We start from the raw sequence: 71,675 nt of genomic DNA, 5'->3' as shown, positions 1-71,675 counted from the left end.
TAACAATCAAGTGCAAATCTTTGAGCTCTTCTTGAGTAAGGTAGTACGCTGGTTACTTAATAACCAAAAGCTATCCTAAAACTTATCACGAGTATCATCCTAATTTCTTAAAAATCAAGGATGAATATAGAGCTCATCTTGACATAGGGTAGCCTCTCGATTGGTTAAAAATTAAGGTCGAACCCTATGCATAACATAATCTTATAACACACTAGGGAGATGGTATTTAATAACCTTTAAGGTATTTAAGGGATTCATTCGATTACATAATTCTTAATTTTATTAGATAGGGGAATTCTAATCCTTTTCCTTATGTCATGAACCTTTCATAATAACATGCATAAGTTTGTCATAAAATTACGTGTTCCTTGACTATTCTAGAAGGATCTTAAATCTTGGTTAGGGATCATATTCCTTGACTATCATTTCTCACCGGCCTTGGCTTATACACCTAACTTTTTCTAAAATCTTCGAGATTTTGTAAAATCCTTCTTAAGGTTGTACATAAGTAATTTATAAGCTTGAAAAATCATTAGGGTCATACAAACTTCTTAAGGTCGTCTTTATAAGGGTATTTTGGTAATTTATCTATATTCCTTGGTTTTGGTTCTTAGCCCTTCCAAACTTTGTAAAATCTTTGATAAAAATAAACCTTAATGAAAACTGAAGTCAGCTTGAAAAAATATTTTAAAGATCTTTAGGGGTATTTTGGATAAGCTACCTATCCTTAACCAATAATCACCAAATTTCATATATAACCCTAATATATCTTATTATGCCTACCATTAAAATTTCATGGTTAACAAAGTTCGTTTGATATGTTATTTTAACATTATTAGATTCTCGAGCAAAATGTATGGTTTAGGTTCTTAACTCTTTGTTCTATATTGTTTTCTTCTATATTAATTTAAATTTAAATTACTTAAGGTTCATATTGCATTCATATTGCATTCATATTGCATTCATATTGATTGTTATATGTATTTCATTCGGGTCCTTGGTCCTTGAGCTTCGGGTATCTGAATTGCTCCAAATTTTTTTTGGTAGGTCCATATTTTAGTCGTAGTTTCAAGAACCCTAAAGAATTTTAAGAGAACCCATCTGGGTTGAGTTTAATTGGAAAAAAAAAAAACTAAGTTGTGTCATATTTTAAGACAGACATGGCTAGTTCAATGTCATTATCTTCTTCCCCGGAAGAAATGTGTGGCCTGTTGTGAGGTTGCTCTCAAAATCACCTTCTACATACCATTGATTTCTTCATGAAACTTGAAAATCATGTTTCAAGGAAGAACTAGAGATCAAGAATTCACCTCGTCATGAGGTTTCTTCCTTATCTTTCTCTCAATTTTGAGAATTGATTTTGGAAGGATGAATTATTGCATATGTCCCCAATTTTTCGATTCTTTCTCTCGACATGAAACCCATTTTCGTAGATTCTAAAGGTTATTGAGAAACTCGATCGAGAGCTCTTCAGCCCTTAACTTCTTTATGAAACCTTCTCCTCTCATCCTCTTGAAGCTTATGGTATCTTGTATTAAAGCTTAATAGACCTCAGTCAAAAAATTTGGTGTTTTTCTAAAATTCATAAAAAAAACGAAGCTTATAAGTTTTTTCTTCGATTCTCCTTGTTCTTGAGGTTTTTAGCTTTCGTTGTCTTCATGAAACTTCTTATAGATTGACTGGTTGTTGGCTTGGAGAGATAAATTTTCTTGTAGTCTCGAATTGAAATTTTAAATTTATTCTCTCCTAGAGCCATGAAAACTCAAATTGACGGAATGTGTTTAAGATGTTTTCAGCTCTTGAGTCGTCATGAATCTTGTTGGGGAGCTAATTTCAAAGTTGTAAGAATTTCTTTAAGGGAATTTGATAAACCATAGTCTCTTAATTTTGGAAACTTGAGAGCAATGTAACTCATAATCTAAAAGCTTCCAACTCAAGTGTAAAGAACTTTCAAGACTTGATTCTTGTTTCAAATGAAAACTCCTACTTAATACTTGAAAACTCCTACTTAATACTTTATAGATGAAGCTTAAATTTGCCGTGAAACCACCAACTCATCCTGAATTTGAAGTTCATTTCTTAGAAATTTCTTTTGAAAATATCTTCTCCGATCAGAGGCTTGCCTACTTTTTTCTTTAAATCTAGTTGTTGGATCTGAGTTACTTCGAGTTTTCTTGATCCTGTTAAAATTAGAGCTCAATCTAATAGTTGAATTTGAAGATCGAAGGGTTTTGTACAGGCTAATCTCGAACGTATGATTCTTTGAAAATTGATATTTTCATAATTTTTTTTAGTTTAAAAGTATTTTGGTAATTTAAAACTTTTGAATACTCAACATGCATCTCGATATTTTAGATGCCTCCGATAAAGTGTTGCCACCTTAGGAACATGTATTTAGTAAGCTTATCACACACCAAAACAATGCCAAGACATAAAGAATGCTAAGAACAAAGAACCAAGGTTTTAAGACTTGGAAACCAAAGAAATCTCTATTCTAAGAAAAGATCCAATTCAAGAGATTTGTAACAAAATCAATGGGCTCCATGCTCTTGAAAATTCAATTTGTATACGAGTTATCACATAATAAAAGGCGCCCATGGCCTAATGGATAAGGCATCTGACTTCTAATCAGGCGATTGTGGGTTCGAGTCCCACTGGGCGTGTAAGCTTTATCCAATGGTCAACATGGAATTGTTTATTTTTCTAAAATTCATAAAAAACGAATTTATAAGTTTTTTCTTCGATTCTCCTTGATCTTGATGTCTTTAGCTTTCGTTGTCTTCATGACAATTCTTATTGAGTGCCTAGAAACTGGTGGGTATTAGTTTGGAGAGATAAATTTTCTTGTAGTCTCGAATTGAAATTTTAAATTTATTCCCTCCCACGGCCATGAAAACTTAAATTGAGGTAATGTGTTTGAGATGTTTTCAACTCTCGGTGTCTTCATGAAACTTGTTGGGGAGCTAATTTCAAAGTTGTAAGAATTGCTTTGAGGAAATTTGATGGACCGTAGTCTCTTAATTTTGGAAAACCCGAGAGCAATGGAACCCATAATCTAAAAGCTTTCAACTCGAGCTTAAAGAATGTTCAAGACTTAATTCTTGTTTCAAATGAAAGCCCCTACTTAATACTTTACGGAATAAGTTTAAACTAAAAGTGAAACCTCCAAATCGTTGTGAATTTGAAGTTCATTTTTTAGAAATTTCTTTTCGAAATATCTCCTCGATCAAAGGCTTACCTACTTCGTTCTTTAAATCTAGCTGTTGAATCTGAGTTACCTTTAGTTTTCTTGATCATGCTAAAATTTCATGATAATACTAAAGTTTCAAGTTAATAGTTGGATTTGAAGATGGAAGGATTTTGGGTACGCGGATCTCAGTCCTACAATTCTTTGAAAATTGGTATTTCATTAATTTCTTTTTAGTTGAGTGGTATTTTGGTAATTTAAAACTTTGAATACTTTATCATTATTTTTAGAATTTTATATTAAAATTCTTTAATCTAAAATTTTCTTAAAACAATTTTGTGAAGAGTTTTGTAAACATGCATTGGGATATTTTTCCCCTTTATGATGCATACGGACGCGTATGTTATGAAAAGAAAAATGATCGTCATTTTTAACATGATGGTATGATGGTCACTATTCCTATCGGGTGTGCGAAGTGACTGGTGGGTCGTCCATATTTGTACGTATGGGTTGTGTGTAGAATAGTAAATACACATCTAATGACCACTTAGGATAGTTACCTCAGGAAATAGGTTTTAAATGATTGGTCTCATTCATCATTGCATGTGTTTGCATCTAACCCCAATAGTGGTGTCACTTATTGAGTATTTCTTAAAATACTCAAGCCACGTGCTACTTTTATATTTCAGGTAAATGCAAGGCACCCTTGCACGGTTGATGGCGACATCGCAAATTTAAAGACGATGACACATGCATAGGATAGTCGTATTTAGTTTTGAAGAGTATAGGTTAGTATAGGGTATTGTTTTTTTTTTTTTTTTTTTGTTATGTCCATTTTTAATTTATTCTTTTAATACGGTTTTAAAGATCTTTTCTTAGACATATAAGTCCATGGTATTGTCTTATGAATTATTCTTTTAATACGGTTTTAAAGATCTTTTCTTAGACATATAAGTCCATGGTATTGTCTTATGAATACGTTTTTAAAGAATATTTCCACTCAAGGTATTACATCATGCATGTGGTAGCAACTTTAGGTTAATAGAAAACTAGGATCGTTACGACATTCATGTCTAGCATTATTTGTGTAGGATGATGGCTTGAGGTGGTTGCTAGACAGCTTGAGCTTGCAGTTTCGAAGTAAGACAAGATAGATGAAACAGAAAGCACCATGACGGTGCCTTCCAAAGAACCATTCACATTAGAGGAATAGTGTCACTGGTTGCAAGCAGAGAAGCCGAGAGTCGAGAAAAGACAAGTGTCGCCCAAGTACAAAAATTGTACACAATGTAAGTCCTTATGGGGGGGACAACGTTGCTGCAAAGAGGCAGCTGAGTTCGAGAGGGGGAGAGCAACATCAATAAGTCTCTCACCCCGTAAAGGTATTCGGGCATACTAGCACACGTGTATTCCTTGAGCCACCACCTTGTGCCTAGGGTGGATGACTCCACAAACAGATGTCAAAACCAATATCCACTCGAGAAGTGAGCATCAAGCTAGAAGTTCAAGTACAACAATAGTCACGCGAAGGTGGCAAAGTACAAAGAGTTGGCCAAAAGACAGCGCCAACAACTGAAGAGACTGTCAAAGAGTTTGACTTTGCTCAATAGGAGAAGTGGTCGCTTCCAAAGAGTGTTGCGGCTGGGCTTGCGAGCCCCACCCCGAGGGATGCACTAGTTCACAGGAGAAGTGGTCGCGACCAAAGAGTGTCGCGATTGAGCTTGCGAGCCCCACCCCGAGGGGTGCACTAGTTCACAGGAGAAGTGGTCGCGACCAAAGAGTGTCGCGGCTGGGCTTGCGAGCCCCACCTCGAGGGGTGCACTAGTTTATGTGATCCACAGAGGATACACACACTGGGGCCAAGTTGGCCACAATAGGGCAAAAGTGCCCTTCTAAGTCCATAGTCGGCGGTGGAGTGCCTGCAAAGAGAGTCAGCCTCATCCACAACTATGACAAACGCTGAAGAGTTGTTGCATTATTCGGTGAGAGGAAATTTGTTGTTGGAAGAAAAATGCGTAACAAAGGAGAGAGAGAATAACTGAATTCTGACTGCCTTCAAAATCAGGTTATTATTTATTGTGAACAAATCCCCTATTTAAAATATAAATTATTATAAATATGGGTGGAGAGTGGCCAACTAAATATGTGCCATTCCCTACAAAATTTCCGTCTAAAATTTTGCTTTCGTCACCAGAGCATTCGTCGGATACCACCGGTGCTTTTCCATCTCCGACGGATTTCAAACGCTGCCCGTAGGACAACAACTTCATCGGACTTGCATCTGCACTATGGTTCCATTGGTTCGGAGTGGCACAATCGCCGAGTTAAACTTCTCCTTTATCCTCAGATTTGACACATTGCCCTGATACGGGATGTAGCATTATGTATGGTATTGGTGCTTTAGAATTTGGATCCACAAGAAACGAGCTTTAGTTTCAAATTCTAACTAAAGAAATATATAAATGTTTGATTTGTTATAATGGAGGGTTAGATTGAGAAGCAACCAGTTAACCTTGATTCACTCTCTCGATTAAGTGGAAGCATTTGTTTAAGTGTTGGGGGTACTATCTTTAGTCCATGAGTGATCCATAACACCAAAACTTTCATCTAATTATCTTAATAATCATTTCAAACTCACCATTCTTCCTTCTCAGACGGTGGCATACTCGTTGTGGCTAGTGTCTTCGTGCGGAATCCTAATGTCGCATCGCTCAAATACTCAAAAGCCACGACGGTGATTTACTACCACGGCGAGGTGATTGGAGAGGGGAAAACGCCGGCGGATTGACGAAGGCAAAGGACACGATGGCGACGAATGTGACGGTGGAGATCGAGGCGGAGGAAATGGATGAGGGTCTAAGTTTGATGGAGGATTTGAAGTCGGGAGGTTTGAATATCAGTAGGCACACGAAAATGCCAGGAAGGGTCAAAATAGTTGGTTTCATCAAGAAAAGGTTTGAGGTAAAAATGAACTGCTCATCTACTTTCAATACTAAAACCCAAATGACTAAAAGGGAAGGTTGTGATAAGCATGTAAAAATGTATGATTAATGAAGAATTATGGGAGGAATTTGAAACCAAATGGCTATTAAGTTCGTAGTGTTGAATTACGAGTAGTATTAAAATTTTAAATTATGGTACGTAGGTTGTTTATACATTTTTTGGATTATATTACTTTTTACTTTGCTTATGTAACTATATTAGTACGTTGGATCGACAGTGAATTTGTTTGACCATGAGTGAGTGTGACTCCCAAACCTTTGTAACGACTCATGTCTAGGATTTGACATGGTCACGTTGCCTACTCTTTGTTTCTAAGAGTGAAAGCTATTCCCACGAACTAACTCGAGTTCTTCCTGCATGTTTTTTTCCTTGCTCACATGCGTCCTAGAAAAATTCTCCACAGGTTACGTGCATCATAGAATTGCTCCAAGCAAAACGTACCTAACCGTGAAGTTCTTATAATTGTGCTGTCGAAAAGGAAAATGAACCTTATTGGTATATGGAGTGACTATCCATGTTTTAAAGTATTTCTTAGCTATCATATCCTCACGATCCCTCTCGTTTGGAAGTGGTTTCGATTCATTCATGTACCCCTCATTTGCTCGGGTGTCACATACCTACCAACTTTCACATTAGTTCGTTTTCAAACCACATCTTACTGGGAGAGATACTGCTCTAATACAATTTGTATCGTCTCATGTCCAAGATTCAGAGCCATCAGGTATCGAATCTGGATTACAAATCTTGATCTATCCTAGACATGACGCGTTACAATTTTGGTCGACCCTAAAAGCTTGATCAAACAGTTTAGAATGATCCACTAATCCAAAACCAGTTCGGTGTAATGGGTCGTCCCTTCAAAAGTTTCCCTGAGTTTAACGACGTGACTTTTTAAACTTCACATTAACCCGCCATCAATTCAAAAGAAGAGAATTTGTTTGAAAAAAGAAGGCCAGATGGCCAATTTATTTTTATTAGTGGGGACATAAAATTATAGACTTTAATTTTTTCTCCGTCCACACAATCAAATTCAATAGGTGACATTTTCCAAGCGAGGGCATTGAGGCTCATAATATAAGTTCTTACCAAACTACTCATCGAATAGCCAAACTACACGTCGAATTGTTTACGGTAAAAAAGACAAAGCAATCTTAATTTATTTATTATATGCTTTGGACCTTCTAAATATGCGACATCAAAATTCAACGTTTAGAATATTCTACTCTCTCCCCTAGAATATATATATGTATATATATATTAGCTTGTGTTAGTCTCGTTTAAATCTTTTTTTAACTATGCAATTGGAGACGGACAACCATAATCTAAATAAATAAATTAATAAATGCATAGTATTGTATGAAAAGTGTATAAATAAAATATTTTCAATAATTTGATAGGTTAACTATTTTATTTTTATTAATTTAGATTATTAAAATAATTTTATGCATTTGTGAATTATTAGGTGGAAAAATGTCTCCAACTCAAAAAAAATGTAGTGGGGGTATTATATAAGAACTTATCATAAACGCAGATAGCTACTATTTTAACTTTTAATTTGAGACAGGAATAAGCTTCGAGTTTTACTTAAGAAAAAGGGGCCATAATGTTAAAATATTGGTTCTGTGGGCAAGATATGTATGAACGTTGCTAGCTTTGTTAGAAAAATTTGCTTATTACTCAACAAATTATCAAAGGTGGAAACACAATTTATTAACAAAGCAACTGAATTAAGAAAAATGGAAGGAGTTTCACGGTTACATGGATCTTTGATCTTTTGAACAAATTTCAACCTATTAATGAGATATATAAGCAACCTTTGGGCTATGCTTCTCTCACCCCGATTCATAAAAGAGAAGAAAAAATGGGAAGAACTTTTCAAGTTGTTCTTTTTCTAGCATTGTTTGTGTTTTTACCTCCTTCTGTTTATTCTTTACCGTTGTCAACAAACGGAAGGTGGATCGTTGATTCGACAACAGGGTGTCGAGTGAAGCTTGTGTACGTGAATTGGCCTTTCCACACACAGAGCATGCTAATAGAAGGTCTCAACCACAGGCCATTAAAAGAGCTGGCAGATGAGGCAATCAAGTTGAGGTTTAATTGTGTACGACTCACGTATGCAACTCAAATGTTCACTCGTTATGCAAATAGGACAGTTGAAGAGAATTTTGACCTTCTCGATTTAGAGCAAGCAAAAGCCGGATTGGCTCAATATAATTCTTTTGTGTTGAACAAGACTATTGCTGAAGCCTATGAAGCTGTTGTTGATGTGCTTGGAGAGAGTGGTTTAATGGTGATTGCCGACAACCATATGAGTCAGCCAAGATGGTGTTGCTCCCTTGACGATGGCAATGGATTTTTTGGAGACCGCTATTTTGACCCTCAAGAATGGCTACAAGGTCTTAGCTTAGTTGTTCAACGCTTTTCCAAGAAACCAACGGTACGTAAAAATTAAGGAAAATTCTCACACTCTTGAAACTAAACTCAAACATTCTCACACGCTTTTCCATGACATTTAGGTTGTTGGAATGAGCCTACGAAACGAGATTTGAGGAACCAATGAAAATGCAAATGATTGGAACAATTATGTTACTCAAGGAGTAACAACAATCCACAACATTAACCCAAATGTTTTAGTGATTGTTTCGGGCCTAAATTTTGATAATGATCTTCGATGCTTAAAAGAGAAGCCCTTGAATGCAAGCGCCTTAGACAACAAGTTGGTTTTTGAGGTGCACTTGTATTCGTTCAGTGGAGATGCAGAGAGTAAATTTATAAACCAGCCACTAAATAATATTTGTGCAGATATTATCAATGGCTTTGTAGACCATGCTGAATTTGTTAGAGAAGGACCAAACCCATTTCCTTTGTTTGTCAGCGAATATGGGTACGATCAGAGAGAGGTTAACGATGCAGAAAATCGGTTCATGAGTTGCTTCACAGCTCATCTTGCACAAGAAGATTTAGATTGGGCATTATGGACTTGGCAAGGTAGCTATTATTATAGGGAAGGTCAGGCAGGCCCGACAGAAACTTTTCGAGTTCTCGACTCCAATTGGACTCAAATTAAAAATCCAAACTTTGTCCAGAAGTTTCAACTATTGCAGACTATGTTGCAAGGTAAGTATAAATATATGAACGATTTTGAATATATGGATCTATAACAAGTGTAAAAGACATTTTTTTACGGCGCACAGATCCAAATTCCAATGCATCGTTCTCGTATGTTATATATCATCCACAAAGTGGCCAATGCATCCAAGTCTCAAATGACAACAAAGATATGTTCATGGGTAATTGCTCCAACTCAGGTCGATGGACTCATGACAATGATAGCACTCCAATTAGGATGTCAAGCACTGGTTTATGCTTAAAAACAAGCGGAGAAGGCCTTATGCCATCTCTCTCAACAGATTGCTTCGGCCCTCAGAGTTCTTGGAGAGCCATTTCAAACACTAAGCTTCATTTGGCCACCATAACTCAAGATGGGAAGAGCCTTTGCTTGCAGGTTGAAAACTCTAATTCTTCAAAAATTGTGACAAACTCTTGTATTTGCACTGATGGTGCTCCAACTTGCCTCGAAGACACCCAAAGTCAATGGTTTGAACTCGTTGAAACCAACACATTGTGAGTTGCTTATGTATTGGGAAGAATAAATATATGACATGCCCGACTTTGAATTGGCCCCTATTTTATCTCTAATTCTATTCATGCTCGTGCTTAATTATAACCGATTTTATTTATCGTACAAACATATACGAAAAATAATACGAACAATAATGATCGTATAAAAGATTGGACATATAATAAACAATAGAAAAAATTATTGACCATTTAACTACGAATTTAAGCATAAAATCGACAACCCTAATATGACTCCGGCATTTTCAAAACTTGCCTGCCAACACTAAATTCAAATTCCAACAACTACTAGTATATTGGACCAAATTCTCAATTCCCATTTTAAACTAATTAATAAACCAAGCAACATTTGTTGGAACAAGTTTGAACCGTTGGGGTTGAGGATCATCCATGCAACTTCCCTCGTCTTTAAAGCAAATGCATTTCTTCACAACAACTGAAGTACCAGATTCCTTCTCCAAGCAAAAATGGTCTTCGCCAATTGGAGATTTGCTTTCGAAGCCACCGTCCAATTGCTTCCATCACCAGAGCATTCGTCGGATACCACCGGTGATTTTCCATCTCCAACGGATTTCAAACGCTGCCCATAGGACAACAACTTCATCGGACTTGCATCTGCACTATGGTTCCATTGGTTCGGAGTGGCACAATCGCCGAGTTAAACTTCTCCTTTATCCTCGGATTTGACACATTGCCCTGATACGGGATGTAGCATTATGTATGGTATTGGTGCTTTAGAATTTGGATCCGCAAGAAACGAGCTTTAGTTTCAAATTCTAACTAAAGAAATATATAAATGTTTGATTTGTTATAATGGAGGGTTAGATTGAGAAGCAACCAATTAACCTTGATTCACTCTCTCGATTAAGTGGAAGCATTTGTTTAAGTGTTGGGGGTACTATCTTTAGTCCATGAGTGATCCATAACACCAAAACTTTCATCTAATTATCTTAATAATCATTTAAAACTCCCCATTCTTCCTTCTCAGACGGTGGCATACTCGTTGTGGCTAGTGTCTTTGTGCGGAATCCTAATGTCGCATCGCTCAAATACTCAAAAGCCACGACGGTGATTTACTACCACGGCGAGGTGATTGGAGAGGGGGAGACGCTGGCGGATTGACGAAGGCAAAGGACACGATGGCGACGAATGTGACGGTGGAGATCGAGGCGGAGGAAATGGATGAGGGTCTGAGTTTGATGGAGGATTTGAAGTCGGGAGGTTTGAATATCAGTAGGCACACGAAAATGCCAAGAAGGGTCAAAATAGTTGGTTTCATCAAGAAAAGGTTTGAGGTAAAAATGAACTGCTCATCTACTTTCAATACTAAAACCCAAATGACTAAAAGGGAAGGTTGTGACAAGCATGTAAAAATTTATGATTAATGAAGAATTATGGGAGGAATTTGAAACCAAATGGCTATTAGGTTCGTAGTGTTGAATTACGAGTAGTATTAAAATTTTTAATTATGGTACGTAGGTTGTTTATACATTTTTTGGATTATATTACTTTTTACTTTGCTTATGTAACTATATTAGTACGTTGGATCGACAATGAATTTGTTTGACCATGAGTGAGTGTGACTCCCAAACCATTGTAACAACTCATGTCTAGGATTTGACATGGTCAGGTTACCTACTCTTTGTTTCTAAGAGTGAAAGCTATTCCCACGAACTAACTCGAGTTCTTCCTGCATGTTTTTTTCCTTGCTCACATGCGTCCTAGAAAAATTCTCCACAGGTTACGTGCATCTTAGAATTGCTCCAAGCAAAACATACCTAACCGTGAAGTTCTTATAATTGAGCTATCGAAAAGGAAAATGAACCTTATTGGTATATGGAGTGACTATCCATGTTCTAAAGTATTTCTTAGCTATCATATCCTCACGATCCCTCTCGTTTGGAAGTGGTTTCGATTCATTCATGTACCCCTCATTTGCCCGGGTGTCACATACCTACCAACTTTCACATTAGTTCGTTTTCAAACCACATCTTACTGGGAGAGATACTGCTCTAATACAATTTGTATCTTCTCATGTCCAAGATTCAGAGCCATCAGGTATCGAATCTGGATTACAAATCTTGATCTATCCTAGACATGACGCGTTACAATTTTGGTCGACCCTAAAAGCTTGATCAAACAGTTTAGAATGATCCACTAATCCAAAACCAGTTCGGTGTAATGGGTCGTCCCTTCAAAAGTTTCCCTGAGTTTAACGACGTGACTTTTTAAACTTCACATTAACCCGCCATCAATAAAAAAAAAGAGAATTTGTTTGAAAAAAGAAGGCCAGATGGCCAATTTATTTTTATTAGTGGGTACATAAAATTATAGACTTTCATTTTTTCTCCTTCCACACAATCAAATTCAAAAGGTGACATTTTCCAAGCGAGGGCATCGAGGCTCATAATATAAGTTCTTACCAAACTACTCATCGAATAGCCAAACTACACGTCGAATTGTTTACGGTAAAAAAGACAAAGCAATCTTAATTTATTTATTATATGCTTTGGACCTTCTAAGTATGCGACATCAAAATTCAACGTTTAGAATATTCTACTCTCTCCCCTAGAATATATATATGTATATATATATTAGCTTGTGCTAGTCTCGTTTAAATCTTTTTTTAACTATGCAATTGGAGACGGACATAGCTCTAATTTGAGTGAACAAAAAAAAGACGTTGAAATGATTATTCCCAACCTTACAGTGTGGACAAAATACTGAGAATTGTTAATAATTGAACGTAGGTTTGTTACATCAAAACATCAATTAATTAATTTGACATTAAGGGCCAAAAAGCCAGCACGGAGAAGGATTGCAACTCAGCACTTGGGTCTGTGCATGGGTAGTGGTTGTGTCTCACTTTTGGGTTGTAACTATAGTGTGCTATATTGGGTCGAGAACGTGCATGGGACGGACGCTGCGATTTTGGCTAAAGACATGCACATGGACTGGATTGATCGCGTATCTTGATTAGTTGTTCTGATGAGTTTTTGTCGAGAACACTGATGTTCAACTGTGAACTCCTGGTTCTAATCTAGATTCGTATTCGACCTAATGCATATGGACTGGATTGATCGCGTATCTTGATTAACTGTTCTGATGAGTTTTTGTCGAGAACACTGATGTTCGGCTGTGAACTCCTGGTTCTAACCTAGATTCATATCCGACCTAATTTTTTGCATTTTTAATCTCTCTACATTTTTTTATTCATTCATTTCCACTGCTTCTCCTTTCACTCTATGGTTTCTCTCTGGCAATGGTTTTGCACCACTTGTTCTGCTGTGCTTCCTCTCGTGGGGTTATGATTATGAGATTCCATGGGGTCAGGATGATGAGATCCCTACATACAACATTGACTTTGAGAACGAAATTTCAAATATGAAAAATAGAGGCTTACCGATGTGAGAACTTGACTTGGAGTCGAATGGGGAACATTAATTGTTGCAATTAGGGGACATGGCGTGGGGGTTGGATCGAGAATGTGAAATTTGTTGAAGTTGAAAAAATTTTGGCAGCTCGCCAAAATCCTGTTGAGGATTTTTGGGAGTGAGTCTCACATTGGTTAATTTAGTGGAAGATCATGGGTTTATAAGTGAGGAATACTATCTCGATTGGTAGGAGGCATTTTGGGGAAGCCCAAAGCAAAGCCATGAGAGCTTATGCTCAAAGTGAACAATATCATATCATTGTAAAGAGTTATGATTACTAAAAAATCCATGTGATTACGCATCTAAAAAGAACCTTTATGTTTTAGGTTCATGAAATTAAGTCCCTCCCTATTATAAAAAGGACATCAAGGAAAATAATTCTTTTCTTTGTTGGGATGATTATTCTCTATCGAAAAACGAGATGTGAAATACAACTATACAACTTATTGTCCGTGGGCACTTTTCATTATATGACCACTCGTATACAATTTGAATTTTCAAGAGCTTACCATAAAATTTTTCCCCCAAACATGGAGCCCATTGATTTCATTACAAATCTCTTGAATGGAGCCTTTGTTCTTAGCATAGGGGTTTCTTTGGTTTTGGAGTCTTAAAACCTTGGTTCTTTGTTCTTAGCATTCTTTATGCCTTTGCATTGTTTGGGTTTGATAAGCTTACGAAATACATGTTCTTAAGGTGGCCTCCTGATTACTTAAAAGTCAAAGTCTCATCTCGAGCTCATTCTTATTTAGGGAAGCATTTAGATTACTTAAAAATCAAAAGCTAGCCTTCTAATTAATTAAAAGTAATGCTAACTTTGAGCTCTTCTTGGATTAGGGTAGTCGCTTAAAAACAAAGGACTATCCTAAAGGTTTACATGAGATAATATCTTTATTGCTTAACAATCAAGTGCTAATCTTTGAGCTCTTCTTGAGTAAGGGTAGTCCATTGGTTACTTATAAACAAAGGGCTATCCTCAAACTTATCACGAGGCATCATCATGATTTTTTTAAAATCAAAGATAAATATAGAGCTCATATTGACTTAGGGTAGCCTCTCGATTGGTTAAAATTAAAGTTGAACCCTGAGCATAACATAATCTTTTAACACGCCGAAGTAATGGTACTTAATAACCTTTAAGGTATTGAAGGGATTCATTCGATTGCATAATTCTTAAGTTTTATAGCTAAGGTATTCTATTCTTTTTCCTTATGTCAGGAACCTTTCATAATAACATGCATAAGTTTTTCATGGTATAATAAAATCATAACGTATTCTTTGACAATTCTAGAAGGATCTTGAATCTTGGTTAGGGGTCGTTAGATGTAACGTTATCATTTCCCACAAGCTTTGGCTTATACACCTAACGTGCTCTAAAAGCTTTGAGATTTTGTAAAATCCTTTTTAAGGTCATACCTAAATACTTTATAAGCTTGAGAAATCATTAGGGTCATAAAAACTTCTTAGGGTTTTTATAGGGGCAATTTGATCATTTATCTCAATTCTTAGGATCATAAAAACTTCTTAAAATATTTAGGAGCAATAAACCTCACCAGAAAACCTAACGGTTGAGTCTTGAAATATTTTAAAGATCATTATTAGCATTTTGGTCATTTTACTCTTAAATCTTGGATTAGTACCTAAACACGCTTCAATGACTTGAAAACTTTATATTATCTTTTACTAAAGGACATTATGATTTCTTTTTCTTCGATACTTAGTTTAGCTACTTATCCTTATCCAATGATCACCAAATTTCATATATAACCCTAACTTATCATATATGCCTACCATTAAAATTTCATGGGTAACAAAGTTCGTTTGATAAATTCTTTTTAACGTTATTAGATTCTCGAGCAAAACGTTTGGTTTAGGTCCTTAACTTTTGGTTCTATACTGTTTTCTTCTATATTCATTTAAATCTAAATTACTTAAGGTTCATATTGCATTCAAATTGATTGTTGCATGTATTTCATAAGAATAGTATAAGATTGCTACTCACCTTATCATTGAAGTTCGGGTCCTTGGTTCTCGAGTTTCGAGTATCTAAATTGCTCCAAATTTTTTTTGGTAGATCCATATTTTAGTGTAGTTTTGATAACCATAAAGAATTTTATGAGAACCGGTCTGGATTGAGTTTATCATTATCTTCTTCCTCGAAATAGAGGAAGAAGTGTGGCCTGTTGCGAGGTTGCTCTGAAAATTGTCTTCTACAACCCTTCAATTTCTTCATGAAACTTGAAAACAATATTGCAAGGAAGAGCTAGAGATAAAAAATTCACCTCTTACTTATCTTTCTCTCAACCTTGAAATTGATTTTGGAAGGATGAGTTCTCGCATATGTCCCCAATTTCTCGATTCTTTCTCTCGACATGAAACCCATTTTCATAGATTCTAAAGGTTATTGAGAAATTCGATCGAGAGCTCTTCAGCCCTTAACTTCTTTATGAAACCTTCTCCTCTCATCCTCTTGAAGCTGATGGTATCTTGGTTTAAAGNCATCCACTCGAACTTGTCCCAAGTTGGCACAAGACGTCAGCAAGAAGAGTATTATGACAAAAGATCGTCAGGTGCTCAACAATAGTAAACTTTTTTGAAGCACAACCAAATCCAGGAGTCGAGTCGCCAATATACAAAGAGTTGGATCGTCATCGGGACGATGCCGAGATTGAGTGGGGGAGAATTTCACAATAGGTGGGGCGAATGCGCCCGAGAAAGTCATCGAGGACGATGAAAAAATTAAGTGGGGGAGAATGTCACAATCTGCAATATGATTGTGACTCGAGTAAGTCATCGAGGACAATGACTAAGTTAAGTGGAGGAGAATGTCACAACCATAGTATGAAGAGAGTAGGTTGTGACCCTCACGCCATGACAAGCAAAGGGGCGTCCCTCAAGAGACGCCCCATCCGGCCATATGCGGGCCAACATAGAAGAATTCCATGATGCGATCGAGGAGGACGATGCATCATCCAACACACCACCACGCAAAGTGGGTATTGAAGACATGTTGAGAGATCGAGGAGGACGATGCATCATCCAACACACCACCACGCAAAGTGGGTATTGAAGACATGTTGAGACATAAGCATAACAGAGACATCAACATAGACATGAAGGACAAGATAGGCTTGTTGAAGGGCTAGGTAGGGCCCCGGGCCTTAACCTCAAAAGTCGGGGTTTCAAAAGGAATTTGGGCATGCGGTTTGGGAGTTAAGTCTGTCCATATGAAATATGAATGCTCGCCAAGTTTGGTGTCAATCGGACATTGGACGGACAATGCACGACACCGTATGACACGTCACCAAAATCATGTCTACACCTGGTAGAATGAAAATGACTCAAAATGTACTATAGGAGGTACCATGGTGTTAGCTCTCCACCACCCCTGGGCCCTTTGGACTAAGTGAGCTACCCTGTGGCACATACGTGTGTCACAGTGTGGTCCACCACCCCTGGGCCCTTTGGACTAAGTGAGCTACCCTGTGGCACATACGTGTGTCACAGTGTGGACGAGCAGGTCGAGACGAGTGTCTCGGGCGACTTTCTTTGAAATGGGTTTTTTAAGGACAGTACCAGACGGCACGGGTGTGCCGGTATTGCTCCTTAGCCAGCGTTTGGAGGTTGTTACATACACCCGCTATCTGGGACGGTATCTGTAAATGACTCGGCATGAGCACGGGAGGGCCTATGCCTCGATAGAACCTGAATGGATGGATGTTCGGGAAGTCTCGATGAGATGAACGACACGCGGGCCCATTCTAGATGGCATGACTGAATGAGTTATGATGGTCGACGACATCCCGAGACTCGGGATAGCGCCAAGACATATGGACCCTATCGATGGGGATCGAGATGACAAGATGAGATGCAACGTTATATTGAGAGACCTTGGCCCGAGTAGAGGCAAGGTCGAGCCGAATGAGTTGGTGTAGCATAGAGGCAAGTCGGATGTGTCGCAGACGATTGAACATACACGCACAGGCGACGTATGTGGTTGAACAAGCTTGGATTCCGCACAAGCGATGTTCGATTGGCGAAGACAAACCTCGCCTAAGGTCCGACGAAGCCACAAAGCCGGGGCGAAAAATATATATGGGGCTTAATTCCCCTTAAGGCTTGTCGTGAGCGTGTATAGATCACGACGTCGCACGGTAAAGAAGTTAGGACCGTGACAGTTAACCCTGTTCACCCCCTCTAGGGTTGCCATATCGATCCAACACAGTGTGCATGATAAGCCGCTCCTTACACGTAGCTCGTGTGCACCACTATCTCAAATTGTTGGCTCTAGAAACTCTTATCTCCCTACACGTAGCTTAAACGACTCATATTTAAATGGGAGACTGTAATTATTTTTTTATAAATTTCAATACAAGTTGAATATCGATAATAATTTTTTTCCCATTGTATATTATACTTTAAATGGTTGAACTTTGGAGAGAAAAACAAGTGAAGACATTGAAAGTTAATGCAAAAGTAAACAACAAAATCGCATAGAGACAATTCATAACATTCAATCTATATCGACCCTATATTCCTATTTAACCTAAAGTTGATAGTGTATACATATCATAAACACATTAAGTGAAAAAAAATACTTGATTCAAAACTTTATCATAAAACATTGTCATGGACTTACATGTTTTCTAGAAGGTCTTTAAAATAAAATACCAAAAAATGAAATAACATAAAGTAAAATTGCCCTATACTAACCTATATGCTACTAAATTAACTGCATACTAACATATAGTCTACGAAATTAAAATTTTTGCAAACTCCTCTATGCATGTGTCATGGTCTCCTGGGTTGCGATGCCACCGTCAACCGTACAAGGGAGCCTTACCATTACCTAGAAAAATAAGAGTAGCACATGACTTACTATTTTGACAAATACTCAGTAATTGGCCCCGCTATTGAGGTTAGATGCAAGTACATACAATCATGAGTGGGACTTATCATATCAGTTTATATTTCTTAGGCACCTATACTAAGGGAGTTAATTTGATGCATACTTACTGTTCTACACACGGTCTGCACATATGAGTATGGACCCATCAGTCGTTTCGCACACCTCTTAGGCCCCTTTCTTGTCAGGCGAGCATTATTTGGGAGCCGTTGATGTCGGACACTCATTAGGAATAGCGACCTTCGAAGTATTATAATAAATATAATGATCGTGCCGTTGCCTTGTAGTGTACACATTCGTACCATCGTAAAAGATGAAGGGGGTATCTTTCAATGCATGAACACACAATGATACATGAGGTCCCAACATTTTTCCTTTCATATTCTAATAACAACCCCTCTAGCATTTTCCTATATATCATATCATTCTATCATAACATTATTGTGTATATCGGGGTTGTGCATTATGCCAATTTATCAGATTGCTTGTCAATCATATCATATCAAATATCTCATCATGTCAAACATATGTCATATCATAAACTTACCATGTATTCTAACGTATCATATAGCATTATATAGCATCATCACATCACAGAATGACATCATCATACATCGTACATCATCATCGTACAATATAGTCACTACATCATAAATATAAAGAATAAATGACATGTGCAAGGGCCACTAGACACGTATCATCATACATTAAACAAATTGTATGATCTATCCGATACTAAGACCACTTACTTTGTTGGGCTTAGCCGGTGTTCTCCCTAAATTCAAGTACGCTTTTTGTCCCTCGAAATTTCTCCTAGTATTACCGATTGTCGTTTCCTATTAGAACGTCCATCTTGTTTCATTAGTAACTACAATTTCTTAACTCAGTTTAACATAAATCGAGAAATTGAACCTTATACTAACCTCAATTTCCTTAAACAAGGTCAATTTCAGCCTCAGGATAGTCAGAACAAAAAATATTGGGCAAAATACCCTTTAGCGAGCCGGGAGCTTGATTTTGAGCCGCAAACTTGAGCCTAACTGACTGAGCCGCATAAGCCGAAGAAGTTTATGGCTGCAGGCATGATGCAGGGTGGAATGAGACGCGAACGTGTTTTTTTGGCGGCTGATTTGTTTTTTTTTTTTTTTGTAGCTGTTACCGAATTTGTTTGTGTTTCATTTTCTAAAATTGTATATAAATTTCAAATTCATTCATTTTTGTGCTTGAAATTTGTCTATAAAATCTAGAATTTGATATTCAGGTTGACGTCATTATTTTATTCTTCAATAACAACTATAATATTTTATTCTTCAATAACAACTATAATATTTTATTCAGATGTACTCATTTTTAGAGTAGTATTAGAGCATGCACACACCTTATGTAGAAAAGAAAAGATTTTATGTGATGTAAGGCGAAAATATGGATTTGTCTAAGGATTCCATGGATGAATGAGCTCGAATACCTTTGTATGACTATTATATAAAGAAAAACCCTTCTCATCTGCACGCCAAATGCATTGAAAATAGTCGCATCGGTATTGAAGCCAAATATGACTCTCTGGCCAAAAAACCTCGAACGAAAGCTTCCCATAATTGCTGCTAAAGTTGCACCAAAACAATGTTGTCTCCCAAAAATTCTCATTGAATTCCCAGCTGTATTGGTATTTGAACGGAAGAATATGCTCCCCTAAATCAGAAAGTTAGGACATGGACATAAATTCAATTGAAAAAATGAAAAAAAAACAAGAACTATAACCGTTTATACAACTACATAGTCAAATGTTCAATTAAATAAAAAATCCTAAATATCAATTTGTGCATAATTCAATTGGCTGAGACTATATATGCTTGAATGAAGAGGTCTATTCAAACTCACCCAGTTGATTAACAAACAACCCAAAAAAAAAAAAAAAAAAATTAACCCAACCTAAAAGAAAGTTGTAATTAAACCCTTCAAGATTAAAAGGAAAATTGTAAAAATTGTGAACCTAATTTTTCAATAATCAAATTCATATTTTCTACCCAAATTTGTATTTTTTTTTTCCACAAATTGGGATAAAAAATGAACATGGATCTAGAACTTTTTTAATGTTGGATATTATACCGAGTTTTGAAATTCCACAACCCTTAAATAAAAAAAAAAAAAAAAAAACTATCTATACCATAAATTTAAATATACATAAAATAATATGGTTTCGTTGTATAATTTATCATCGTGCAACACTCTTATTTACCTAAATCATCTTTTTTTGATTTGCAATGGACCAGTAAAGGTCCGTCTTGATAATTAAGAATCGTCACTTTCCAAGGAGAAAGTGGATATTGCCTTGCAAAACAAGTGAAAACATTAAAAGTTGAGGCAAAAGTAAATAATAAAATCACACCGAGATTATTCATAACCTTAGAATTCTTTTGTGTTTCATTGGGATCCTTTTGAACTCTATATATATATATTTGATCATTGCACTTAAACAAAATACCTTTTTAACAACTTTTAAAGATAGATTTTTAGGTAAAAGGCTATTAGAAAATTGAAAAAAATTGAAAGGATATTAAGCGTGTTTATTTGTTAGGTTACACTTTATTTAGCAAGGAATCACACACATCCCCAAACTTATGTTACCCTTTTTTTCTCTCCCAACTAATCATATACTTTTCCAAACTCCAATGGTATGTCTCCTTCTCAAGTTTTTCTATTTTGGTGCTAGAAATTTTTGAGTAATATCTAGAGTACATATTCATTTTGAAGTAAGTATTTTGTTTTTCGATAACAACTCAGATATTTCATTGCCATACATGCACTATTTTTTAAAAAGTCTCCGGTATCATTAAGAACTCAAATGTTCAATAGACTTGTTTTTATTAGATTAGTATTGTAGTAAGCACACAACTTCTAAAAAAATGAAAAGATTTCATGTGGGGCGAAGAAAAGGTTATGGTTTGGTTTAAGAACTCCAAACATAAATGATCGAATAACTTTGTTTTACTATAATCAAATAAAAAACCCTTTTCATCAACATCACAAATGCAGTGCCAATAGTTGCATCGTTCTTGATGCCCAACTTCATTATCCGGCCAAAATACCTTAAACCAAGCATGTCCAAGATTGCTACTAAAATAAAAAGAAAAAGAAAGAGAAAGGACAAGGCCTCCAAAAATGCTGGAGTTAATTAAACTTTTAGTTGAACGATATCATTTTATCATTTATTATGCCTTAACCCCATTTCAAGAGACTCCTTAGCTCGAATTGGGTTTCAACGAGAAGATTTAAGTTAGCATTAAAAAAGTATAGTGACTCCGTTTTAAGTCAACTAAACAAGTCATTTTACTATTGGATGTCTAAGGGCTTAATTGAATGACTTCTGTGTTGTATGAATGACACGTATCTTGTGACAGCATCGTAGTTTTATAATGCTATTATTATGCTATGTTATAAAATTATGACTCATATGTCATGCTATGACTCATGTATATTCCACGCAACTTATTTATTTCTCCACTATGCATGGAATTATTTTTCCATTACGCATGTAATTGAATATACATAAGAAAGACAACACAATAAAAAAGATATTTTACAAAATCAATCGGTTCTGGCTCCTCTTATAATATACGTTAAACTCATTTTAAACTTGCATTAATAGTAAAAACAAAATTAATTAGTTATGCACTTAATTAGACACTCATTGTTATTAATGCATGATACATTATATTATCTCAACTCATTAATAACAAGTTTTTGAGTAGGCTCAAATACTTACCGTGTCCTCTTCCCTTTCTTCTCGACTTGTCCTCTCGTTTTTATGGTGTTTTAACGTCATAGAGTTTTCTACAATGCATATCCATTATGTTTCCATTTTTCTGAAACCTATATCCCATTTGTAATGAAAATACATCCAAAACTAGGGTTATTGAGCTTACTATTATGTATCTTGTGCCCTTGTCGTGTTATTTCCTTGCTACAATCTCCCTCGTACTGTGTCCACGCATGTCTTTTAGTCTTCGTCCGCTTACGCTCGTTGGAAAAATACAACTACCTTTTTGTTTTCTCCTCGTTCTCTCTGTTACTAACTCTTTTCTCATGCAGTAGCGTTTTGTAGGGGTCGGGGGAGAGCGTGTCCGAGAGGAGAGCGAGAATTCTGGTGCCTCGCTAGAATTCTCCAGACTTTTCCGGTGACTAAGTTTTTTTTTTATGGTCGTTACAAAGTTTGTCAAAGTCAACCAAGAGGCAAAAAAAAAAAAATTATTTTGACCCTACATTGATGAACCCTAATTAGCTGTTAGACCGCAAGTGTTTTTTGGTATTAGATTATAATTTTTTATTATGTTGTTCTCTTGGAGGAGTTTCGCTGAAGATTCATGAAGAACACCAGAGTTAATTCAAATTAGAAGACGACGTTCCGATGTACATCAAGAATTGTAAGATTTATAGTTTTGGATCATCTTTAGATACAGATATTCCATGAAGAAATCGAGTCCTAAAAAGCTCAAGAATTGGCTGCCCAACAAAAAGTTCTTTGGTTTGAATTCTGGCGACAAAAAGTTTTGCGGTGAACTTTGTTGAACACAACTCTTTGTGGGAAACACTCGCACTATTTATTAAGACCAATCTAGAAGAGATTACAACACAATTTGTATGATACTACTGCATTGTTGGTTGTATTTCTTGAGATGAAAACCTAAATAGGGTGGATGGTATTTATACTCTATGATAGTCCATCTATTTCTAAAATTTCTCACCCTTTTCTCCTAAAATATCTAAATCATTTTTTCTAAATATTAGGTATATTTATTTAAAAAATCACTAATTATTTCGGTAACATAAACATACAAGGACTCATACAATGGTTGAGTTTAACCCTATTGGGATAGTGATATATTTTAACACTCACCATCAACACTAGTTCTCATTCGTCGCACCATGTTGAGCTGGCAACGTAAGCTCTCATGTGAGCCATTTTGTAAACAAATATATCAATTGGTCTTCTACATCTTGAATTCTTCCTTTAGGACTTTTGCTCTAATGAAATGGTAGTCCACCTCTAAATTTTTTGTTCTAGCATGAAACACAGTATTTTCTACTAGACAAATCGCAAATTGGTTATCGCAATTAAGTGGTATTGGATAGTAAATTTTTTTGTGCCAATCTTCCATCAAGAGTTTCAGCTATGAACTTTCCTGAGCTACTTCAGCTGCTGCTCTGTACTCTGCTTCTCTAGTTGACAATGATATTGTTCGTTGTCTTTTTCTACACCAAGAAGTTGTTCTCGAATCGAGCTTAACCACATTCCCAATGCTTAACTATCGAGTATTGTGGTATCTGGCTAGCTTACAATTTTCGCTTCTTTTGTACAAAAAAATCATAATTGATCATACCTTTGTCATATCTCAAGATTCATCGAGCCGCATCCAAATGAAGCTTCTTTGGACTTTGCCTAACTAATGAATCCAACTTCATTTTCAAATCCATTTGGTTGGTTCATGTAGATCTCCCGGTTCAACTCTCCATGCAAAAAAATATACTTCATATCCATCTGCCATAATTCTCAATCTTTATTTGCCACAGGTTTTGGAGGAACTTGTACGAGAATGTTTTTTTTATTTGCCACAGGTATTGGAGGAACTTGTACAAGAATAATCTTTTTATTTGCCACGGGTATTGGAGGAACTTGTACTAGAATGATTTTTTTATTTGCCATAGGTATTGGAAGAACTTGTACGAGAATGATCTTTTTATTTGCCATAGGTATTGGAAGAACTTTTACGAGAATGATCTTTTTATTTGCCACAAGTATTGGAGGAACTTGTACGAGAATGATCTTCGCCACTGGACTAAACGTTTGATCATAGTCTAGTCCATATTTTTTAAAGAACTCTGGGGCTACATTATTATGTAAGATGGGCTTGATATCTCTTGGTATTGGTACTAATTCCCAAGTTTTCTTTTGTGACAAGGCTATAATTTCTTATTTTGCTACAAAGCTATAATTTCTTCCTCATTGGCACGCTCCTACTTTCAAACCATAGGCATGGCTCTTTAACTTCATTTTCTGTAAGAGCAAACCATGTCGTTTAATATTTTATTTCTTTAGGATTGATCTCATATATTTAAAAATATTCGTTTCCAAAGTTTGTCTAAAAACTAATTTATATCAATTTCTAGGCAGGAACGTTTCCAAAGTTTGCCTAAAAACTAATTTATAGTCTTACATGGGATAGCTTACTCTTGGAATAGGATAGCTTACTCTTGGAATAAGTGGAATAACTTACAGGCCCAGGGGGATTTGAATCCACAATCACTTGATTAGAAGTAAGGCGCCTTATCCATTATACGACCACTCGTATTCAAATTGAATTTTCAAGAATTTACTATAAGATTTTTCCCCCAAACATGGAGCCCATTGATTTTGTTACAAATCTCTCAATTGGACCTTTGTTCTTAGCATAGGGGTTTCTTTGGTTTCGAAGTCTTAAAACCTTGGTTCTTTGTTCTTAGCCTTCTTTGTGTCTTGACATTGTTTTGGTGTGTGATAAGCTTAATAAATACATGTTATTAAGGCAACCTCCTAATTACTTAACAGTCAAAGTCTCATGCTCATTCTTATTTAGGGGAGCATCTAGATTACTTAAAAATCAAGAGCTAGCCTTCTAATTATTTAAAGTAAAGTGCTCACTTTGAGATCCTCTTGGATTAGGGTAATCATCTGGTTGCTTAAAAACCAAGGACTGTCCTTTAGGTAAATTTAGATTAGGGTAATCCCCTGGTTGCTTAAAAACCAATGACTATTCTTAAGGTTTACCTAGATAACGTCCTCACTGCTTAACAATCAAGTGCAAATCTTTGAGCTCTTCTTGAGTAAGGTAGTACGCTGGTTACTTAATAACCAAAAGCTATCCTAAAACTTATCACGAGTATCATCCTAATTTCTTAAAAATCAAGGATGAATATAGAGCTCATCTTGACATAGGGTAGCCTCTCGATTGGTTAAAAATTAAGGTCGAACCCTATGCATAACATAATCTTATAACACACTAGGGTGATGGTATTTAATAACCTTTAAGGTATTTAAGGGATTCATTCGATTACATAATTCTTAATTTTATTAGATAGGGGAATTCTAATCCTTTTCCTTATGTCATGAACCTTTCATAATAACATGCATAAGTTTGTCATAAAATTACGTGTTCCTTGACTATTCTAGAAGGATCTTAAATCTTGGTTAGGGATCATATTCCTTGACTATCATTTCTCACCGGCCTTGGCTTATACACCTAACTTTTTCTAAAATCTTCGAGATTTTGTAAAATCCTTCTTAAGGTTGTACATAAGTAATTTATAAGCTTGAAAAATCATTAGGGTCATACAAACTTCTTAAGGTCGTCTTTATAAGGGTATTTTGGTAATTTATCTATATTCCTTGGTTTTGGTTCTTAGCCCTTCCAAACTTTGTAAAATCTTTGATAAAAATAAACCTTAATGAAAACTGAAGTCAGCTTGAAAAAATATTTTAAAGATCTTTAGGGGTATTTTGGATAAGCTACCTATCCTTAACCAATAATCACCAAATTTCATATATAACCCTAATATATCTTATTATGCCTACCATTAAAATTTCATGGTTAACAAAGTTCGTTTGATATGTTATTTTAACATTATTAGATTCTCGAGCAAAATGTATGGTTTAGGTTCTTAACTCTTTGTTCTATATTGTTTTCTTCTATATTAATTTAAATTTAAATTACTTAAGGTTCATATTGCATTCATATTGCATTCATATTGATTGTTATATGTATTTCATTCGGGTCCTTGGTCCTTGAGCTTCGGGTATCTGAATTGCTCCAAATTTTTTTTGGTAGGTCCATATTTTAGTGTAGTTTCAAGAACCCTAAAGAATTTTATGAGAACCCATCTAGGTTGAGTTTAATTGGAAAAAAAAAAACTAAGTCGTGTCATATTTTAAGACAGACATGGCTAGTCAATGTCATTATCTTCTTCCCTGGAAGAAATGTGTGGCCTGTTGTGAGGTTGCTCTCAAAATCACCTTCTACATACCATTGATTTCTTCATGAAACTTGAAAATCATGTTTCAAGGAAGAACTAGAGATCAAGAATTCACCTCGTCATGAGGTTTCTTCCTTATCTTTCTCTCAATTTTGAGAATTGATTTTGGAAGGATGAATTATTGCATATGTCCCCAATTTTTCGATTCTTTCTCTCGACATGAAACCCATTTTCATAGATCCTAAAGGTTATTGAGAAACTCGATCGAGAGCTCTTCAGCCCTTCACTTCTTTATGAAACCTTCTCCTCTCATCCTCTTGAAGCTTATGGTATCTTGTATTAAAGCTTAATAGACCTCAGTCGAAAAATTTGGTGTTTTTCTAAAATTCATAAAAAAACGAAGCTTATAAGTTTTTTCTTCGATTCTCCTTGTTCTTGAGGTTTTTTAGCTTTCGTTGTCTTCATGAAACTTCTTATTGAGTGACTGGTTGTTGGCTTGGAGAGATAAATTTTCTTGTAGTCTCGAATTGAAATTTTAAATTTATTCCCTCCTACAGCCATGAAAACTCAAATTGAAGGAATGTGTTTAAGATGTTTTCAGCTCTTGAGTCATCATGAATCTTGTTGGGGAGCTAATTTCAAAGTTGTAAGAATTTCTTTAAGGGAATTTGATGAACCATAGTCTCTTAATTTTGGAAACTTGAGAGCAATGTAACTCATAATCTAAAAGCTTCCAACTCAAGTGTAAAGAACTTTCAAGACTTGATTCTTGTTTCAAATGAAAATTCCTACTTAATACTTTATAGATGAAGCTTAAATTGGCCGTGAAACCACCAACTCATCCTGAATTTGAAGTTCATTTCTTAGAAATTTCTTTTCGAAATATCTTCTCCGATTAGAGGCTTGCCTACTTTTTTCTTTAAATCTAGTTGTTGGATCTGAGTTACTTCGAGTTTTCTTGATCCTGTTAAAATTAGAGCTCAATCTAATAGTTGAATTTGAAGATCGAAGGGTTTTGTACAGGCTAATCTCGAACGTATGATTCTTTGAAAATTGATATTTTCATAATTTTTTTTAGTTTAAAAGTATTTTGGTAATTTAAAACTTTTGAATACTTTGTCATTATTTTTGTACAGACTAATCTAAAATTTTTCTTAAAACAAATTCGTGAAGAATTTTGTAAACAACATGCATCTCGATATTTTAGATGCCTCCGATAAAGTGTTGCCACCTTAGGAACATGTATTTAGTAAGCTTATCACACACCAAAACAATGTCAAGACACAAAGAATGCTAAGAACAAAGAACCAAGGTTTTAAGACTTCGAAACCAAAGAAATCCCTATTCTAAGAACAAAGATCCAATTCAAGAGATTTGTAACAAAATCAATGGGCTCCATGCTCTTGAAAATTCAATTTGCATACGAGTTGTCACATAATAAAAGGTGCCCATGGACTAATGGATAAGGCATTTGACTTCTAATCACCCGATTCTGGGTTCGAGTCCAAGCTTTATCTAATGGTCAATATGGATAGAGGCCATGGCCTTAGGGAAGGGAAAGAACTTTAGAAATGAACGGAAATGGTGGAGAATGCCCTTGAATTTAGAAGAAGAAACTCTTAAGAGTACTTGTAATCTTGTTTAGAAAGTTTAGGAACAAGTTTGAAGGGTAATGGTGGAGAATGCCCTTGAATTTAGAACTCTATAGTACTTGTAATCTTGTTTAGAAACTATAGGAACAAGTTTATACATAAAAACAAGTGGAGAAGGCCTTATGTCATCTCTCTCAACCGATTGCCTCGGCCCTCAGAGTTATTGGAGACCATTTCAAACACTAAGCTTCATTTGGCCACCATAACTCAAGATGGGAAGAGCCTTTGCTTGCAGGTTGAAAACTCTAATTCTTCAAAAATTGTGACAAACTCTTGTATTTGCACTGATGGTGCTCCAACTTGCCTCCAAGACACCCAAAGTCAATGGTTTGAACTCGTTGAAACCAACACATTGTGAGTTGCTTATGTATTGGGAAGAATAAATATATGACATGCCCGACTTTGAATTGGCCCCTATTTTATCTCTAATTCTATTCATGCTCGTGCTTAATTATAACCGATTTTATTTATCGTACAAACATATACGAAAAATAATACGAACAATAATGATCATATAAAAGATTGGACATATAATAAACAATAGAAAAAAATTATTGACCATTTAACTACGAATTTAAGCACAAAATCGACAACCCTAATATGACTCCGGCATTTTCAAAACTTATCTGCCAACACTAAATTCAAATTCCAACAACTACTAGTATATTGGACCAAATTCTGAATTCCCATTTTAAACTAATTAATAAACCAAGAAACATTTGTTGGAACAAGTTTGAACCGTTGGGGTTGAGGATCATCCATGAAACTTCCCTCGTCTTTAAAGCAAATGCATTTCTTCACAACAACTGAAGTACCAGATTCCTTCTCCAAGCAAAAATGGTCTTCGCCAATTTTGTTCGCCAATTGGAGATTTGCTTTCGAAGCCACCGTCCAATTGCTTCCATCACCAGAGCATTCGTCGGATACCACCGGTGCTTTTCCATCTCCGACAGATTTCAAACGCTGCCCGTAGGACAACAACTTCATCGGACTTGCATCTGCACTATGGTTCCATTGGTTCGGAGTGGCAGAATCGCCGAGTTAAACTTCTCCTTTATCCTCGGATTTGACACATTGCCCTGATACGGGATGTAGCATTATGTATGGTATTGGTGCTTTAGAATTTGGATCCGCAAGAAACGAGCTTTAGTTTCAAATTCTAACTAAAGAAATATATAAATGTTTGATTTGTTATAATGGAGGGTTAGATTGAGAAGCAACCAATTAACCTTGATTCACTCTCTCGATTAAGTGGAAGCATTTGTTTAAGTGTTGGGGGTACTATCTTTAGTCCATGAGTGATCCATAACACCAAAACTTTCATCTAATTATCTTAATAATCATTTAAAACTCACCATTTTTCCTTCTCAGACGGTGGCATACTCGTTGTGGCTAGTTTCTTCGTGCGGAATCCTAATGTCGCATCGCTCAAATACTCAAAAGCCACGACGGTGATTTACTACCACGGCGAGGTGATTGGAGAGGGGGAGACGCCGGCGGATTGACGAAGGCAAAGGACACGATGGCGACGAATGTGACGGTGGAGATCGAGGCGAAGGAAATGGATGAGGGTCTGAGTTTGATGGAGGATTTGAAGTCGGGAGGTTTGAATATCAGTAGGCACACGAAAATGCCAGGAAGGGTCAAAATAGTTGGTTTCATCAAGAAAAGGTTTGAGGTAAAAATGAACTGCTCATCTACTTTCAATACTAAAACCCAAATGACTAAAAGGGAAGGGTGTGATAAGCATGTAAAAATTTATGATTAATGAAGAATTATGGGAGGAATTTGAAAACAAATGGCTATTAGGTTCGTAGTGTTGAATTACGAGTAGTATTAAAATTTTTAATTATGGTACGTAGGTTGTTTATACATTTTTTTGATTATATTACTTTTTACTTTGCTTATGTAACTATATTAGTACGTTGGATCGACAGTGAATTTGTTTGACCATGAGTGAGTGTGACTCCCAAACCTTTGTAACGACTCATGTCTAGGATTTGACATGGTCACGTTGCCTACTCTTTGTTTCTAAGAGTGAAAGCTATTCCCACGAACTAACTCGAGTTCTTCCTGCATGTTTTTTTCCTTGCTCACATGCGTCCTAGAAAAATTCTCCACAGGTTACGTGCATCATAGAATTGCTCCAAGCAAAACATACCTAACCGTGAAGTTCTTATAATTGTGCTGTCGAAAAGGAAAATGAACCTTATTGGTATATGGAGTGACTATCCATGTTCTAAAGTATTTCTTAGCTATCATATCCTCACGATCCCTCTCGTTTGGAAGTGGTTTCGATTCATTCATGTACCCCTCATTTGCTCGGGTGTCACATACCTACCAACTTTCACATTAGTTCGTTTTCAAACCACATCTTACTGGGAGAGATACTGCTCTAATACAATTTGTATCGTCTCATGTCCAAGATTCAGAGCCATCAGGTATCGAATCTGGATTACAAATCTTGATCTATCCTAGACATGACGCGTTACAATTTTGGTCGACCCTAAAAGCTTGATCAAACAGTTTAGAATGATCCACTAATCCAAAACCAGTTCGGTGTAATGGGTCGTCCCTTCAAAAGTTTCCCTGAGTTTAACGACGTGACTTTTTAAACTTCACATTAACCCGCCATCAATTCAAAAGAAGAGAATTTGTTTGAAAAAAGAAGGCCAGATGGCCAATTTATTTTTATTAGTGGGGACATAAAATTATAGACTTTCATTTTTTCTCCTTCCACACAATCAAATTCAAAAGGTGACATTTTCCAAGCGAGGGCATCGAGGCTCATAATATAAGTTCTTACCAAACTACTCATCGAATAGCCAAACTACACGTCGAATTGTTTACGGTAAAAAAGACAAAGCAATCTTAATTTATTTATTATATGCTTTGGACCTTCTAAATATGCGACATCAAAATTCAACGTTTAGAATATTCTACTCTCTCCCCTAGAATATATATATGTATATATATATTAGCTTGTGCTAGTCTCGTTTAAATCTTTTTTTAACTATGCAATTGGAGACGGACAACCATAATCTAAATAAATAAATTAATAAATGCATAGTATTGTATGAAAAGTGTATAAATAAAATATTTTCAATAATTTGATAGGTTAACTATTTTATTTTTATTAATTTAGATTATTAAAATAATTTTATGCATTTGTGAATTATTAGGTGGAAAAATGTCTCCAACTCAAAAAAAATGTAGTGGGGGTATTATATAAGAACTTATCATAAACGTAGTTAGCTACTATTTTAACTTTTAATTTGAGACAGGAATAAGCTTCGAGTTTTACTTAAGAAAAAGGGGCCATAATGTTAAAATATTGGTTCTGTGGGCAAGATATGTATGAACGTTGCTAGCTTTGTTAGAAAAATTTGCTTATTACTCAACAAATTATCAAAGGTGGAAACACAATTTATTAACAAAGCAACTGAATTAAGAAAAATGGAAGGAGTTTCACGGTTACATGGATCTTTGATCTTTTGAACAAATTTCAACCTATTAATGAGATATATAAGCAACCTTTGGGCTATGCTTCTCTCACCCCGATTCATAAAAGAGAAGAAAAAATGGGAAGAACTTTTCAAGTTGTTCTTTTTCTAGCATTGTTTGTGCTTCTACCTCCTTCTGTTTATTCTTTACCGTTGTCAACAAACGGAAGGTGGATCGTTGATTCGACAACAGGGCGTCGAGTGAAGCTTGTGTGCGTGAATTGGCCTTCCCACACACAGAGCATGCTAATAGAAGGTCTCAACCACAGGCCATTAAAAGAGCTGGCAGATGAGGCAATCAAGTTGAGGTTTAATTGTGTACGACTCACGTATGCAACTCAAATGTTCACTCGTTATGCAAATAGGACAGTTGAAGAGAATTTTGACCTTCTCGATTTAGAGCAAGCAAAAGCCGGATTGGCTCAATATAATCCTTTTGTGTTGAACAAGACTATTGCTGAAGCCTATGAAGCTGTTGTTGATGTGCTTGGAGAGAGTGGTTTAATGGTGATTGCCGACAACCATATGAGTCAGCCAAGATGGTGTTGCTCCCTTGACGATGGCAATGGATTTTTTGGAGACCGCTATTTTGACCCTCAAGAATGGCTACAAGGTCTTAGCTTAGTTGCTCAACGCTTTTCCAAGAAACCAACGGTACGTAAAAATTAAGGAAAATTCTCACACTCTTGAAACTAAACTCAAACATTTAAAGACTTCTATAATTTTTCACTAACAAAAGAACATTCTTTTGTTATGACATTTAGGTGGTTGGAATGAGCCTACGAAACGAGATACGAGGAACCAATGAAAATGCAAATGATTGGAACAATTATGTTACTCAAGGAGTAACAACAATCCACAACATTAACCCAAATGTTTTAGTGATTGTTTCGGGCCTAAATTTTGATAATGTTCTTCGATGTTTAAAAGAGAAGCCCTTGAATGCAAGCGCCTTAGACAACAAGTTGGTTTTTGAGGTGCACTTGTATTCGTTCAGTGGAGATGCAGAGAGTAAATTTATAAACCAGCCACTAAATAATATTTGTGCAGATATTATTAATGGCTTTGTAGACCATGCTGAATTTGTTAGAGAAGGACCAAACCCATTTCCTTTGTTTGTCAGCGAATATGGGTACGATCAGAGAGAGGTTAACGATGCAGAAAATCGGTTCATGAGTTGCTTCACAGCTCATCTTGCACAAGAAGATTTAGATTGGGCATTATGGACTTGGCAAGGTAGCTATTATTATAGGGAAGGTCAGGCAGGCCTGGCAGAAACTTTTGGAGTTCTCGACTCCAATTGGACTCAAATTAAAAATCCAAACTTTGTCCAGAAGTTTCAACTATTGCAGACTATGTTGCAAGGTAAGTATAAATATATTAACGATTTTGAATATATGGATCTATAACAAGTGTAAAAGACATTTTTTTACGGCGCACAGATCCAAATTCCAATGCATCGTTCTCGTATGTTATATATCATCCACAAAGTGGCCAATGCATCCAAGTCTCAAATGACAACAAAGATATGTTCATGGGTAATTGCTCCAACTCAGGTCGATGGACTCATGACAATGATAGCACTCCAATTAGGATGTCAAGCACTGGTTTATGCTTAAAAACAAGCGGAGAAGGCCTTATGCCATCTCTCTCAACAGATTGCTTCGGCCCTCAGAGTTCTTGGAGAGCCATTTCAAACACTAAGCTTCATTTGGCCACCATAACTCAAGATGGGAAGAGCCTTTGCTTGCAGGTTGAAAACTCTAATTCTTCAAAAATTGTGACAAACTCTTGTATTTGCACTGATGGTGCTCCAACTTGCCTCGAAGACACCCAAAGTCAATGGTTTGAACTCGTTGAAACCAACACATTGTGAGTTGCTTATGTATTGGGAAGAATAAATATATGACATGCCCGACTTTGAATTGGCCCCTATTTTATCTCTAATTCTATTCATGCTCGTGCTTAATTATAACCGATTTTATTTATCGTACAAACATATACGGAAAATAATACGAACAATAATGATCGTATAAAAGATTGGACATATAATAAACAATAGAAAAAAATTATTGACCATTTAACTACGAATTTAAGCATAAAATCGACAACCCTAATATGACTCCGGCATTTTCAAAACTTGCCTGCCAACACTAAATTCAAATTCCAACAACTACTAGTATATTGGACCAAATTCTCAATTCCCATTTTAAACTAATTAATAAACCAAGCAACATTTGTTGGAACAAGTTTGAACCGTTGGGGTTGAGGATCATCCATGCAACTTCCCTCGTCTTTAAAGCAAATGCATTTCTTCACAACAACTGAAGTACCAGATTCCTTCTCCAAGCAAAAATGGTCTTCGCCAATTGGAGATTTGCTTTCGAAGCCACCGTCCAATTGCTTCCATCACCAGAGCATTCGTCGGATACCACCGGTGCTTTTCCATCTCCGACGGATTTCAAACGCTGCCCGTAGGACAACAACTTCATCGGACTTGCATCTGCACTATGGTTCCATTGGTTCGGAGTGGCACAATCGCCGAGTTAAACTTCTCCTTTATCCTCGGATTTGACACATTGCCCTGATACGGGATGTAGCATTATGTATGGTATTGGTGCTTTAGAATTTGGATCCGCAAGAAACGAGCTTTAGTTTCAAATTCTAACTAAAGAAATATATAAATGTTTGATTTGTTATAATGGAGGGTTAGATTGAGAAGCAACCAATTAACCTTGATTCACTCTCTCGATTAAGTGGAAGCATTTGTTTAAGTGTTGGGGGTACTATCTTTAGTCCATGAGTGATCCATAACACCAAAACTTTCATCTAATTATCTTAATAATCATTTAAAACTCACCATTCTTCCTTCTCAGACGGTGGCATACTCGTTGTGGCTAGTTTCTTCGTGCGGAATCCTAATGTCGCATCGCTCAAATACTCAAAAGCCACGACGGTGATTTACTACCACGGCGAGGTGATTGGAGAGGGGGAGACGCCGGCGGATTGACGAAGGCAAAGGACACGATGGCGACGAATGTGACGGTGGAGATCGAGGCGGAGGAAATGGATGAGGGTCTGAGTTTGATGGAGGATTTGAAGTCGGGAGGTTTGAATATCAGTAGGCACACGAAAATGCCAGGAAGGGTCAAAATAGTTGGTTTCATCAAGAAAAGGTTTGAGGTAAAAATGAACTGCTCATCTACTTTCAATACTAAAACCCAAATGACTAAAAGGGAAGGTTGTGATAAGCATGTAAAAATTTATGATTAATGAAGAATTATGGGAGGAATTTGAAACCAAATGGCTATTAGGTTCGTAGTGTTGAATTACGAGTAGTATTAAAATTTTTAATTATGGTACGTAGGTTGTTTATACATTTTTTGGATTATATTACTTTTTACTTTGCTTATGTAACTATATTAGTACGTTGGATCGACAGTGAATTTGTTTGACCATGAGTGAGTGTGACTCCCAAACCTTTGTAACGACTCATGTCTAGGATTTGACATGGTCACGTTGCCTACTCTTTGTTTCTAAGAGTGAAAGCTATTCCCACGAACTAACTCGAGTTCTTCCTGCATGTTTTTTTCCTTGCTCACATGCGTCCTAGAAAAATTCTCCACAGGTTACGTGCATCATAGAATTGCTCCAAGCAAAACATACCTAACCGTGAAGTTCTTATAATTGTGCTGTCGAAAAGGAAAATGAACCTTATTGGTATATGGAGTGACTATCCATGTTCTAAAGTATTTCTTAGCTATCATATCCTCACGATCCCTCTCGTTTGGAAGTGGTTTCGATTCATTCATGTACCCCTCATTTGCTCGGGTGTCACATACCTACCAACTTTCACATTAGTTCGTTTTCAAACCACATCTTACTGGGAGAGATACTGCTCTAATACAATTTGTATCGTCTCATGTCCAAGATTCAGAGCCATCAGGTATCGAATCTGGATTACAAATCTTGATCTATCCTAGACATGACGCGTTACAATTTTGGTCGACCCTAAAAGCTTGATCAAACAGTTTAGAATGATCCACTAATCCAAAACCAGTTCGGTGTAATGGGTCGTCCCTTCAAAAGTTTCCCTGAGTTTAACGACGTGACTTTTTAAACTTCACATTAACCCGCCATCAATTCAAAAGAAGAGAATTTGTTTGAAAAAAGAAGGCCAGATGGCCAATTTATTTTTATTAGTGGGGACATAAAATTATAGACTTTCATTTTTTCTCCTTCCACACAATCAAATTCAAAAGGTGACATTTTCCAAGCGAGGGCATCGAGGCTCATAATATAAGTTCTTACCAAACTACTCATCGAATAGCCAAACTACACGTCGAATTGTTTACGGTAAAAAAGACAAAGCAATCTTAATTTATTTATTATATGCTTTGGACCTTCTAAATATGCGACATCAAAATTCAACGTTTAGAATATTCTACTCTCTCCCCTAGAATATATATATGTATATATATATTAGCTTGTGCTAGTCTCGTTTAAATCTTTTTTTAACTATGCAATTGGAGACGGACAACCATAATCTAAATAAATAAATTAATAAATGCATAGTATTGTATGAAAAGTGTATAAATAAAATATTTTCAATAATTTGATAGGTTAACTATTTTATTTTTATTAATTTAGATTATTAAAATAATTTTATGCATTTGTGAATTATTAGGTGGAAAAATGTCTCCAACTCAAAAAAAATGTAGTGGGGGTATTATATAAGAACTTATCATAAACGTAGTTAGCTACTATTTTAACTTTTAATTTGAGACAGGAATAAGCTTCGAGTTTTACTTAAGAAAAAGGGGCCATAATGTTAAAATATTGGTTCTGTGGGCAAGATATGTATGAACGTTGCTAGCTTTGTTAGAAAAATTTGCTTATTACTCAACAAATTATCAAAGGTGGAAACACAATTTATTAACAAAGCAACTGAATTAAGAAAAATGGAAGGAGTTTCACGGTTACATGGATCTTTGATCTTTTGAACAAATTTCAACCTATTAATGAGATATATAAGCAACCTTTGGGCTATGCTTCTCTCACCCCGATTCATAAAAGAGAAGAAAAAATGGGAAGAACTTTTCAAGTTGTTCTTTTTCTAGCATTGTTTGTGCTTCTACCTCCTTCTGTTTATTCTTTACCGTTGTCAACAAACGGAAGGTGGATCGTTGATTCGACAACAGGGCGTCGAGTGAAGCTTGTGTGCGTGAATTGGCCTTCCCACACATAGAGCATGCTAATAGAAGGTCTCAACCACAGGCCATTAAAAGAGCTGGCAGATGAGGCAATCAAGTTGAGGTTTAATTGTGTACGACTCACGTATGCAACTCAAATGTTCACTCGTTATGCAAATAGGACAGTTGAAGAGAATTTTGACCTTCTCGATTTAGAGCAAGCAAAAGCCGGATTGGCTCAATATAATCCTTTTGTGTTGAACAAGACTATTGCTGAAGCCTATGAAGCTGTTGTTGATGTGCTTGGAGAGAGTGGTTTAATGGTGATTGCCGACAACCATATGAGTCAGCCAAGATGGTGTTGCTCCCTTGACGATGGCAATGGATTTTTTGGAGACCGCTATTTTGACCCTCAAGAATGGCTACAAGGTCTTAGCTTAGTTGCTCAACGCTTTTCCAAGAAACCAACGGTACGTAAAAATTAAGGAAAATTCTCACACTCTTGAAACTAAACTCAAACATTTAAAGACTTCTATAATTTTTCACTAACAAAAGAACATTCTTTTGTTATGACATTTAGGTGGTTGGAATGAGCCTACGAAACGAGATACGAGGAACCAATGAAAATGCAAATGATTGGAACAATTATGTTACTCAAGGAGTAACAACAATCCACAACATTAACCCAAATGTTTTAGTGATTGTTTCGGGCCTAAATTTTGATAATGATCTTCGATGCTTAAAAGAGAAGCCCTTGAATGCAAGCGCCTTAGAAAACAAGTTGGTTTTTGAGGTGCACTTGTATTCGTTCAGTGGAGATGCAGAGAGTAAATTTATAAACCAGCCACTAAATAATATTTGTGCAGATATTATCAATGGCTTTGTAGACCACGCTGAATTTGTTAGAGAAGGACCAAACCCATTTCCTTTGTTTGTCAGCGAATATGGGTACGATCAGAGAGAGGTTAACGATGCAGAAAATCGGTTCATGAGTTGCTTCACAGCTCATCTTGCACAAGAAGATTTAGATTGGGCATTATGGACTTGGCCAGGTAGCTATTATTATAGGGAAGGTCAGGCAGGCCCGGCAGAAACTTTTGGAGTTCTCGACTCCAATTGGACTCAAATTAAAAATCCAAACTTTGTCCGGAAGTTTCAACTATTGCAGACTATGTTGCAAGGTAAGTATAAATATATTAACGATTTTGAATATATGGATCTATAACAAGTGTAAAAGACATTTTTTTACGGCGCACAGATCCAAATTCCAATGCATCGTTCTCGTATGTTATATATCATCCACAAAGTGGCCAATGCATCCAAGTCTCAAATGACAAAAAAGATATGTTCATGGGTAATTGCTCCAACTCAGGTCGATGGACTCATGACAATGATAGCACTCCAATTAGGATGTCAAGCACTGGTTTATGCTTAAAAACAAGCGGAGAAGGCCTTATGCCATCTCTCTCAACAGATTGCTTCGGCCCTCAGAGTTCTTGGAGAGCCATTTCAAACACTAAGCTTCATTTGGCCACCATAACTCAAGATGGGAAGAGCCTTTGCTTGCAGGTTGAAAACTCTAATTCTTCAAAAATTGTGACAAACTCTTGTATTTGCACTGATGGTGCTCCAACTTGCCTCGAAGACACCCAAAGTCAATGGTTTGAACTCGTTGAAACCAACACATTGTGAGTTGCTTATGTATTGGGAAGAATAAATATATGGCATGCCCGACTTTGAATTGGCCCCTATTTTATCTCTAATTCTATTCATGCTCGTGCTTAATTATAATCGATTTTATTTATCGTACAAACATATACGGAAAATAATACGAACAATAATGATCGTATAAAAGATTGGACATATAATAAACAATAGAAAAAAATTATTGACCCTTTAACTACGAATTTAAGCATAAAATCGACAACCCTAATATGACTCCGGCATTTTCAAAACTTGCCTGCCAACACTAAATTCAAATTCCAACAACTACTAGTATATTGGACCAAATTCTCAATTCCCATTTTAAACTAATTAATAAACCAAGCAACATTTGTTGGAACAAGTTTGAACCGTTGGGGTTGAGGATCATCCATGCAACTTCCCTCGTCTTTAAAGCAAATGCATTTCTTCACAACAACTGAAGTACCAGATTCCTTCTCCAAGCAAAAATGGTCTTCGCAAATTGGAGATTTGCTTTCGAAGCCACCGTCCAATTGCTTCCATCACCAGAGAATTCGTCGGATACCACCGGTGCTTTTCCATCTCCGACGGATTTCAAGCGCTGCCCGTAGGACAACAACTTCTTCGGACTTGCATCTGCACTATGGTTCCATTGGTTCGGAGTGGCACAATCGCCGAGTTAAACTTCTCCTTTATCCTCGGATTTGACACATTGCCCTGATACGGGATGTAGCATTATGTATGGTATTGGTGCTTTAGAATTTGGATCCACAAGAAACGAGCTTTAGTTTCAAATTCTAACTAAAGAAATATATAAATGTTTGATTTGTTATAATGGAGGGTTAGATTGAGAAGCAACCGATTAACCTTGATTCACTCTCTCGATTAAGTGGAAGCATTTGTTTAAGTGTTGGGGGTACTATCTTTAGTCCATGAGTGATCCATAACACCAAAACTTTCATCTAATTATCTTAATAATCATTTAAAACTCACCATTCTTCCTTCTCAGACGGTGGCATACTCGTTGTGGCTAGTTTCTTCGTGCGGAATCCTAATGTCGCATCGCTCAAATACTCAAAAGCCACGACAGTGATTTACTACCACGGCGAGGTGATTGGAGAGGGGGAGACGCCGGCGGATTGACGAAGGCAAAGGACACGATGGCGACGAATGTGACGGTGGAGATCGAGGCGGAGGAAATGGATGAGGGTCTGAGTTTGATGGAGGATTTGAAGTCGGGAGGTTTGAATATCAGTAGGCACACGAAAATGCCAGGAAGGGTCAAAATAGTTGGTTTCATCAAGAAAAGGTTTGAGGTAAAAATGAACTGCTCATCTACTTTCAATACTAAAACCCAAATGACTAAAAGGGAAGGTTGTGATAAGCATGTAAAAATTTATGATTAATGAAGAATTATGGGAGGAATTTGAAACCAAATGGCTATTAGGTTCGTAGTGTTGAATTACGAGTAGTATTAAAATTTTTAATTATGGTACGTAGGTTGTTTATACATTTTTTGGATTATATTACTTTTTACTTTGCTTATGTAACTATATTAGTACGTTGGATCGACAGTGAATTTGTTTGACCATGAGTGAGTGTGACTCCCAAACCTTTGTAACGACTCATGTCTAGGATTTGACATGGTCACGTTGCCTACTCTTTGTTTCTAAGAGTGAAAGCTATTCCCACGAACTAACTCGAGTTCTTCCTGCATGTTTTTTTCCTTGCTCACATGCGTCCTAGAAAAATTCTCCACAGGTTACGTGCATCATAGAATTGCTCCAAGCAAAACATACCTAACCGTGAAGTTCTTATAATTGTGCTGTCGAAAAGGAAAATGAACCTTATTGGTATATGGAGTGACTATCCATGTTCTAAAGTATTTCTTAGCTATCATATCCTCACGATCCCTCTCGTTTGGAAGTGGTTTCGATTCATTCATGTACCCCTCATTTGCTCGGGTGTCACATACCTACCAACTTTCACATTAGTTCGTTTTCAAACCACATCTTACTGGGAGAGATACTGCTCTAATACAATTTGTATCGTCTCATGTCCAAGATTCAGAGCCATCAGGTATCGAATCTGGATTACAAATCTTGATCTATCCTAGACATGACGCGTTACAATTTTGGTCGACCCTAAAAGCTTGATCAAACAGTTTAGAATGATCCACTAATCCAAAACCAGTTCGGTGTAATGGGTCGTCCCTTCAAAAGTTTCCCTGAGTTTAACGACGTGACTTTTTAAACTTCACATTAACCCGCCATCAATTCAAAAGAAGAGAATTTGTTTGAAAAAAGAAGGCCAGATGGCCAATTTATTTTTATTAGTGGGGACATAAAATTATAGACTTTCATTTTTTCTCCTTCCACACAATCAAATTCAAAAGGTGACATTTTCCAAGCGAGGGCATCGAGGCTCATAATATAAGTTCTTACCAAACTACTCATCGAATAGCCAAACTACACGTCGAATTGTTTACGGTAAAAAAGACAAAGCAATCTTAATTTATTTATTATATGCTTTGGACCTTCTAAATATGCGACATCAAAATTCAACGTTTAGAATATTCTACTCTCTCCCCTAGAATATATATATGTATATATATATTAGCTTGTGCTAGTCTCGTTTAAATCTTTTTTTAACTATGCAATTGGAGACGGACAACCATAATCTAAATAAATAAATTAATAAATGCATAGTATTGTATGAAAAGTGTATAAATAAAATATTTTCAATAATTTGATAGGTTAACTATTTTATTTTTATTAATTTAGATTATTAAAATAATTTTATGCATTTGTGAATTATTAGGTGGAAAAATGTCTCCAACTCAAAAAAAATGTAGTGGGGGTATTATATAAGAACTTATCATAAACGTAGTTAGCTACTATTTTAACTTTTAATTTGAGACAGGAATAAGCTTCGAGTTTTACTTAAGAAAAAGGGGCCATAATGTTAAAATATTGGTTCTGTGGGCAAGATATGTATGAACGTTGCTAGCTTTGTTAGAAAAATTTGCTTATTACTCAACAAATTATCAAAGGTGGAAACACAATTTATTAACAAAGCAACTGAATTAAGAAAAATGGAAGGAGTTTCACGGTTACATGGATCTTTGATCTTTTGAACAAATTTCAACCTATTAATGAGATATATAAGCAACCTTTGGGCTATGCTTCTCTCACCCCGATTCATAAAAGAGAAGAAAAAATGGGAAGAACTTTTCAAGTTGTTCTTTTTCTAGCATTGTTTGTGCTTCTACCTCCTTCTGTTTATTCTTTACCGTTGTCAACAAACGGAAGGTGGATCGTTGATTCGACAACAGGGCGTCGAGTGAAGCTTGTGTGCGTGAATTGGCCTTCCCACACACAGAGCATGCTAATAGAAGGTCTCAACCACAGGCCATTAAAAGAGCTGGCAGATGAGGCAATCAAGTTGAGGTTTAATTGTGTACGACTCACGTATGCAACTCAAATGTTCACTCGTTATGCAAATAGGACAGTTGAAGAGAATTTTGACCTTCTCGATTTAGAGCAAGCAAAAGCCGGATTGGCTCAATATAATCCTTTTGTGTTGAACAAGACTATTGCTGAAGCCTATGAAGCTGTTGTTGATGTGCTTGGAGAGAGTGGTTTAATGGTGATTGCCGACAACCATATGAGTCAGCCAAGATGGTGTTGCTCCCTTGACGATGGCAATGGATTTTTTGGAGACCGCTATTTTGACCCTCAAGAATGGCTACAAGGTCTTAGCTTAGTTGCTCAACGCTTTTCCAAGAAACCAACGGTAGGTAAAAATTAAGGAAAATTCTCACACTCTTGAAACTAAACTCAAACATTTAAAGACTTCTATAATTTTTCACTAACAAAAGAACATTCTTTTGTTATGACATTTAGATGGTTGGAATGAGCCTACGAAACGAGATACGAGGAACCAATGAAAATGCAAATGATTGGAACAATTATGTTACTCAAGGAGTAACAACAATCCACAACATTAACCCAAATGTTTTAGTGATTGTTTCGGGCCTAAATTTTGATAATGATCTTCGATGCTTAAAAGAGAAGCCCTTGAATGCAAGCGCCTTAGACAACAAGTTGGTTTTTGAGGTGCACTTGTATTCGTTCAGTGGAGATGCAGAGAGTAAATTTATAACCCAGCCACTAAATAATATTTGTGCAGATATTATCAATGGCTTTGTAGACCACGCTGAATTTGTTAGAGAAGGACCAAACCCATTTCCTTTGTTTGTCAGCGAATATGGGTACGATCAGAGAGAGGTTAACGATGCAGAAAATCGGTTCATGAGTTGCTTCACAGCTCATCTTGCACAAGAAGATTTAGATTGGGCATTATGGACTTGGCAAGGTAGCTATTATTATAGGGAAGGTCAGGCAGGCCCGGCAGAAACTTTTGGAGTTCTCGACTCCAATTGGACTCAAAATAAAAATCCAAACTTTGTCCGGAAGTTTCAACTATTGCAGACTATGTTGCAAGGTAAGTAAAATATATTAACGATTTTGAATATATGGATCTATAACAAGTGTAAAAGACATTTTTTTACGGCGCACAGATCCAAATTCCAATGCATCGTTCTCGTATGTTATATATCATCCACAAAGTGGCCAATGCATCCAAGTCTCAAATGACAACAAAGATATGTTCATGGGTAATTGCTCCAACTCAGGTCGATGGACTCATGACAATGATAGCACTCCAATTAGGATGTCAAGCACTGGTTTATGCTTAAAAACAAGCGGAGAAGGCCTTATGCCATCTCTCTCAACAGATTGCTTCGGCCCTCAGAGTTCTTGGAGAGCCATTTCAAACACTAAGCTTCATTTGGCCACCATAACTCAAGATGGGAAGAGCCTTTGCTTGCAGGTTGAAAACTCTAATTCTTCAAAAATTGTGACAAACTCTTGTATTTGCACTGATGGTGCTCCAACTTGCCTCGAAGACACCCAAAGTCAATGGTTTGAACTCGTTGAAACCAACACATTGTGAGTTGCTTATGTATTGGGAAGAATAAATATATGACATGCCCGACTTTGAATTGGCCCCTATTTTATCTCTAATTCTATTCATGCTCGTGCTTAATTATAACCGATTTTATTTATCGTACAAACATATACGGAAAATAATACGAACAATAATGATCGTATAAAAGATTGGACATATAATAAACAATAGAAAAAAATTATTGACCATTTAACTACGAATTTAAGCATAAAATCGACAACCCTAATATGACTCCGGCATTTTCAAAACTTGCCTGCCAACACTAAATTCAAATTCCAACAACTACTAGTATATTGGACCAAATTCTCAATTCCCATTTTAAACTAATTAATAAACCAAGCAACATTTGTTGGAACAAGTTTGAACCGTTGGGGTTGAGGATCATCCATGCAACTTCCCTCGTCTTTAAAGCAAATGCATTTCTTCACAACAACTGAAGTACCAGATTCCTTCTCCAAGCAAAAATGGTCTTCGCCAATTGGAGATTTGCTTTCGAAGCCACCGTCCAATTGCTTCCATCACCAGAGCATTCGTCGGATACCACCGGTGCTTTTCCATCTCCGACGGATTTCAAACGCTGCCCGTAGGACAACAACTTCATCGGACTTGCATCTGCACTATGGTTCCATTGGTTCGGAGTGGCACAATCGCCGAGTTAAACTTCTCCTTTATCCTCGGATTTGACACATTGCCCTGATACGGGATGTAGCATTATGTATGGTATTGGTGCTTTAGAATTTGGATCCGCAAGAAACGAGCTTTAGTTTCAAATTCTAACTAAAGAAATATATAAATGTTTGATTTGTTATAATGGAGGGTTAGATTGAGAAGCAACCAATTAACCTTGATTCACTCTCTCGATTAAGTGGAAGCATTTGTTTAAGTGTTGGGGGTACTATCTTTAGTCCATGAGTGATCCATAACACCAAAACTTTCATCTAATTATCTTAATAATCATTTAAAACTCACCATTCTTCCTTCTCAGACGGTGGCATACTCGTTGTGGCTAGTTTCTTCGTGCGGAATCCTAATGTCGCATCGCTCAAATACTCAAAAGCCACGACGGTGATTTACTACCACGGCGAGGTGATTGGAGAGGGGGAGACGCCGGCGGATTGACGAAGGCAAAGGACACGATGGCGACGAATGTGACGGTGGAGATCGAGGCGGAGGAAATGGATGAGGGTCTGAGTTTGATGGAGGATTTGAAGTCGGGAGGTTTGAATATCAGTAGGCACACGAAAATGCCAGGAAGGGTCAAAATAGTTGGTTTCATCAAGAAAAGGTTTGAGGTAAAAATGAACTGCTCATCTACTTTCAATACTAAAACCCAAATGACTAAAAGGGAAGGTTGTGATAAGCATGTAAAAATTTATGATTAATGAAGAATTATGGGAGGAATTTGAAACCAAATGGCTATTAGGTTCGTAGTGTTGAATTACGAGTAGTATTAAAATTTTTAATTATGGTACGTAGGTTGTTTATACATTTTTTGGATTATATTACTTTTTACTTTGCTTATGTAACTATATTAGTACGTTGGATCGACAGTGAATTTGTTTGACCATGAGTGAGTGTGACTCCCAAACCTTTGTAACGACTCATGTCTAGGATTTGACATGGTCACGTTGCCTACTCTTTGTTTCTAAGAGTGAAAGCTATTCCCACGAACTAACTCGAGTTCTTCCTGCATGTTTTTTTCCTTGCTCACATGCGTCCTTGAAAAATTCTCCACAGGTTACGTGCATCATAGAATTGCTCCAAGCAAAACATACCTAACCGTGAAGTTCTTATAATTGTGCTGTCGAAAAGGAAAATGAACCTTATTGGTATATGGAGTGACTATCCATGTTCTAAAGTATTTCTTAGCTATCATATCCTCACGATCCCTCTCGTTTGGAAGTGGTTTCGATTCATTCATGTACCCCTCATTTGCTCGGGTGTCACATACCTACCAACTTTCACATTAGTTCGTTTTCAAACCACATCTTACTGGGAGAGATACCGCTCTAATACAATTTGTATCGTCTCATGTCAAAGATTCAGAGCCATCAGGTATCGAATCTGGATTACAAATCTTGATCTATCCTAGACATGACGCGTTACAATTTTGGTCGACCCTAAAAGCTTGATCAAACAGTGTAGAATGATCCACTAATCCAAAACCAGTTCGGTGTAATGGGTCGTCCCTTCAAAAGTTTCCCTGAGTTTAACGACGTGACTTTTTAAACTTCACATTAACCCGCCATCAATTCCAAAGAAGAGAATTTGTTTGAAAAAAGAAGGCCAGATGGCCAATTTATTTTTATTAGTGGGGACATAAAATTATAGACTTTCATTTTTTCTCCTTCCACACAATCAAATTCAAAAGGTGACATTTTCCAAGCGAGGGCATCGAGGCTCATAATAAAAGTTCTTACCAAACTACTCATCGAATAGCCAAACTACACGTCGAATTGTTTACGGTAAAAAAGACAAAGCAATCTTAATTTATTTATTATATGCTTTGGACCTTCTAAATATGCGACATCAAAATTCAACGTTTAGAATATTCTACTCTCTCCCCTAGAATATATATATGTATATATATATTAGCTTGTGCTAGTCTCGTTTAAATCTTTTTTTAAATATGCAATTGGAGACGGACAACCATAATCTAAATAAATAAATTAATAAATGCATAGTATTGTATGAAAAGTGTATAAATAAAATATTTTCAATAATTTGATAGGTTAACTATTTTATTTTTATTAATTTAGATTATTAAAATAATTTTATGCATTTGTGAATTATTAGGTGGGAAAATGTCTCCAACTCAAAAAAAATGTAATGGGGTATTATATAAGAACTTATCATAAACGTAGTTAGCTACTATTTTAACTTTTAATTTGAGACAGGAATAAGCTTCGAGTTTTACTTAAGAAAAAGGGGCCATAATGTTAAAATATTGGTTCTGTGGGCAAGATATGTATGAACGTTGCTAGCTTTGTTAGAAAAATTTGCTTATTACTCAACAAGTTATCAAAGGTGGAAACACAATTTATTAACAAAGCAACTGAATTAAGAAAAATGGAAGGAGTTTCACGGTTACATGGATCTTTGATCTTTTGAACAAATTTCAACCTATTTATGAGATATATAAGCAACCTTTGGGCTATGCTTCTCTCACCCCGATTCATAAAAGAGAAGAAAAAATGGGAAGAACTTTTCAAGTTGTTCTTTTTCTAGCATTGTTTGTGCTTCTACCTCCTTCTGTTTATTCTTTACCGTTGTCAACAAACGGAAGGTGGATCGTTGATTCGACAACAGGGCGTCGAGTGAAGCTTGTGTGCGTGAATTGGCCTTCCCACACACAGAGCATGCTAATAGAAGGTCTCAACCACAGGCCATTAAAAGAGCTGGCAGATGAGGCAATCAAGTTGAGGTTTAATTGTGTACGACTCACGTATGCAACTCAAATGTTCACTCGTTATGCAAATAGGACAGTTGAAGAGAATTTTGACCTTCTCGATTTAGAGCAAGCAAAAGCCGGATTGGCTCAATATAATCCTTTTGTGTTGAACAAGACTATTGCTGAAGCCTATGAAGCTGTTGTTGATGTGCTTGGAGAGAGTGGTTTAATGGTGATTGCCGACAACCATATGAGTCAGCCAAGATGGTGTTGCTCCCTTGACGATGGCAATGGATTTTTTGGAGACCGCTATTTTGACCCTCAAGAATGGCTACAAGGTCTTAGCTTAGTTGCTCAACGCTTTTCCAAGAAACCAACGGTACGTAAAAATTAAGGAAAATTCTCACACTCTTGAAACTAAACTCAAACATTTAAAGACTTCTATAATTTTTCACTAACAAAAGAACATTCTTTTGTTATGACATTTAGGTGGTTGGAATGAGCCTACGAAACGAGATACGAGGAACCAATGAAAATGCAAATGATTGGAACAATTATGTTACTCAAGGAGTAACAACAATCCACAACATTAACCCAAATGTTTTAGTGATTGTTTCGGGCCTAAATTTTGATAATGATCTTCGATGCTTAAAAGAGAAGCCCTTGAATGCAAGCGCCTTAGACAACAAGTTGGTTTTTGAGGTGCACTTGTATTCGTTCAGTGGAGATGCAGAGAGTAAATTTATAAACCAGCCACTAAATAATATTTGTGCAGATATTATCAATGGCTTTGTAGACCATGCTGAATTTGTTAGAGAAGGACCAAACCCATTTCCTTTGTTTGTCAGCGAATATGGGTACGATCAGAGAGAGGTTAACGATGCAGAAAATCGGTTCATGAGTTGCTTCACAGCTCATCTTGCACAAGAAGATTTAGATTGGGCATTATGGACTTGGCAAGGTAGCTATTATTATAGGGAAGGTCAGGCAGGCCCGGCAGAAACTTTTGGAGTTCTCGACTCCAATTGGACTCAAATTAAAAATCCAAACTTTGTCCAGAAGTTTCAACTATTGCAGACTATGTTGCAAGGTAAGTATAAATATATTAACGATTTTGAATATATGGATCTATAACAAGTGTAAAAGACATTTTTTTACGGCGCACAGATCCAAATTCCAATGCATCGTTCTCGTATGTTATATATCATCCACAAAGTGGCCAATGCATCCAAGTCTCAAATGACAACAAAGATATGTTCATGGGTAATTGCTCCAACTCAGGTCGATGGACTCATGACAATGATAGCACTCCAATTAGGATGTCAAGCACTGGTTTATGCTTAAAAACAAGCGGAGAAGGCCTTATGCCATCTCTCTCAACAGATTGCTTCGGCCCTCAGAGTTCTTGGAGAGCCATTTCAAACACTAAGCTTCATTTGGCCACCATAACTCAAGATGGGAAGAGCCTTTGCTTGCAGGTTGAAAACTCTAATTCTTCAAAAATTGTGACAAACTCTTGTATTTGCACTGATGGTGCTCCAACTTGCCTCGAAGACACCCAAAGTCAATGGTTTGAACTCGTTGAAACCAACACATTGTGAGTTGCTTATGTATTGGGAAGAATAAATATATGACATGCCCGACTTTGAATTGGCCCCTATTTTATCTCTAATTCTATTCATGCTCGTGCTTAATTATAACCGATTTTATTTATCGTACAAACATATACGGAAAATAATACGAACAATAATGATCGTATAAAAGATTGGACATATAATAAACAATAGAAAAAAATTATTGACCATTTAACTACGAATTTAAGCATAAAATCGACAACCCTAATATGACTCCGGCATTTTCAAAACTTGCCTGCCAACACTAAATTCAAATTCCAACAACTACTAGTATATTGGACCAAATTCTCAATTCCCATTTTAAACTAATTAATAAACCAAGCAACATTTGTTGGAACAAGTTTGAACCGTTGGGGTTGAGGATCATCCATGCAACTTCCCTCGTCTTTAAAGCAAATGCATTTCTTCACAACAACTGAAGTACCAGATTCCTTCTCCAAGCAAAAATGGTCTTCGCCAATTGGAGATTTGCTTTCGAAGCCACCGTCCAATTGCTTCCATCACCAGAGCATTCGTCGGATACCACCGGTGCTTTTCCATCTCCGACGGATTTCAAACGCTGCCCGTAGGACAACAACTTCATCGGACTTGCATCTGCACTATGGTTCCATTGGTTCGGAGTGGCACAATCGCCGAGTTAAACTTCTCCTTTATCCTCGGATTTGACACATTGCCCTGATACGGGATGTAGCATTATGTATGGTATTGGTGCTTTAGAATTTGGATCCGCAAGAAACGAGCTTTAGTTTCAAATTCTAACTAAAGAAATATATAAATGTTTGATTTGTTATAATGGAGGGTTAGATTGAGAAGCAACCAATTAACCTTGATTCACTCTCTCGATTAAGTGGAAGCATTTGTTTAAGTGTTGGGGGTACTATCTTTAGTCCATGAGTGATCCATAACACCAAAACTTTCATCTAATTATCTTAATAATCATTTAAAACTCACCATTCTTCCTTCTCAGACGGTGGCATACTCGTTGTGGCTAGTTTCTTCGTGCGGAATCCTAATGTCGCATCGCTCAAATACTCAAAAGCCACGACGGTGATTTACTACCACGGCGAGGTGATTGGAGAGGGGGAGACGCCGGCGGATTGACGAAGGCAAAGGACACGATGGCGACGAATGTGACGGTGGAGATCGAGGCGGAGGAAATGGATGAGGGTCTGAGTTTGATGGAGGATTTGAAGTCGGGAGGTTTGAATATCAGTAGGCACACGAAAATGCCAGGAAGGGTCAAAATAGTTGGTTTCATCAAGAAAAGGTTTGAGGTAAAAATGAACTGCTCATCTACTTTCAATACTAAAACCCAAATGACTAAAAGGGAAGGTTGTGATAAGCATGTAAAAATTTATGATTAATGAAGAATTATGGGAGGAATTTGAAACCAAATGGCTATTAGGTTCGTAGTGTTGAATTACGAGTAGTATTAAAATTTTTAATTATGGTACGTAGGTTGTTTATACATTTTTTGGATTATATTACTTTTTACTTTGCTTATGTAACTATATTAGTACGTTGGATCGACAGTGAATTTGTTTGACCATGAGTGAGTGTGACTCCCAAACCTTTGTAACGACTCATGTCTAGGATTTGACATGGTCACGTTGCCTACTCTTTGTTTCTAAGAGTGAAAGCTATTCCCACGAACTAACTCGAGTTCTTCCTGCATGTTTTTTTCCTTGCTCACATGCGTCCTAGAAAAATTCTCCACAGGTTACGTGCATCATAGAATTGCTCCAAGCAAAACATACCTAACCGTGAAGTTCTTATAATTGTGCTGTCGAAAAGGAAAATGAACCTTATTGGTATATGGAGTGACTATCCATGTTCTAAAGTATTTCTTAGCTATCATATCCTCACGATCCCTCTCGTTTGGAAGTGGTTTCGATTCATTCATGTACCCCTCATTTGCTCGGGTGTCACATACCTACCAACTTTCACATTAGTTCGTTTTCAAACCACATCTTACTGGGAGAGATACTGCTCTAATACAATTTGTATCGTCTCATGTCCAAGATTCAGAGCCATCAGGTATCGAATCTGGATTACAAATCTTGATCTATCCTAGACATGACGCGTTACAATTTTGGTCGACCCTAAAAGCTTGATCAAACAGTTTAGAATGATCCACTAATCCAAAACCAGTTCGGTGTAATGGGTCGTCCCTTCAAAAGTTTCCCTGAGTTTAACGACGTGACTTTTTAAACTTCACATTAACCCGCCATCAATTCAAAAGAAGAGAATTTGTTTGAAAAAAGAAGGCCAGATGGCCAATTTATTTTTATTAGTGGGGACATAAAATTATAGACTTTCATTTTTTCTCCTTCCACACAATCAAATTCAAAAGGTGACATTTTCCAAGCGAGGGCATCGAGGCTCATAATATAAGTTCTTACCAAACTACTCATCGAATAGCCAAACTACACGTCGAATTGTTTAAGGTAAAAAAGACAAAGCAATCTGATTTTATTTATTATATGCTTTGGACCTTCTAAATATGCGACATCAAAATTCAATGTTTAGAATATTCTACTCTCTCCCCTAGAATATATATATATATATATATATTAGTTTGTGCTAGTGTCGTTTAAATCTTTTTTTAACTATGCAATTGGAGACGGACATAGCTCTAATTTGAGTGAACTAAAAAAAGACGTTGAAATCATTATTCCCAACCTTACACTGTGGACAAAATACTGAGAATTGTTAATAATTGAACGTAGGTTTGTTATCATCAAAACATCAATTAATTAGTTGGACATTAAGGGCCAAAAAGCCAACACGGAGAAAGATTGCAACTCAGCATTTGAGTGTCTCGCTTTTGGGTTGTGACTATAGTGTGCTATATTGGGTCGAGAACGTGCATGGGACGGACGCTGCGATGTTGGCTAAAGACATGCACATGGACTGAATTGATCGCGTATCTTGATTAGCTGTTCTGATGAGTTTTTGTCGGGAACACTGATGTTCAACTGTGAACTCCTGGTTCTAACCTAGATTCGTATCCGACCTAATGCACATGGACTGGATTGATCGCGTATCTTGATTAACTGTTCTGATGAGTTTTTGTCGAGAACACTGATGTTCGGCTGTGAACTCCTGGTTCTAACCTAGATTCATATCCGACCTAATTTTTTGCATTTTTAATCTCTCTACATTTTTTTATTCATTCATTTCCACTGCTTCTCCTTTCACTCTATGGTTTCTCTCTGGCAATGGTTTCGCACCACTTGTTCTGCTGTGCTTCCTCTCGTGGGGTTAGGATGATGAGATCCCGTGGGGTCAGGACGATGAGATCCCTACATACAACAGTGACTTTGAGAACAAAATTTCAAATATGAAAAATAGAGGCTTACTGATGTGAGAACTTGACTTGGAGTCGAACAGGGAACATTAATTGTTGCAATTAGGGGACATGGCGTGGGGGTTGGATCGAGAATGTGAAATTTGTTGAGGTTGAAAAAATTTTGGCAGCTCGCCAAAATCCTGTTGAGGACTATTGGGAGTGAGTCTCACATTGGTTAATTTAGTTGAAGATCATGGGTTTATAAGTGAGGAATACTATCTCCATTGGTACGAGGCCTTTTGAGGAAGCCCAAATCAAAGCCATGAGAGCTTATGCTCAAAGTGAACAATATCATATCATTGTAGAGAGTCATGATTACTAACAAATCCATGTGATTACACATCTAAAAGAACCTTTATGTTTTAGGTTCATGAAATTAAGTCCCTCCCTATTGTAAAAAGGACATCAAGGAAAATAATTCTTTTCTTTGTTGGGATGATTATTCTCTATCGAAAAACGAGATGTGAAATACAACTATACAACTTACTGTCCATGGGCACTTTTCATTATATGACCACTCGTATGCAATTTGAATTTTCAAGAGCTTACCATAAAATTTTTCCCCCAAACATGGAGCCCATTGATTTCATTACAAATCTTTTGAATTGGGCCTTTGTTCTTAGCATAGGGGTTTCTTTGGTTTTGGAGTCTTAAAACCTTGGTTCTTTGTTCTTAGCATTCTTTATGCCTTTTCATTGTTTGGGTTTGATAAGCATACTAAATACATGTTCTTAAGGTGGCCTCCTGATTACTTAAAAGTCAAAGTCTCATCTCGAGCTCATTCTTATTTAGGGAAGCATCTAGATTACTTAAAAATCAAAAGCTAGCCTTCGAATTGATTAAAAGTAATGCTAACTTTGAGCTCCTCCTGGATTAGGGTCGTCGCTTAAAAACAAAGGACTATCTTAAAGGTTTACATGAGATAATATCCTTATTGCTTAACAATCAAGTGCTAATCTTTGAGCTCTTCTTGAGTAAGGGTAGTCCTTTGGTTACTTATAAACAAAGGGCTATCCTCAAACTTACCACGAGGTATCATCATGATTTTTTTAAAATCAAAGATAAATATAGAGCTCATCTTGACTTAGGGTAGCCTCTCGATTGGTTAAAATTAAAGTTGAACCCTGAGCATAACATAATCTTTTAACACACCGAAGTAATGGTACTTAATAACCTTTAAGGTATTGAAGGGATTCATTCGATTGCATAATTCTTAAGTTTTATAGATAAGGTATTCTATTCTTTTTCCTTATGTCATGAACCTTTCATAATAATATGCATAAGTTTTTCATGGTATAATAAAATCATAACGTATCCTTTGACAATTCTAGAAGGATCTTGAATCTTGGTTAGGGGTCGTTAGATGTAACGTTATCATTTCCCACAAGCTTTGGCTTAAACACCTAACGTGCTCTAAAAGCTTTGAGATTTTGTAAAATTCTTTTTAAGGTCATACCTAAATAATTTATAAGCTTGAGAAATCATTAGGGTCATAAAAACTTTTTAGGGTTTTTATAGGGGCAATTTGATCATTTATCTCAATTCTTAGGATCATAAAAACTTCTTAAAGTCTTTATAGGGACATTTTGGTTATTTACCTTCTTTGGTTCTTTGCCTCTTCCAAACTTTTTAAAATATTTAGGAGCAATAAACCTCACCAGAAATCCTAACGGTTGAGTCTTAAAATATTTTAAAGATCATTATTAGAATTTTGGTCATTTTACTCTTAAATCTTGGATTAGTACCTAAACACGCTTCAATGGCTTAAAAACTTTATATTATCTTTTACTAAGGGACATTATGATTTATTTTTCATCGATACTTAGTTTAGCTACTTATCCTTATCCAATGATCACCAAATTTCATATATAACCCTAACTTATCATATTATGCCTACCATTAAAATTTCATGGGTAACAAAGTTCGTTTGATAGATTATTTTAACGTTATTAGATTCTCGAGCAAAACGTTTGGTTTAGGTCCTTAACTTTTGGTTCTATACTGTTTTCTTCAATATTCATTTAAATCTAAATTACTTAAGGTTCATATTGCATTCAAATTGATTGTTGCATGTATTTCATAAGAATAGTATAAGATTGCTACTCACTTTATCATTGAAGTTCGGGTCCTTGGTTCTCGAGTTTCGAGTATCTGAATTGCTTCAAAATTTTTTTGGTAGATCCATATTTTAGTGTAGTTTTGATAACCATAAAGAATTTTATGAGAATCGGTCTGAATTGAGTTTATCATTATCTTCTTCCTCGAGATAGAGGAAGAAGTGTGTGGCCTGTTGCGAGGTTGCTCTGAGAATCGTCTTCTACAACCCTTCAATTTCTTCATGAAACTTGAAAACAATATTGCAAGGAAGAGCTAGAGATAAAAAATTCACCTCGTGATGAGGTTTCTTACTTATCTTTCTCTCAACCTTGAGAATTGATTTTGGAAGGATGAGTTCTCGCATATGTCCCCAATTTCTCGATTCTTTCTCTCGACATGAAACTCATTTTCATAGATTCTAAAGGTTATTGAGAAATTCGATCGAGAGCTCTTCAGCCCTTAACTTCTTTATGAAACCTTCTCCTCTCATCCTCTTGAAGCTGATGGTATCTTGGTTTAAAGCATAATGGACCTTAGTGAAAAATTTGGTATTTTTCTAAAATTCATAAAAAACGAATCTTATAAGTTTTTTCTTCGATTCTCCTTGATCTTGAGGTCTTTAGCTTTCGTTGTCTTCATGACAATTCTTATTGAGTGCCTAGAAACTGATGGGTATTAGTTTGGATAGATAAATTTTCTTGTAGTCTCGAATTGAAATTTTAAATTTATTCCCTCCCACGGCCATGAAAACTTAAATTGAGGTAATGTGTTTGAGATGTTTTCAGCTCTCGTGTCTTCATGAAACTTGTTGGGGAGCTAATTTCAAAGTTGTAAGAATTGCTTTGAGGAAATTTGATGGACCGTAGTCTCTTAACTTTGGAAAACCCGAGAGCAATGGAACCCATAATCTAAAAGCTTTCAACTCGAGCTTAAAGAATTTTCAAGACTTAATTCTTGTTTCAAATGAAAGCCCCTACTTAATACTTTACGGAATAAGTTTAAACTAAAAGTGAAACCTCCAAATGGTTGTGAATTTGAAGTTCATTTTTTAGAAATTTCTTTTCGAAATATCTCCTCGGTCAAAGGCTTACCTACTTCGTTCTTTAAATCTAGCTGTTGAATCTGAGTTACCTTTAGTTTTCTTGATCATGCTAAAATTTCATGATCATACTAAAGTTTCAAGTTAATAGTTGGATTTGAAGATGGAAGGATTTTGTGTAGGCGGATCTCAATCCTATGATTCTTTGAAAATTGGTATTTCATTAATTTCTTTTTAGTTGAGTGGTATTTTGGTAATTTAAAACTTTGAATACTTTATCATTATTTTTAGAATTTTAGATTAAAATTCTTTAATCTAAAATTTTCTTAAAAAAATTTTGTGAAGAATTTTGTAAACATGCATTGGGATATTTTTTCCCTTTATGATGCCTACGGACGCGTATGTTATGAAAAGAAAAATGATCGTCATTTTTAACATGATGGTATGATGGTCACTATTCCTATCGGGTGTGCGAAGTGACTGGTGGGTCGTCCATATTTGTACGTATGGGTTGTGTGTAGAATAGTAAATACACATCTAATGACCGCTTAGGATAGTTACCTCAGGAAATAGGACCGCTTAGGATAGTTACCTCAGGAAATAGGTTTTAAATGTTGGTCTCATTCATCATTGCATGTGTTTGCATCTAACCCCAATAGTGGTGTCACTTATTGAGTATTTCTTAAAATACTCAAGCCACGTGTTACTTTTATATTTCAGGTAAATGCAAGGCACCCTTGCACGATTGATGGCGACATCGCAAACTTAAAGACGATGACACATGCATAGGATAGTCGTATTTAGTTTTGTAGAGTATAGGTTAGTGTAGGGTATTGTTTTTTTTTTTTTTTTTTTTTTTTTTTTTTTTTTTTGTTATGTCCATTTTTAATTTATTCTTTTAATATGGTTTTAAAGACCTTTTCTTAGACATATAAGTCTATGGTATTGTCTCATGAATACGTTTTTAAAGAATATTTCCACTCAAGGTATTACATCATGCATGTGGTAGCGACTTTAGGTTAATAGAAAACTAGGATCGTTACAACATTCATGTCTAGCATTATTTGTGTAGGATGATGGCTTGAGGTGGTTGCTAGACAGCTTGAGCTTGCAGTTTCGAAGTAAGACAAGATAGATGAAACAGAAAGCACCATGACGGTGCCTTCCAAAGAACCATTCACATTAGAGGAATAGTGTCACTGGTTGCAAGTAGAGAAGCCGAGAGTCGAGAAGAGACAAGCGTCGGCCAAGTCAAAAAATTGTACACAATGTAAGTCCTTATGGGGGGGACAACCTTGCTGCAAAGAGGCAGCTGAGTTCGAGCGGGGGAGAGCAACATCAATAAGTCTCTCACCCCGCAAAGGTATTCGGACATACTAGCACACACGTATTCCTTGAGCCACCACCTTGTGCCTAGGGTGGATGACTCCACAAACAGATGTCAAGACCAATATCCGCTCGAGAAGTGAGCATCAAGGTAGAAGTTCAAGTACAACAATAGTCACACGAAGGTGGCAAAGTACAAAGAGTTGGCCAAAAGACAACGCCAACAACTGAAGAGACTGTCAAAGAGTTTGACTTTGCTCAATAGGAGAAGTGGTCGCTTCCAAAGAGTGTTGCGGCTGGGCTTGCGAGCCCCACCCCGAGGGATGCACTAGTTCACAGGAGAAGTGGTCGTGACCAAAGAGTGTCGCGACTGGGCTTGCGAGCCCCACCCCGAGGGGTGCACTAGTTCACAGGAGAAGTGGTCGCGACCAAAGAGTGTCGCGGCTGGGCTTGCGAGCCCCACCTCGAGGGGTGCACTAGTTTATGTGATCCACAGAGGATACACACACTGGGGCCAAGTTGGCCACAATAGGGCAAAAGTTCCCTTCTAAGTCCATAATCGGCTGGGGAGTGCCTGCAAAGAGAGTCAGCCTCACCCACAACTATGGCAAACGCTGAAGAGTCACGTCTACGTTGCGAGTCTCGGTGGCCGAGTCCAAGATGGGCGAACAACAGAAATAGGTCCGAAAGGGGATAGCCGTAGATAAAGGAACAAGCTAAAGTGAGACAAGTTCACCCAACAACTGACCAAGTCAAGAGTCAGAACGTGGTGCCACCTGACAAAAAGAGAAGTCAGAAGCATCCACTCGAACTTGTCCCAAGTTGGCATAAGACGTCAGCAAGAAGAGTATTATGACAAAAGATCGTCAGGTGCTCAACAATAGTATACTTTTTTGAAGCACAACCAAATCCAACGAGTCGAATCGCCAATATACAAAGAGTTGGATCGTCATCGCGACGATGCCGAGATTGAGTGGGGGAGAATTTCACAATAGGTGGGGTGAATGCGCCCGAGAAAGTCATCGAGGACGATGACAAAATTAAGTGGGGGAGAATGTCACAATCTGCAATATGATTGTGACTCGAGTAAGTCATCGAGGACGATGACTAAGTTAAGTGGAGGAGAATGTCACAACCATAGTATGAAGAGAGTAGGTTGTGACCCTCACGCCATGACAAGCAAAGGGGCGTCCCCTCAAGAGACGCCCCATCCGGCCATATGCGGGCCAACATAGAAGAATGCCATGATGCGATCGAGGAGGATGATGCATCATCTAACACACCACCACGCAAAGTGAGTATTGAAGACATGTTGAGACATAAGCATAACAGAGATGTGAGCATAGACATGTAGGACAAGATAGGCTTGTTGAAGGGCTAGGTAGGGCCCCGAGCCTTAACCTCAAAAGTCGGGGTTTTGGAAGGAATTTGGGCATGCGGTTTGGGAGTTAAGTCTGTTCATATGAAATATGAATGCTCGCCAAGTTTGGTGTCAATCAGACATTGGACGGACAATGCACGACACCGTATGACACCTCACCAAAATCATGTCTACACCTGGTAGAATGAAAATGGCTCAAAATGTATTATATGGGGTACCATGGTGTTAGCTCTCCACCACCCCTGGGCCCTTTGGCCTAAGTGAGCTACCGTGTGGCACATACGTGTGTCACAGTGTGGGCGAGCGTGCCGAGACGAGTGTCTCGGGCGACTTTCTTTGAAATGGATTTTTGAAGGACAGTACCGGACGGCACGGGTGTGCCGGTATTGCGCCTTAGCCTGCGTTTGGAGGTTGCTACATACACCCGCTATCCGGGACGGTATCTGTAAATGACTCGGCATGGGCACGGGAGGGCCTTTGCCTCGATAGAACCCAGATGGATGGATGTTCGGGAAGTCCCGATGAGATGAACGACACGCGGGCCCATTCTCGATGGCGTGACCGAATGAGTTATGATGGCCGACGACATCCCGACACTCGGGATGGCGCCAAGACATATGGACTCTATCGTGGGGATCGAGATGACAAGATGAGATGCGGCGTTATATTGAGAGACCTTAGCCCGAGTAGAGGCAAGGTCGAGCCGAATGAGTTGGTCTAGCGTAGAGGCAAGTCGAATGTGTCGCAGACGATTGAACATACACGCACAGGCGAAGTATGTGGTTGAACAAGCTTGGATTCCGCACAAGCGATGTTCGATTGGCGAAGACAAACCTTGCCTAAGGTCCAACGAAGCCACAAAGCCGGGGCGAAAAATACATATGGGGCTTAATTCCCCTTAAGGCTAGTCGTGAGCGTGTATAGATCACGACGCCGCACGGTCAAGAAGTTAAGACCGTGATAGTTAACCCTGTTCACCCCCTCTAGGGTTGCCATATCGATCCAACACAGTGTGCATGATAAGCCGCTCCCTACACGTAGCTCGTGTGCACCTCTATCTCAAATTGTTGGCTCTAGAAACTCTTATCTCCCTACATGTAGCTTAAACGACTCAAATTTAAATGGGAGACTGTAATTATTTTTTTATAAATTTCAATAGAAGTTGAATATCGATAATAATTTTTTTCCCGTTGTATATTATACTTTAAATGGTTGAACTTTAGAGAGAAAAACAAGTGAAGACATTGAAAGTTAATGCAAAAGTAAACAACAAAATCGCATAGAGACAATTCATAACATTCAATCTATAACGACCCTATATTCCTATTTAACCTAAGGTTGTTAGTGTATACATATCATAAACATATTATGTGAAAAAAAATACTTGATTCAAAACTTTATCATAAAACATTGTCATGGACTTACATGTTTTCTAGAAGGTCTTTAAAATAAAATACCAAAAAATGAAATAACATAAAGTAAAATTGTCCTATACTAACCTATATGCTACTAAATTAACTGCATACTAACATATAGTCTACGAAATTAAAATTTTTGCAAACTCCTCTATGCATGTGTCATGGTCTCCTGGATTGCGATGCCACCGTCAACCGTACAAGGGAGCCTTACCTTTACCTAGGAAAATAAGAGTAGCACATGACTTCCTATTTTGACAAATACTCAGTAATTGGCCCCGCTATTGAGGTTAGATGCAAGTACATACAATCATGAGTGAGACTTATCATATCAGTTTATATTTCTTAGGCACCTATACTAAGCGAGTTAATTTGATGCATATTTACTGTTCTACACACTGTCTACACATATGAGTATGAACCCATCAGTCGTTTCGCACACCTCTTAGGCCCCTTTCTTGTCAGGCGAGCATTATTTGGGAGCCGTTGATGTCTGACACTCGTTAGGAATAGAGACCTTCGAAGTATTATAATAAATATAATGATCGTGCCGTTGCCTTGTAGTGTACACATTCGTACCATCGTAAAAGATGAAGGGGATATCTTTCAATGCATGAACACACAATGATACATGAGGTCCCAACATTTTTCCTTTCATATTCTAATAACCCCTCTAGCATTTTCCTATATATCATATCATTCTATCATAACATTAATGTGTATATCGCGGTTGTGCATTATGCCAATTTATCAGATTGCTTGTCAATCATATCATACCATATATCTCATCATGTCAAACATATGTCATATCATAAACTTACCATGTATTCTAACGTATCATATAGCATTGTATAGCATCATCACATCACAAAATGACATCATCATACATCGTACATCATCATCGTACAATATAGTTACAACATCATAAATATAAAGAATAAATGACATGTGCAAGGGCCACTAGGCACCTATCATCATACATTAAACAAATTGTATGATCTATCCGATAGTAAGACCACTTACTTTGTTGGCCTTAGCCGGTGTTCTCCCTAAATTCAAGTACGCTTTTTGTCCCTCGAAATTTCTCCTAGTATTACCGATTGTCGTTTCCTATTAGAACGTCCATCTTGTTAATTAGTAACTACAATTTCTTAACTCAGTTTAACATAAATCGAGAAATTGAACCTTATACTAACCTTAATTTCCTTAAACAAGGTCAATTTCAGCCTCAGGATAGTCAGAACAAAAAATATTGGGCAAAATACCCTTTAGTGAGCTGAGAGCTTGATTTTGAGCCGCAAACCTGAGCCTAACTGACTGAGTCGCATAAGCCGAAGAAGTTTATGGCTGCAAGCATGATGCAGGGTGCAATGAGACGCAAACGTGTTTTTTTGGCGATTTTTTTTTTTTTTTTTGTTTTGTAGGTGTTACAGAATTTGTTTGTGTTTCATTTTCTAAAATTGTATATAAATTTCAAATCATTCATTTTTGTGCTTGAAATTTGTCTATAAAATCTAGAATTTGGTATTCAGGTTGACGTCATTAGTTTATTCTTCAATAACAACTATAATACTTTATTCAGATGTACTCATTTTTACATCTTTAGAGTAGTATTAGAGCATGCACACAACTTATGTAGAAAAGAAAAGATTTTATGTGATGTAAGGCGAAAGTATGGATTTGTCTAAGGATTCCATGGATGAATGAGCTCCAATACCTTTGTATGACTATTATATAAAGAAAAACCCTTCTCATCTGCACGCCAAATGCATTGAAAATAGTCGCATCGGTATTGAAGCCAAATATGACTCTCTAGCCAAAAAACCTCGAACGAAAGCTTCCCATAATTGCTGCTAAAGTTGCACCAAAACAATGTTGTCTCCCAAAAATTCTCATTGAATTCCCAGCTGTATTGGTATTTGAACTGAAGAATATGCTCCCCTAAATCAGAAAGTTAGGACATGGACATAAATTCAATTGAAAAAATGATGAAAAAAAAAGAACTATAACCGTTTATACAACTACATAGTCAAATGTTCAATTAAATAAAAAATCCTAAATATCAATTTGTGCTTAATTCAACTGGCTGAGACTATATATGCTTGAATGGAGAGGTCGAAGTACTCTTCAAACTCACCCAGTTGATTAACAAACAACCCAAAAAAAAAAAAAAAAAAATTAACCCAACCTAAAAGAAAGTTGTAATTAAACCCTTCAAGATTAAAAGGAAAATTGTAAAAATTGTGAACCTAATTTTTCAATAATCAAATTCATATTTTCTACCCAAATTTGTATTTTTTTTTTCCACAAATTGGGATAAAAAATGAACATGGATCTAGAACTTTTTTAATGTTGGATATTATACCGAGTTTTGAAATTCCACAACCCTTAAATAAAAAAAAAAAAAAAAAAACTATCTATACCATAAATTTAAATATACATAAAATAATATGGTTTCGTTGTATAATTTATCATCGTGCAACACTCTTATTTACCTAAATCATCTTTTTTTGATTTGCAATGGACCAGTAAAGGTCCGTCTTGATAATTAAGAATCGTCACTTTCCAAGGAGAAAGTGGATATTGCCTTGCAAAACAAGTGAAAACATTAAAAGTTGAGGCAAAAGTAAATAATAAAATCACACCGAGATTATTCATAACCTTAGAATTCTTTTGTGTTTCATTGGGATCCTTTTGAACTCTATATATATATATTTGATCATTGCACTTAAACAAAATACCTTTTTAACAACTTTTAAAGATAGATTTTTAGGTAAAAGGCTATTAGAAAATTGAAAAAAATTGAAAGGATATTAAGCGTGTTTATTTGTTAGGTTACACTTTATTTAGCAAGGAATCACACACATCCCCAAACTTATGTTACCCTTTTTTTCTCTCCCAACTAATCATATACTTTTCCAAACTCCAATGGTATGTCTCCTTCTCAAGTTTTTCTATTTTGGTGCTAGAAATTTTTGAGTAATATCTAGAGTACATATTCATTTTGAAGTAAGTATTTTGTTTTTCGATAACAACTCAGATATTTCATTGCCATACATGCACTATTTTTTAAAAAGTCTCCGGTATCATTAAGAACTCAAATGTTCAATAGACTTGTTTTTATTAGATTAGTATTGTAGTAAGCACACAACTTCTAAAAAAATGAAAAGATTTCATGTGGGGCGAAGAAAAGGTTATGGTTTGGTTTAAGAACTCCAAACATAAATGATCGAATAACTTTGTTTTACTATAATCAAATAAAAAACCCTTTTCATCAACATCACAAATGCAGTGCCAATAGTTGCATCGTTCTTGATGCCCAACTTCATTATCCGGCCAAAATACCTTAAACCAAGCATGTCCAAGATTGCTACTAAAATAAAAAGAAAAAGAAAGAGAAAGGACAAGGCCTCCAAAAATGCTGGAGTTAATTAAACTTTTAGTTGAACGATATCATTTTATCATTTATTATGCCTTAACCCCATTTCAAGAGACTCCTTAGCTCGAATTGGGTTTCAACGAGAAGATTTAAGTTAGCATTAAAAAAGTATAGTGACTCCGTTTTAAGTCAACTAAACAAGTCATTTTACTATTGGATGTCTAAGGGCTTAATTGAATGACTTCTGTGTTGTATGAATGACACGTATCTTGTGACAGCATCGTAGTTTTATAATGCTATTATTATGCTATGTTATAAAATTATGACTCATATGTCATGCTATGACTCATGTATATTCCACGCAACTTATTTATTTCTCCACTATGCATGGAATTATTTTTCCATTACGCATGTAATTGAATATACATAAGAAAGACAACACAATAAAAAAGATATTTTACAAAATCAATCGGTTCTGGCTCCTCTTATAATATACGTTAAACTCATTTTAAACTTGCATTAATAGTAAAAACAAAATTAATTAGTTATGCACTTAATTAGACACTCATTGTTATTAATGCATGATACATTATATTATCTCAACTCATTAATAACAAGTTTTTGAGTAGGCTCAAATACTTACCGTGTCCTCTTCCCTTTCTTCTCGACTTGTCCTCTCGTTTTTATGGTGTTTTAACGTCATAGAGTTTTCTACAATGCATATCCATTATGTTTCCATTTTTCTGAAACCTATATCCCATTTGTAATGAAAATACATCCAAAACTAGGGTTATTGAGCTTACTATTATGTATCTTGTGCCCTTGTCGTGTTATTTCCTTGCTACAATCTCCCTCGTACTGTGTCCACGCATGTCTTTTAGTCTTCGTCCGCTTACGCTCGTTGGAAAAATACAACTACCTTTTTGTTTTCTCCTCGTTCTCTCTGTTACTAACTCTTTTCTCATGCAGTAGCGTTTTGTAGGGGTCGGGGGAGAGCGTGTCCGAGAGGAGAGCGAGAATTCTGGTGCCTCGCTAGAATTCTCCAGACTTTTCCGGTGACTAAGTTTTTTTTTTATGGTCGTTACAAAGTTTGTCAAAGTCAACCAAGAGGCAAAAAAAAAAAAATTATTTTGACCCTACATTGATGAACCCTAATTAGCTGTTAGACCGCAAGTGTTTTTTGGTATTAGATTATAATTTTTTATTATGTTGTTCTCTTGGAGGAGTTTCGCTGAAGATTCATGAAGAACACCAGAGTTAATTCAAATTAGAAGACGACGTTCCGATGTACATCAAGAATTGTAAGATTTATAGTTTTGGATCATCTTTAGATACAGATATTCCATGAAGAAATCGAGTCCTAAAAAGCTCAAGAATTGGCTGCCCAACAAAAAGTTCTTTGGTTTGAATTCTGGCGACAAAAAGTTTTGCGGTGAACTTTGTTGAACACAACTCTTTGTGGGAAACACTCGCACTATTTATTAAGACCAATCTAGAAGAGATTACAACACAATTTGTATGATACTACTGCATTGTTGGTTGTATTTCTTGAGATGAAAACCTAAATAGGGTGGATGGTATTTATACTCTATGATAGTCCATCTATTTCTAAAATTTCTCACCCTTTTCTCCTAAAATATCTAAATCATTTTTTCTAAATATTAGGTATATTTATTTAAAAAATCACTAATTATTTCGGTAACATAAACATACAAGGACTCATACAATGGTTGAGTTTAACCCTATTGGGATAGTGATATATTTTAACACTCACCATCAACACTAGTTCTCATTCGTCGCACCATGTTGAGCTGGCAACGTAAGCTCTCATGTGAGCCATTTTGTAAACAAATATATCAATTGGTCTTCTACATCTTGAATTCTTCCTTTAGGACTTTTGCTCTAATGAAATGGTAGTCCACCTCTAAATTTTTTGTTCTAGCATGAAACACAGTATTTTCTACTAGACAAATCGCAAATTGGTTATCGCAATTAAGTGGTATTGGATAGTAAATTTTTTTGTGCCAATCTTCCATCAAGAGTTTCAGCTATGAACTTTCCTGAGCTACTTCAGCTGCTGCTCTGTACTCTGCTTCTCTAGTTGACAATGATATTGTTCGTTGTCTTTTTCTACACCAAGAAGTTGTTCTCGAATCGAGCTTAACCACATTCCCAATGCTTAACTATCGAGTATTGTGGTATCTGGCTAGCTTACAATTTTCGCTTCTTTTGTACAAAAAAATCATAATTGATCATACCTTTGTCATATCTCAAGATTCATCGAGCCGCATCCAAATGAAGCTTCTTTGGACTTTGCCTAACTAATGAATCCAACTTCATTTTCAAATCCATTTGGTTGGTTCATGTAGATCTCCCGGTTCAACTCTCCATGCAAAAAAATATACTTCATATCCATCTGCCATAATTCTCAATCTTTATTTGCCACAGGTTTTGGAGGAACTTGTACGAGAATGTTTTTTTTATTTGCCACAGGTATTGGAGGAACTTGTACAAGAATAATCTTTTTATTTGCCACGGGTATTGGAGGAACTTGTACTAGAATGATTTTTTTATTTGCCATAGGTATTGGAAGAACTTGTACGAGAATGATCTTTTTATTTGCCATAGGTATTGGAAGAACTTTTACGAGAATGATCTTTTTATTTGCCACAAGTATTGGAGGAACTTGTACGAGAATGATCTTCGCCACTGGACTAAACGTTTGATCATAGTCTAGTCCATATTTTTTAAAGAACTCTGGGGCTACATTATTATGTAAGATGGGCTTGATATCTCTTGGTATTGGTACTAATTCCCAAGTTTTCTTTTGTGACAAGGCTATAATTTCTTATTTTGCTACAAAGCTATAATTTCTTCCTCATTGGCACGCTCCTACTTTCAAACCATAGGCATGGCTCTTTAACTTCATTTTCTGTAAGAGCAAACCATGTCGTTTAATATTTTATTTCTTTAGGATTGATCTCATATATTTAAAAATATTCGTTTCCAAAGTTTGTCTAAAAACTAATTTATATCAATTTCTAGGCAGGAACGTTTCAAAAGTTTGCCTAAAAACTAATTTATAGTCTTACATGGGATAGCTTACTCTTGGAATAGGATAGCTTACTCTTGGAATAAGTGGAATAACTTACAGGCCCAGGGGGATTTGAATCCACAATCACTTGATTAGAAGTAAGGCGCCTTATCCATTATACGACCACTCGTATTCAAATTGAATTTTCAAGAATTTACTATAAGATTTTTCCCCCAAACATGGAGCCCATTGATTTTGTTACAAATCTCTCAATTGGACCTTTGTTCTTAGCATAGGGGTTTCTTTGGTTTCGAAGTCTTAAAACCTTGGTTCTTTGTTCTTAGCCTTCTTTGTGTCTTGACATTGTTTTGGTGTGTGATAAGCTTAATAAATACATGTTATTAAGGCAACCTCCTAATTACTTAACAGTCAAAGTCTCATGCTCATTCTTATTTAGGGGAGCATCTAGATTACTTAAAAATCAAGAGCTAGCCTTCTAATTATTTAAAGTAAAGTGCTCACTTTGAGATCCTCTTGGATTAGGGTAATCATCTGGTTGCTTAAAAACCAAGGACTGTCCTTTAGGTAAATTTAGATTAGGGTAATCCCCTGGTTGCTTAAAAACCAATGACTATTCTTAAGGTTTACCTAGATAACGTCCTCACTGCTTAACAATCAAGTGCACATCTTTGAGCTCTTCTTGAGTAAGGTAGTACGCTGGTTACTTAATAACCAAAAGCTATCCTAAAACTTATCACGAGTATCATCCTAATTTCTTAAAAATCAAGGATGAATATAGAGTTCATCTTGACATAGGGTAGCCTCTCGATTGGTTAAAAATTAAGGTCGAACCCTATGCATAACATAATCTTATAACACACTAGGGTGATGGTATTTAATAACCTTTAAGGTATTTAAGGGATTTATTCGATTACATAATTCTTAATTTTATTAGATAGGGGAATTCTAATCCTTTTCCTTATGTCATGAACCTTTCATAATAACATGCATAAGTTTGTCATAAAATTACGTGTTCCTTGACTATTCTAGAAGGATCTTAAATCTTGGTTGGGGATCATATTCCTTGACTATCATTTCTCACCGGCCTTGGCTTATACACCTAACTTTTTCTAAAATCTTCGAGATTTTGTAAAATCCTTCTTAAGGTTGTACATAAGTAATTTATAAGCTTGAAAAATCATTAGGGTCATACAAACTTCTTAAGGTCGTCTTTATAAGGGTATTTTGGTAATTTATCTATATTCCTTGGTTTTGGTTCTTAGCCCTTCCAAACTTTGTAAAATCTTTGATAAAAATAAACCTTAATGAAAACTGAAGTCAGCTTGAAAAAATATTTTAAAGATCTTTAGGGGTATTTTGGATAAGCTACCTATCCTTAACCAATAATCACCAAATTTCATATATAACCCTAATATATCTTATTATGCCTACCATTAAAATTTCATGGTTAACAAAGTTCGTTTGATATGTTATTTTAACATTATTAGATTCTCGAGCAAAATGTATGGTTTAGGTTCTTAACTCTTTGTTCTATATTGTTTTCTTCTATATTAATTTAAATTTAAATTACTTAAGGTTCATATTGCATTCATATTGATTGTTATATGTATTTCATTCGGGTCCTTGGTCCTTGAGCTTCGGGTATCTGAATTGCTCCAAATTTTTTTTGGTAGGTCCATATTTTAGTGTAGTTTCACGAACCCTAAAGAATTTTAAGAGAACCCATCTGGGTTGAGTTTAATTGGAAAAAAAAAAAACTAAGTTGTGTCATATTTTAAGACAGACATGGCTAGTTCAATGTCATTATCTTCTTCCCCGGAAGAAATGTGTGGCCTGTTGTGAGGTTGCTCTCAAAATCACCTTCTACATACCATTGATTTCTTCATGAAACTTGAAAATCATGTTTCAAGGAAGAACTAGAGATCAAGAATTCACCTCGTCATGAGGTTTCTTCCTTATCTTTCTCTCAATTTTGAGAATTGATTTTGGAAGGATGANACAAAGAATGCTAAGAACAAAGAACCAAGGTTTTAAGACTTCGAAACCAAAGAAATCCCTATTCTAAGAACAAAGATCCAATTCAAGAGATTTGTAACAAAATCAATGGGCTCCATGCTCTTGAAAACTCAATTTGCATACGAGTTGTCACATAATAAAAGGTGCCCATGGACTAATGGATAAGGCATTTGACTTCTAATCACCCGATTCTGGGTTCGAGTCCAAGCTTTATCTAATGGTCAACATGGATAGAGGCCATGGCCTTAGGGAAGGGAAAGAACTTTAGAAATGAACGGAAATGGTGGAGAAAGCCCTTGAATTTAGAAGAAGAAACTCTGAACGGAAATGGTGGAGAATGCCCTTGAATTTAGAAGAAGAAACTCTGAACGGAAAAGAATTTAGAAGAAAACTTGTGATCTTGTTTAGAAACTTTAGGAACAAGTTTGTAAAGAAATGGTAGAGAAAGCCTTTGAATTTAGAAGAAACGGAAATGGTGGATAATGAAGGAAAACTCTAATTCTTCAAAAATTGTGACAAACTCTTGTATTTGCACTGATGGTGCTCCAACTTGCCTCCAAGACACCCAAAGTCAATGGTTTGAACTCGTTGAAACCAACACATTGTGAGTTGCTTATGTATTGGGAAGAATAAATATATGACATGCCCGACTTTGAATTGGCCCCTATTTTATCTCTAATTCTATTCATGCTCGTGCTTAATTATAACCGATTTTATTTATCGTACAAACATATACGAAAAATAATACGACCAATAATGATCATATAAAAGATTGGACATATAATAAACAATAGAAAAAAATTATTGACCATTTAACTACGAATTTAAGCACAAAATCGACAACCCTAATATGACTCCGGCATTTTCAAAACTTATCTGCCAACACTAAATTCAAATTCCAAAAACTACTAGTATATTGGACCAAATTCTGAATTCCCATTTTAAACTAATTAATAAACCAAGAAACATTTGTTGGAACAAGTTTGAACCGTTGGGGTTGAGGATCATCCATGCAACTTCCCTCGTCTTTAAAGCAAATGCATTTCTTCACAACAACTGAAGTACCAGATTCCTTCTCCAAGCAAAAATGGTCTTCGCCAATTTTGTTCGCCAATTGGAGATTTGCTTTCGAAGCCACCGTCCAATTGCTTCCATAACCAGAGCATTCGTCGGATACCACCGGTGCTTTTCCATCTCGGACGGATTTCTAACGCTGCCCGTAGGACAACAACTTCATCGGACTTGCATCTGCACTATGGTTCCATTGGTTCGGAGTGGCACAATCGCCGAGTTAAACTTCTCCTTTATCCTCGGATTTGACACATTGCCCTGATACGGGATGTAGCATTATGTATGGTATTGGTGCTTTAGAATTTGGATCCGCAAGAAACGAGCTTTAGTTTCAAATTCTAACTAAAGAAATATATAAATGTTTGATTTGTTATAATGGAGGGTTAGATTGAGAAGCAACCAATTAACCTTGATTCACTCTCTCGATTAAGTGGAAGCATTTGTTTAAGTGTTGGGGGTACTATCTTTAGTCCATGAGTGATCCATAACACCAAAACTTTCATCTAATTATCTTAATAATCATTTAAAACTCACCATTCTTCCTTCTCAGACGGTGGCATACTCGTTGTGGCTAGTTTCTTCGTGCGGAATCCTAATGTCGCATCGCTCAAATACTCAAAAGCCACGACGGTGATTTACTACCACGGCGAGGTGATTCGAGAGGGGGAGACGCCGGCGGATTGACGAAGGCAAAGGACACGATGGCGACTTATGTGACGGTGGAGATCGAGGCGTAGGAAATGGATGAGGGTCTGAGTTTGATGGAGGATTTGAAGTCGGGAGGTTTGAATATCATTAGGCACACGAAAATGCCAGGAAGGGTCAAAATAGTTGGTTTCATCAAGAACAGGTTTGAGGTAAAAATGAACTGCTCATCTACTTTCAATACTAAAACCCAAATGACTAAAAGGGAAGGTTGTGATAAGCATGTAAAAATTTATGATTAATGAAGAATTATGGGAGGAATTTGAAACCAAATGGCTATTAGGTTCGTAGTGTTGAATTACGAGTAGTATTAAAATTTTTAATTATGGTACGTAGGTTGTTTATAAATTTTTTGGATTATATTACTTTTTACTTTGCTTATGTAACTATATTAGTACGTTGGATCGACAGTGAATTTGTTTGACCATGAGTGAGTGTGACTCCCAAACCTTTGTAACGACTCATGTCTAGGATTTGACATGGTCACGTTGCCTACTCTTTGTTTCTAAGAGTGAAAGCTATTCCCACGAACTAACTCGAGTTCTTCCTGCATGTTTTTTTCCTTGCTCACATGCGTCCTAGAAAAATTCTCCACAGGTTACGTGCATCATAGAATTGCTCCAAGCAAAACATACCTAACCGTGAAGTTCTTATAATTGTGCTGTCGAAAAGGAAAATGAACCTTATTGGTATATGGAGTGACTATCCATGTTCTAAAGTATTTCTTAGCTATCATATCCTCACGATCCCTCTCGTTTTGAAGTGGTTTCAATTCATTCATGTACCCCTCATTTTCTCGGGTGTCACATACCTACCGACTTTCACATTAGTTCGTTTTCAAACCACATCTTACTGGGAGAGATACTGCTCTAATGCAATTTGTATCGTCTCATGTCCAAGATTCAGAGCCATCAGGTATCGAATCTGGATTACAAATCTTGATCTATCCTAGACATGACGCGTTACAATTTTGGTCGACCCTAAAAGCTTGATCAAACAGTTTAGAATGATCCACTAATCCAAAACCAGTTCGGTGTAATGGGTCGTCCCTTCAAAAGTTTCCCTGAGTTTAACGACGTGACTTTTTCAACTTCACATTAACCCGCCATCAATTCAAAAGAAGAGAATTTGTTTGAAAAAAGAAGGCCAGATGGCCAATTTATTTTTATTAGTGGGGACATAAAATTATAGACTTTCATTTTTTCTCCTTCCACACAATCAAATTCAAAAGGTGACATTTTCCAAGCGAGGGCATCGAGGCTCATAATATAAGTTCTTACCAAACTACTCATCGAATAGCCAAACTACACGTCGAATTGTTTAAGGTAAAAAAGACAAAGCAATCTTAATTTATTTATTATATGCTTTGGACCTTCTAAATATGCGACATCAAAATTCAACGTTTAGAATATTCTACTCTCTCCCCTAGAATATATATATGTATATATATANACCGTGAAGTTCTTATAATTGTGCTGTCGAAAAGGAAAATGAACCTTATTGGTATATGGAGTGACTATCCATGTTCGAAAGTATTTCTTAGCTATCATATCCTCACGATCCCTCTCGTTTGGAAGTGTTTTCGATTCATTCATGTACCCCTCATTTGTTCGGGTGTCACACACCTACCAACTTTCACATTAGTTCGTTTTCAAACCACATCTTACTGGGAGAGATACTGCTCTAATACAATTTGTATCGTCTCATGTCCAAGATTCAGAGCCATCAGGTATCGAATCTTGATTACAAATCTTGATCTATCCTAGACATGACGTGTTACAATTTTGGTCGACCCTAAAAGCTTGATCAAACAGTTTAGAATGATCCACTAATCCAAAACCAGTTCGGTGTAATGGGTCGTCCCTTCAAAAGTTTCCCTGAGTTTAACGATGTGACTTTTTAAACTTCACATTAACCCGCCATAAATAAAAAAGAAGAGAATTTGTTTGAGAAAAGAATGACAGATGGCCAATTTATTTTTATTAGTGGGGACATAAAATTATAGACTTTCATTTTTTCTCCTTCCACACAATCAAATTCAAAAGGTGACATTTTCCAAGCGAGGGCATCGAGGCTCATATTATATGTTCTTACCAAACTACTCATCGAATAGCCAAACTACACGTCGAATTGTTTACGGTAAAAAAGACAAAGAAATCTTAATTTATTTATTATATGCTTTGGACCTTCTAAATATGTGACATCAAAATTGAAGGTTTAGAATATTCTACTCTCTCCCCTAGAATATATATATGTATATATATATTAGCTTGTGCTAGTCCCCTTTAAATCTTTTTTTAACTATGCAATTGGAGACGGACAACCATAATCTAAATAAATAAATTAATAAATGCATAGTATTGTATGAAAAGTGTATAAATAAAATATTTTCAATAATTTGATAGGTTAACTATTTTATTTTTATTAATTTAGATTATTAAAATAATTTTATGTATTTGTGAATTATTAGGTGGAAAAATGTCTCCAACTCAAAAAAAATGTAGTAGGGGTATTATATAAGAACTTATCATAAACGTAGTTAGCTACTATTTTAACTTTTAATTTGAGACAGGAATAAGC

General features: G+C 36.4%; 9 protein-coding genes and 1 non-coding gene across 10 annotated transcripts; all 10 read left to right on the top strand.

Annotated features, from left to right (window-relative positions):
• Positions 1-2,590: 2,590 nt before the first annotated feature.
• On the top strand, positions 2,591-2,663 carry TRNAR-UCU. The gene has a single exon. It is a non-coding gene; the product is annotated as a tRNA-Arg (tRNA).
• A 3,329-nt stretch (positions 2,664-5,992) lies between these two features.
• LOC111474049 lies at positions 5,993-8,642 on the top strand. Its single transcript, XM_023119308.1, has 2 exons — positions 5,993-6,148; positions 8,214-8,642. Exons 1-2 carry the CDS (start codon positions 5,993-5,995, stop codon positions 8,640-8,642), a joined length of 585 nt encoding a protein of 194 aa, XP_022975076.1.
• Positions 8,643-9,225: 583 nt separating this feature from the next.
• On the top strand, positions 9,226-9,850 carry LOC111474040. Its single transcript, XM_023119300.1, has 2 exons — positions 9,226-9,307; positions 9,385-9,850. The coding sequence occupies exons 1-2, from the start codon at positions 9,298-9,300 to the stop codon at positions 9,816-9,818; spliced, it is 444 nt and encodes a 147-aa protein (XP_022975068.1). The 5' UTR covers positions 9,226-9,297; the 3' UTR covers positions 9,819-9,850.
• A 19,497-nt stretch (positions 9,851-29,347) lies between these two features.
• LOC111474048 (major extracellular endoglucanase-like) lies at positions 29,348-32,504 on the top strand. The gene is made up of 4 exons (XM_023119307.1): positions 29,348-29,429; positions 31,441-31,982; positions 32,093-32,339; positions 32,452-32,504. Exons 1-4 carry the CDS (start codon positions 29,348-29,350, stop codon positions 32,502-32,504), a joined length of 924 nt encoding a protein of 307 aa, XP_022975075.1.
• Positions 32,505-32,604: 100 nt separating this feature from the next.
• Positions 32,605-33,236, top strand: LOC111474041. Its single transcript, XM_023119301.1, has 2 exons — positions 32,605-32,693; positions 32,771-33,236. Exons 1-2 carry the CDS (start codon positions 32,684-32,686, stop codon positions 33,202-33,204), a joined length of 444 nt encoding a protein of 147 aa, XP_022975069.1. The 5' UTR covers positions 32,605-32,683; the 3' UTR covers positions 33,205-33,236.
• A 3,236-nt stretch (positions 33,237-36,472) lies between these two features.
• On the top strand, positions 36,473-37,576 carry LOC111474046 (major extracellular endoglucanase-like). The gene is made up of 3 exons (XM_023119306.1): positions 36,473-36,990; positions 37,101-37,468; positions 37,573-37,576. The coding sequence occupies exons 1-3, from the start codon at positions 36,580-36,582 to the stop codon at positions 37,574-37,576; spliced, it is 783 nt and encodes a 260-aa protein (XP_022975074.1). The 5' UTR covers positions 36,473-36,579.
• Positions 37,577-37,654: 78 nt separating this feature from the next.
• On the top strand, positions 37,655-38,238 carry LOC111474043. Its single transcript, XM_023119303.1, has 2 exons — positions 37,655-37,701; positions 37,779-38,238. The coding sequence occupies exons 1-2, from the start codon at positions 37,692-37,694 to the stop codon at positions 38,210-38,212; spliced, it is 444 nt and encodes a 147-aa protein (XP_022975071.1). The 5' UTR covers positions 37,655-37,691; the 3' UTR covers positions 38,213-38,238.
• A 1,125-nt stretch (positions 38,239-39,363) lies between these two features.
• Positions 39,364-42,520, top strand: LOC111474045 (major extracellular endoglucanase-like). Its single transcript, XM_023119305.1, has 4 exons — positions 39,364-39,512; positions 41,710-41,998; positions 42,109-42,355; positions 42,468-42,520. The coding sequence occupies exons 1-4, from the start codon at positions 39,364-39,366 to the stop codon at positions 42,518-42,520; spliced, it is 738 nt and encodes a 245-aa protein (XP_022975073.1).
• A 142-nt stretch (positions 42,521-42,662) lies between these two features.
• LOC111474042 lies at positions 42,663-43,251 on the top strand. Its single transcript, XM_023119302.1, has 2 exons — positions 42,663-42,709; positions 42,786-43,251. The coding sequence occupies exons 1-2, from the start codon at positions 42,700-42,702 to the stop codon at positions 43,217-43,219; spliced, it is 444 nt and encodes a 147-aa protein (XP_022975070.1). The 5' UTR covers positions 42,663-42,699; the 3' UTR covers positions 43,220-43,251.
• A 1,119-nt stretch (positions 43,252-44,370) lies between these two features.
• LOC111474044 (major extracellular endoglucanase-like) lies at positions 44,371-48,226 on the top strand. The gene is made up of 4 exons (XM_023119304.1): positions 44,371-44,452; positions 46,463-47,004; positions 47,115-47,715; positions 47,793-48,226. Exons 1-4 carry the CDS (start codon positions 44,371-44,373, stop codon positions 48,224-48,226), a joined length of 1,659 nt encoding a protein of 552 aa, XP_022975072.1.
• Positions 48,227-71,675: the final 23,449 nt, after the last annotated feature.

Source organism: Cucurbita maxima, unplaced genomic scaffold (assembly GCF_002738345.1).
Source record: "Cucurbita maxima cultivar Rimu unplaced genomic scaffold, Cmax_1.0 Cma_Scf00219, whole genome shotgun sequence".
Classification (NCBI taxonomy): domain Eukaryota; kingdom Viridiplantae; phylum Streptophyta; class Magnoliopsida; order Cucurbitales; family Cucurbitaceae; genus Cucurbita; species Cucurbita maxima.
This window is presented reverse-complemented; position numbering and strand designations above follow the sequence as displayed.

Coding starts and splice junctions, on each gene's coding strand:
- LOC111474049 (XM_023119308.1), top strand. CDS start 5,993: ATGGCGACGAATGTGACGGTGGAGATCGAGGCGGAGGAAATGGATGAG. Junction 6,149..8,213: donor TCATCAAGAAAAGGTTTGAG/GTAAAAATGAAC, acceptor TTCCACACACAG/AGCATGCTAATAGAAGGTCT.
- LOC111474048 (XM_023119307.1), top strand. CDS start 29,348: ATGGCGACGAATGTGACGGTGGAGATCGAGGCGAAGGAAATGGATGAG. Junction 29,430..31,440: donor GGAGGATTTGAAGTCGGGAG/GTTTGAATATCA, acceptor TTCTTTTTCTAG/CATTGTTTGTGCTTCTACCT. Junction 32,340..32,451: donor GTTCAGTGGAGATGCAGAGA/GTAAATTTATAA, acceptor TTTGTTTGTCAG/CGAATATGGGTACGATCAGA.
- LOC111474046 (XM_023119306.1), top strand. CDS start 36,580: ATGCTAATAGAAGGTCTCAACCACAGGCCATTAAAAGAGCTGGCAGAT. Junction 36,991..37,100: donor GCTTTTCCAAGAAACCAACG/GTACGTAAAAAT, acceptor TATGACATTTAG/GTGGTTGGAATGAGCCTACG.
- LOC111474045 (XM_023119305.1), top strand. CDS start 39,364: ATGGCGACGAATGTGACGGTGGAGATCGAGGCGGAGGAAATGGATGAG. Junction 41,999..42,108: donor GCTTTTCCAAGAAACCAACG/GTAGGTAAAAAT, acceptor TATGACATTTAG/ATGGTTGGAATGAGCCTACG. Junction 42,356..42,467: donor GTTCAGTGGAGATGCAGAGA/GTAAATTTATAA, acceptor TTTGTTTGTCAG/CGAATATGGGTACGATCAGA.
- LOC111474044 (XM_023119304.1), top strand. CDS start 44,371: ATGGCGACGAATGTGACGGTGGAGATCGAGGCGGAGGAAATGGATGAG. Junction 44,453..46,462: donor GGAGGATTTGAAGTCGGGAG/GTTTGAATATCA, acceptor TTCTTTTTCTAG/CATTGTTTGTGCTTCTACCT. Junction 47,716..47,792: donor ATTGCAGACTATGTTGCAAG/GTAAGTATAAAT, acceptor TACGGCGCACAG/ATCCAAATTCCAATGCATCG.